Source organism: Mustela nivalis, assembly GCF_964662115.1.
Source record: "Mustela nivalis genome assembly, chromosome: 2".
Taxonomy (NCBI): domain Eukaryota; kingdom Metazoa; phylum Chordata; class Mammalia; order Carnivora; family Mustelidae; genus Mustela; species Mustela nivalis.
The window spans coordinates 21,798,220-21,870,308 of NC_139021.1; the positions used below are offsets into that span (position 1 = coordinate 21,798,220).

General features: G+C 39.4%; 1 protein-coding gene across 3 annotated transcripts; it reads right to left on the minus strand.

Moving 5' to 3' along the window:
- Window positions 1-18,853: 18,853 nt before the first annotated feature.
- Window positions 18,854-52,164, minus strand: SLC30A8 (solute carrier family 30 member 8). 3 transcript variants are annotated; one of them, XM_082718947.1, is made up of 8 exons: window positions 51,506-52,161; window positions 43,452-43,651; window positions 33,398-33,544; window positions 30,688-30,841; window positions 26,926-27,076; window positions 25,262-25,367; window positions 21,142-21,276; window positions 18,854-19,803 (listed from the first exon to the last, which is right to left on the minus strand). In XM_082718947.1, exons 1-8 carry the CDS (start codon window positions 51,574-51,576, stop codon window positions 19,658-19,660), a joined length of 1,110 nt encoding a protein of 369 aa, XP_082575073.1. In that variant the 5' UTR covers window positions 51,577-52,161; the 3' UTR covers window positions 18,854-19,657. The 3 variants fall into 3 exon arrangements, with proteins under 3 accessions (XP_082575073.1, XP_082575074.1, XP_082575075.1); XM_082718948.1 differs by lacking the exon at window positions 21,142-21,276 and having other exon boundaries at window positions 51,506-52,164; XM_082718949.1 differs by lacking the exons at window positions 21,142-21,276; window positions 25,262-25,367 and having other exon boundaries at window positions 51,506-52,164.
- Between the last annotated feature and the right edge of the window lie 19,925 nt (window positions 52,165-72,089).

Sequence of the window (72,089 nt, forward strand, 5' to 3'; positions counted from 1 at the left end):
TCACTAGTCGGCTATCTGCCTTGGGTTTGCACTGCTGGAGGAGGCCTTTTGACAAATGTGACCATCACTGGCAGAAATACTTTCTGCACCTATAAGACATTTTGCTCTTATGAGGCTCTGCAAAAATGGGAAACAGTCCATATTTCAGCAGCTTCCATTAAGCTGTCATATACCTTCCCTGCGTTTCTGGCCTTATAGCAAGGCTTGGATTAATATTTTCTTTACTTAGTGGAAGTTCCTCCCACCCTCTACCTGCGCAGGCATCCTGTAGTCTGCACCTGATGGCATGGTCTGATGACCTTAATGTGAGATGCACAAGGTCAGACCCAGATCTTGGGCTCTTGGGTGGTTATGAGTCAGTTAGCAGCTACAACCAACCTTTACTGATGGCTACAATGTATGGAAAGTTTGGACTTTCTCTTTCCACCAAATGACTTGTACAAGAGAACCATGATTACCCTCATATGGAAAGGTGTCTTTTTTGAAGAGACTATGGTGTACAATTCTGCATTAAGTATATATTAATTAAGCATTTTAATCCATTGAAGGCGATAGTTTTTCAAGGTTTATTTTATAAAATAAGTAATAGGGAGTTCCTGGGTGGCTCAGTCGGTTGAGCTCCCAACTCTTGATTTTGGCTCGGGTCATGATTTCAGTGTGGAGAGTTGGAGCCCTGCATTGGGCTCTGTGCTCGGTGGGGAGTCTGCTTGTCCCTCTCCCTCCCATTTTTCCCCTCACCCACTGCCCCTCCCCCCCATGCACCCTCAAGCTCTCTCTCTCTCTCTCTCAAATAAATAAAATCTTTAAAATAAGTAATATATTTACAACACAAAATACAATTTTCTACCCAATCTACTAAAAAACTATATACATATTTGTATACATATAAAATTCTAGTTCGCCATTCTTAAGTAGAATAAATTGAGGGCTTTTTAAGACCAACAAATGTCTTCTTTGGGGCCTGCTTAACATTCTCTCTCTCCCTTTCCCTCGGTGCCTCCCCACTGCTTGCATGTGTGCTCGCTCGCTCGCTCTCTCTCTCTCTTTCTCTCTCAGAAAAAAACAAAAAAGGAAAAAGGAATCCTTTACTTTGAGTCCTCTTCTCCAGCCCCTACCTCACCCCCTTACCTTCTGTGACTACCGAGCAGTTTTTCCCCTTTGGTGCCAAATGAGCGAATTGAAGCCAAAATTCAATTGAGCCTTGTCCCTCAAGTTACATCTTCATGTTATGCATGTAGCCACGATGAGAACTAAGGAGTGCAGCATAAAGTTCTAGAGCATGTGTTTGGGAATGACACAAGCCTGGGTTTGGGTCTATGTTCCATAGTTTACTTGCTTGGACCAGTCCCTTCACCCCCCTGAGCTGTTTCCCATCTGCAACGTGGACGACAGCATATGTACCTCATGAAGTTTGTTGAGGGTTAAATAGGAAAATGTGTTTAATTCCTCATCTTGCACCTGACACCTGGCTAGCTACTGTTACCATTATTAGTGATATTATATCAACAATATATTGCTATGATGATTATCATTTATAATGAGGAAAAGGCTAGACCCTATTCTGGTCCTCTAGCAGCCAGTTCAAGAGAGTACCTGACCCCTGTCCAAGACTTCAGAAGGGACATGCCGACCTGGAGCCACTACTGCTATTTTGATGATTTAATATTCACTGAGCACTGAGAAGGTAGTGGGGGCAGCCTCCCCGGCTCTCAGGAGAGCTGGGAGCCGAGAGCTGGCTGGGTGTGTGGCTGGGAACAGCACGGCCAAAAAAGACCATCTGGCCCAGTGCAGTCAGGGCTCCCAGGAAACCTGTGGGGCCTCTGACTAAACCAAATTATTTGGCTCCTAATCAATTTAGCATTAAAATTCTCCAAGCCCTCCTGTCTAAGATGCTAATTTCTTGTAAAGAGGCCTGTGACGTACAGGAGCCCACATCAATCAGGCCGCTGCTTTTTCTTCTGCCCCGTCGCACTCCTGTCAGCTGGATTGATCCACTGGAAAACAAAGACTTTTCCCTTATAATAAATCAAAACCCTAATTTGAATAAACAGCCCTGCCAAACCCTCACTTGAAGAGGTCTGAACACATTTGGGAGTGTATGGCTTTGCCACTCCAGTAATACTTCCCCTGGAAGAGATGCCACATTCTCTTTCTTGTCAGGAAAGAGGGGGCTGGCTTTCTCGGGCCAAGCGTGCCTTCTAGAACCACCCAGTCCTTGACCTCCAACCCTTCCAAAAATTGTCTGAAGGCCAAGGGTGTCCTGAATCCCAGCATAACATCAAAAGGTCTCCTCCAACATGTTAATTAGTAACAGGATTGTATTCTAAGTCACAAAATGTATTCTGTAATTGCTTTCCTTATTACCTGCTTCAGTCAGGTAAATGGCTTCCAAGAAGTCTGTGTCCGCATTCCCACAACAAGTTAAGCAAGACCGCCTATTAAAATCCTGTGTTATAAATTTGACTCACAGTGCCGGAGAAAACTTCTGATCAGACCCCCTGTCTCACGTCCCATTGAATTACTTTGGGTTCCTCAAATATAGTGTCAGGTGTGCAAAGCTGCTCAGTCAGTGTTTGCTCAACAGAGTGCGGTAGTTACCACCTGAGAAATTATTTCTCGGCTTAAATGGATTTGAATTTGCAACCTCATAGTCAATGGTCATACAGGAAGATCTCAATAAGCCAATTCTCCACAATTCAGAGAAGCAAATAGTCATTGTGTACACAACTGTGTGTGTTTTAGATATGTTGAAGGTTGGGGAGCAGAGAAGGGGCAGCTATATGCCTATGAAAAGAGGCAAATCTATATAATACAATTTCTACAAGAGGGTTCCATATAGTGATCACTGCAGTTAGGAGTAGCAGTAATAATAATGACTAATAATAATAGCCCCTGATTATATGATAGTTTATAGTCTGCAAAGTGCTTTGGCCTGTGATTTCCCATTTGATCTCCATAACAAGTGCAGGGGGTAAAAAAAGGTCAAGAAGATTCTTATCCCCATTTTACTTGTAGTGAGACAGCTCCACAGTTGGCTGTGAATGATTAACAATGACCGAGTTGGCTTTGTTGACACCTGTCTTGTTACACTTGCTACTCTCTATTCCCATCTGCTCCCTGCGGTCCACTTCCTTAAAGGCTCAGGCAGGGGTCTGTGAGCCACTCCTATATTGTAAAAGTTAATATACTGCAGGGTGTCTGGGTGGCTCAATCGTTTGAGCATCTGGCTCTTGGTTTTGTGTGTGTGTGTGTGTGTGTGTGTGTGTGTGTGTGGTGTGCATGTGTGTCTGTTTAATTATTTTTTTCAGTGTTCCAAAATTCGTTGTTTATGCACCACACCCAGTGCTCGATGCAATACATGCCGTCCATGATACCCATCACCAGGCGCACCCAAAATCCTACCCCCCTCCCCTCCAAAACCCTCTGTTTCAGAATTCATAGTCTCTTATGGTTTGTCTCCCCCTCTGATTTCCCCCAACTCACTTCTCTCCAACTCCTAATGTCCGTGTTATTATTCCTTATGCTCTACAAGTAAGTGAAACCATATGATAACTGACTCTTATAACATGATAATTGACTCTTTCTGCTTAATTTATTTCACTCAGCATTACCTTCACTCAACATAATCTCCTCCAGTCCCATCCATGTTGATACAAAAGTTGGGTATTTATCTTTTCTGATGGAGGCATAATACTCCATTGTATATAGGGACCACATCTTCCTTATCCATTCATCCATTAAAGGGCATCTTGGTTCTTTCCACAGTTTGGCAACCATGGCCATTGCTGCTATGAACACTGGGGTACGGATGGCCCTTCTTTTCACTACATCTGTATCTTTGGGGTAAATACCCAGTAGTGCAATTGCAGGGTCATAGGGTAGCTCTATTTTTAATTTCTTAAGGAATCTCCACACTGTTTTACAAAGTGGCTGCACCAACTTGCATTCCCACCAACACTGTAAGAGGGCTCCCCTTTCTCCATGTTGTCTCCAACATACGTTGTTTACTGTCCTGTTGATTTTGGCCATTCTAACTGGTGTAAGGTAGTATCTCAATGTGGTTTTGATTTTAATCTTCCTGATGGCCAGTGACAATGAAAATTTTTTCATATTCTGTTAGCCATTTGTATGTCTTCTTTGGAGAAGTGTCTGTTCATGTCTTCTGCTCATTTTTTGACATGATTATCTGTTTTGTGTGTGTTGAGTTTGAGCTCTTGGTTTTGGCCTAGATTGTGATCTCATGTATCAGGGGATGTAGTCAAGCCCTGAGTTGGTCTCTGAGCTCAGTGGGGAGTCTGCTTGAGGAGTTTCTCCTTCTGCTTGTTCCACCCCCACCTCTTTTTTTTTTTTTTTTTAATTTATTTGACAGACACAGTGAGAGAGGAACACAAGCAGGGAGAGTGGGAGAGGGAGAAGCAGGCTTCCTGCTGAGCAGGGAGCCCAATGCAGTGCTCCATCCCAGGACCCTGGGAACATGACTTGAGCTGAAGGAAGATGCTTAACGACTGAGGCACCCAGGTGCTCCTGAATAAATAAATATTTTTTAAAATTAATATATTCCATAACTATTTGTTCAGTAAACAATCCTGTGATTACTTAGATGCTAGGCATAAGGGTGGGTTCTAGGGGAGGATAAAAAGCTAAATGAGATAAAGATCACTGCTTTTGAGATACTCAAAACCTAATGGGGAAAGTCAAATTTGTAAATAAGGGTTGGTTGGTTTTTTTTTTTTTTTTTTTTTTGTGGAATATGATAAATGCCCACAAAATGCTGAGTAACCAAAGTAAGGTGGAGGAACTAACTCTTCAGAGGGTGGAAGTCAGAGAAGCTTTGGAGAGAGGTGATCTTCTAGTTTTGTTGAGATACAATTGACATATAATATTGTATAAGTTTAATAATATTGTATAAATTTAAGGTGTAGAACATAATGGTTGGTGTGTGTGTGTGTGTGTGTGTGTGTGTGTATAGTGAAAGGATCATCACAATAAGTTAACATCCATTACCTGACATAGACACAAATTTGTTTTCTTTTGTTGAGAACTTTTAAGATCTACTGTCTTAGCAGCTTTCAAGTATACAATACAGTATTGTTAACTGTTGTTGTCACACTATACATTATATCACTGGAATGTATTTATCTTATAACTTGAAGTTTATAGAATATGGGTTTTTAAGGAGGAGAAGAGAAGGATGGTATTTCAGATAGGGGAAATGAGCCACAGTGCAGAGCCATGAATCAGGGTGGCCACTCGTGATGAGGAGCTCAGTGTGCTGTGAGTATAGGATGTTTGGGAAGAGTGTTATAAAATATCACTGGATGAAACTGGAAAATAAAATCAAGCCAGATGACCCAACCCATACTGAGAAGTCTGGTTTTTTAATCCTGCATGTACTGTGTATTCTCAGAACTTAATTTTTGAAAAGGCACAAGGTTTATAGAGAAGCATCATGCCTGTGTACTTGCTTAATAAACTTTAAAATTCCTCTTCTGGATGGAGGCTAAGATTGTCCCAGATCAGGTCTGGATAGGAAATGGGCCTTGAAGTTCATGGTGGGGATGGTCTGGGTACCATGGCTTTTCCCATTTGGCTGCATGAAGGAAAGGGACTGCTTCTGCAGACCCATTGGAGGAAACCATACCATCATAGCCAAAAAGGAAAGATAGCCAAGTATGGCTCTGTTTATTATTATCTTGTTTAAATAGTGATGGTAGCAGATAGGAGAAGGGCTCCAAAGAAGAGATGCATCCCAGGAGCATGGAGATGAGACTAACTAGTTATATCCTCTCCCACATCCACCTAGTGATTCTCCTGACCTGGAACATGGGCTGTATTTCTCTGAGAGTTCCCTGTGTGTGTGTTAAAACCAAAGAATTTTTTTACAAGGGGTTTTGGGGTGCTTGGTGCTTGGATGCTCTTTGATCAATTTGTTTGAAAATGTGCTGTGCCAAAACATACAAACCTGCCAAAGAACAGCTTGCCAAACTTCTGCTGCAGTTCCCCCTTCCACCCCAGGGAGAGCTTTGCATTTACTAACATTCTAGCTCCTTACCACAGCCTACAAGGCTTTCACCCATTCCAGCCCAGCTCATTCCTCTTCCTTCAGGCTTGCTCACAATGCTCAGGCACAGCAACTTCCTTTTTCTTCCTCAAGCATGTTAGTTTCTTCATACCTTGGGCCTTTGCTCATGCCAGCCTCCCTTTACCTCTGCCCCTTCATGCTGGTTCCTTCTTGACCTTCAGGCTCAGCCCGTAAGTCATCTACACTTAAAGGATCTAGGGGACCATGCTGTATGCCATACTGTGACCTCCTTCTAATGCATCCCCACTCATTACCATATCCTCTGGTTTGATTTTCTTCTTACCACTGCTAACTTTAAACAAAATGAAGAGTAATCTTATTTTAGTTAAAAAATGGGTTTGGGGAGATATAACAGAGGAATTACAATTCAGGAAATGCAATCTATGGAGAATCATAAAAAAGTCCAAAGAGACAATGGAAAAGTCAGCTTTTACTAGGTTTTAGTAGAAAATTGGAGAGGATTATTCTGAACAAAAGTTTTTTGGAGAACAGGAGTTTGAGGTTGTGTGACTTCTGGTTGGCTGTGGTGGCAGATCCTGTGTTGTTGCTGGTACAGGGAGGGATGGCAGTAGAAGAACTCCTATGTGAAAAGAGCCCTCCCTTGGAATATCTATTTTCCTCCAGCCTGTTGGCTTTGAGGAAGGTGAGGTCTCCCACTTAGGGCTTTCTGACTCTATTTTAAATTAAGTTTTCTTAATTTATTTTCATACCATTTATCAATATCTGAGAATTTCTCATTTAAGTCTTTATTTATTGGTCTGTTGCCTATATTCCCCATTAAAGAGTGAGTGTCATCATCTTGGATGTCTGTCTTGGATGTCTGTGCCTACCACAGAGCCTAGCACATACCAGGCAGCCACTAATCACTCATTAAATAAACAAGTGGATGAAAAGCTAAGACAGTTTTAGGGTGACTTAAATTCTGCCCTACATTATCATTAGTATTTCTGCCCATTTCTATTTGATATCATGAAACATGGAAGGAAATGCCATCTCTTCTTATGCTTGCATCATGTTATTTCAGTGTCCACCACCCAGGGTGTGTGTAATTTGTGAGTCAGTTTTTCTTTATTATCTCCATCCTCTTTAGCTTCCAAGTGTTTGAATTCCTATCAAACTTTTTCTTGTGGTTGAGTTCCAATTTCAAAGCATTGTGGTCTGAGAATAAGCCGGGAATAATCTCAATCTTTTGGTATCGGTTGTAATCCAGTATGTGGTCTATTCTGGAGAAAGAAAGTTCCATGTGTGTTCAAGAAGAATGAGTGTTCTGTTGTTTCAAGGTGGAATGTTCTGTATATATCTATGAGGTCAATCTGGTCCAAAGTGTCATTCAATGCTCTTGTTTCTTTATTGATTTTCTGCTTGGATGATCTGTCTATTACTGAGAGTGGCATGTTAAGATCCCCTACTATTAATGTATTCATATCAACTTGACTCTTTATCTTGATTAACAGTTGTCTTATATAGCTGGCTGCTCCTATATTTTGGGCATAAATATTTACAATTTTTAGATCTTCTTGCTGGATAGACCCTTTAAGAATGATGTAGTGTCCTTCTTTATCTCTGACTACAGTCTTTAGTTTAAAATCTACTTCAGCTTATCTGAGAATCACTACCCCAGCTTTCTTTTGAAACCCATTGGCATGAAAGATGGTTCCCCATCCCTTCACTTTCAGTCTGGATGTATCCTTAGGTTCCAAATAGGTCTCTTGTAGACAACAAATGGATGGGTCCTGTCGTTTTATCCAGTCTGCAACATTTTGCCATTTTATGGGAGCGTTTAGGCCATTTATGTTGAGAGTGATTATTGAAAGATACATTTTTATTGACATTATATTGCCTGTGAAGTCCTTGTTTCTATAGATTATCTCTGTAAATTTCTGTTTTATGACATTCTTGGGTTCTTTCTTCTTACCCTTCTTTCTTATCCCATACTTCATCCTCCTCCCCATTATCTCTTCAGTATCTGAGTCTATTTTGGTACATGAAAGGAGAGGAATTTGTACTTATCTTGGATACACTTATTTATGTTGGGCATTTTATATGCATTATCTCAATGCAAATTGCTGTAAATACCTTCCAAATATTTTCAGGTCCTACAAATTTGCATTATAACCTCCTCTTTTTTGGAAACTCTTTTCCCTTCTACTTTTTCCATTTCCTATTTATTTCCATCAACTCCTTAGAAAACTTGTATACTCAACAGAATGAATCTAGTTTTTAAAGGTCCCCTGATATGAACCGAAGGTCTTTTCTTGGCATATTTTGATCATTGAATACTTCAAGTAAGTCCATTAATCTTTCATTTAAAATAAAGAACCCACACCTTCTATGATACTGCATCAGTGTGGTTACTAACAAGTTCCTTGTTTTAAAAGAAGAGATCTAGTTCCCAGAAAGAGGAAACTTTTTATGTTCTCAGTCCATGCTATGTGCAGGCCACAGTGAGGATGTCACATTAGTTACCTAACAATCACAACAACCTTGTGATCTAAGTGGCTGTATTCAGAATTATGAGAAACTTAGCTATTTAATGATGTAGCCAAAACCATGCAGCTAGAAAAAATGTACTGGACTAGAACCAGGGGTGAATGAATCCAAGGCTAGAATATAAATATACATGCATATCTAGTGTTTACAACAAAACATACGAAAGAATTAAATGCTTCATCATCTGTAATGATGATTCATGTCTGCTGGACAAGAATATGTTACTCTGAATAAGGAAATTCACTGAATACTACTCTGTGCTAGGCCATGTGCTAGGTGTTATTATTCATCATGAATATGATAAATAGAAAGAGTTTCATATAAACATAATAGACATAATACAAAGAGACAAAAGCACAAGCACAAGCAGATATCTAGTTGTAAGGGTAGCACTAAAGATGGAATAATTAGCATTGGGTGGAATGTCAGGGAAAGCTTTCCAGATGAGGACCATCTAAGCAGCTTCCCCCCTGAGAAAAACAACAACTAAAATTTACTGAGAACTCACTTTGTGTAGCACATTTTGCTAAGTGCTTTAATCCTCATGAGTCATTTAATGCTTAGGACTACCAGAATATGGTAGGTGTTCTTAATCCATTTATCAGTGATGGAACAAAGGCTTACATAGGTTGAATAGCCTTCCCATAGTCAGACAACCACTGCGTCAGTCAGAGTTCAATGAGACCATGTTCGTTATTCTCTATTATTTTATATTTCACATAAATATTTCAACTAGGTATTGAAGAACTGGAGGGCAGAAAGAGAACACTAAAATATAAAATACAGAACTGCAGAAAGCAGCTGACTCTCCTAGGACTTGGGAAAGTAATAGAAATCAGAAGCTTGGAGAAGTAAACCCCCATGGAAGTAAAACTCTGTCCCATGAGAAGGAGGCACCAAGCAGTTGATGTTGGCTTCTTAGCCTGGGGTGGCCACCATGGAGCTGGGATCTAGACCTCTGAGGAAGGAATATAGCTGATGCTGTGCTCTGAGTTTTGTGATGACACTGGTTCTATGAGTACGAGATAAATGGCAAACTGGAAATACTACTGAAACTGGAACGAGCTCCCAATGGCAGGCTGAAGAAACATTGCTGGTTGACACAGATCAGGAGAAAGTCAAGCAGGACACTGACAAGAAGAAAGTCTTTTTTTCCTCCCTGTGGCCTTCTGGTTTCCCTCCAGGGCTCTGACCAGGGAGCAGCCAGCAAAGGAGAATTGCAATGAACACTGTCCCTACCCCCTACCCCAGCATCATGAAGCCAAGTGCAGAGAGCTGGGAGCTGAGAGGCAAGCGCTTAGCACAGCCACCTGGTCACGCTCTCATCATTGCCCTTCCACTATCCCCTCTACTGGGTGACTCTTTCACTCTTTTTCCTCTTGCTTTAAATCCCCAATACCTCTTCCTCCATTGTCACACTCTGCTGATAACCTTGCTTCCTCCTTCACTTAGAAAAATGAAGCAAGCAGAAGAGCATGTCAGGCTGCCTCCACTGAACCCGCCCACCAACCCACAGGGTTCTGTTCTTGTAGAATCTCAGGTTTATAGATAAATTACCCAGTCCCAACACTTGCACAATAGAATCCTTCCCCTCCTGCTTATCCATGCATACCATTCTAGCAATCCTGTCCTCTCTCTGATTTAGTGACTCTTAGTACCAATAATCCATGTGCTTACCTCTATTTTCCAGCTTCCTTTCAGTTAGGCTGGACTTAATTCTGGCCAGTGGACTCTGAGAAGAAGTGAGTGTGTGCGTTTAAAGGTGTTGCAAGTGACAAGTTTAAGAAGTGGTTAAAAGCCAGCATGTCTCTCCCCTCTCTCTCCTCCTTTACAGCAGAAGCTAAATGTTCCAAGTGCCATAATACGGCCTTCATTACCATAGACACCTGTATAACCGTGCGGAGCCTACCAAACCACTACTTTTGCAACCACAGCCCAGATTTCTCTCCTGAACTGTAGACTCATAAACACTGCCTGTTTGACATCTTCACTTTTTTTTTGTTGGATAATTGATAAATAATAATTGTCTATAAGATGTACAACTTGACTTTTTGACTATGTGAAATGATAATGACGATCAAGCTAATTAACATCTCCATCGCTTCAGTAGTTACCATGTATTTATGTGTATGTGTGATGAGAACACTTCAGGCCCACTCTCTTAGCAAATTTAAAGTATATAAGACAGTATTCTTTTTAAGACTTATTTACTTATTTATTGACACAGAGAGAGAGAACCAGCAAGAGAGGGAACCCAAGTAGGCTCCCTGCTAGGGAGCCCGGGGCTCAATGCAGAGCTCAATCCTAGGGCCCCGGGATCATGACCTGAGCAGAAGGCAAAGGCTTAACGCCTAAGCTACCCAGGGACCCCATATAATACAGTATTTTTAACCATAGTTACGTTGTAAGTTAGATCTCTAGAACTTATTTATCCTGCAGAAACAGAGACTTTGTACCCTCTAACATCTCCCCATTAACCTACTCCTCAGCCCCTGGCAATCATCATGCCACTCTCTGCTTTTATGAGTTCAGCTTTTTTAGATCCCACATGTAAGTGGCATCATGTGGTAGTTGTCCTTCTGTGTCTGGCGTATTTCACTCAGCATAATGCTCTCAAGGTTCATCCCTGTTGTTGCAAAGGGCAAGGTTTCCTTTTGTTAAGGTTGAATGATATTCTCGGGTCTGTTTGTACGTGTGCATGCAGCATATTTTATATAACCATTTATCTATGAACAGGCAACTCAGGTTGTTTCCATATCTTAGCTTTTGATCATGCTATAGTAAACACAGGAGTGCAGATGTCCCTTCAAGATACGGATTTCATTTCCTTTGGTTATATATCCAGAAGTGGGATTGGGATTCCTGGATCATATACACTTATTCTATTTTTAACTTTCTGAGGCTCTTCCATACTGCTTTCCACAATGGCCGCAGCTGTTTGCATTCCTACCAACAGTGTGCAAGGGCTGCCTTTCCCCCATGTCCTCACCAACACTTGTTCTCTCTTGTCTTTTTAATAATAGTCATCAAACAGGTGTGAGGTGATACCTCATTGTGGTTTTGATTTCATTTCCCTGATGACTAGTGGAGCGAAACACCTTCTTGAACACCTGTTGGCTATTTGTGTGTTTTATTTTATTTTATTTTATTTTATTTTATTTTATTTTATTTAAACTCAGTTAATTAATATATAGTGTATGTTATGTCATTACATCATGGACCCTCCTTAATCCCCATCACTTAGTTCCCCCATTCCCAACCTCCCCTCCAGCAACCCTCAGTTTTGTTTTGTTTTTTCCTATAGTTACATGTCTTCTTTTAAGGACTGCCTATTCAGACCCTTTGTCATTTTTAAATAATGTTATTTGATTTTTGCTATTGAGCTATTTTAGTACCTTATATATTTTAGATATATATTTTAGATATTATATATTTAGATATTAACCCTTTATCAGATGTATGATTCGCATATGTTTTCTTTTATTCCACGGGTTGTCTCTTCGTTCTACTGATTGTTTCCTTTGCTGCACAGGAGTTTTTAATTTGATGTAATCCACTTGTCTATTTTGCTATTACTGCCTGTGCTTTGGTGGGAATATCTAAAAAATATCTCCCAGGCCAATGTCAAGAAGCTCTTTCCCTATCTTTTCATTGAGTAGTTTTGGTGTTTCAGGTCTTACCTTTATGTCTTTAATCCATTCTGAGTTGATTTTTATACATAGTGTGAGATAGGGGTCCAGTTTCATTCTTCGGCATGTAGATCTCCAGTTTTCCTAACACTGCTCACTGAAGAGACTGTTCTTTTCCAATTGTGTGTTCTTGGCACCCTTGTCAAAGATCAGTTCCTTATAAATGCACGGATTTATTTTTGAGATCTCCATTGGTCTGCACAACTGTTCTTATACCAAGTACCATACAGTTTCAATTACTGTAGCTTTGTGATATGTATTTGAAGTCAGGGAGTGTGAAGCCTGTGTTCTTGCTGTTCTTGCTCAAGAGTGCTTTGGCTTTTTGGTTCTTTTGTGGTTCGGACCTTTGAGGATTGTTTTTCTATTTCTGTGAAAAATGCCATTGGAAATCTGGTAGGTATTTCATTGAATCTGTAGATAACATGAGGTAGTATAACCATTTTAACAATATTAATGTTTGCAATCTCTGAACAGATGGTGTCTTTCTATTTATGTGTGTGTACTTCAGATTCTTTCATCAGTGTCATATCACTTTCAGTGTGCAAATGTTTCCCCCTTCTTGGTTAGTTTTTTTTCCTAAGTATTTAATCGTACCTGTTCCAGGACTAACATTCCAAGCTCATCTAATCCTCAAGTCACTGCCCAATATTTTCTATTGTATTAGAGACACTGATAGTTCAGTAACTAGAGAAAGAAGGGAAGTGAAATACTTCAAGTTCTGGAACAATCAGTAAGATTGCATCAGGAAATGTGACTAATTTCATGATTGGACTGCACCTGAGCAATACCTTTATGAAATGTATTTTTCAAGGGAGAAGCAATGCAGGTGTGTTTATACTTCTCAGAGTTGATGCCTAGCATTTGAGTATTAATTTTTTTTCAGGACCTCCAGGGTTTAGTTATGCAGCCATTTCTTAATCCATGATAGAAGTAGAAGTCTTCTAGACTAATATAAACATACAAAAGCAATATTGTACTTCCTGACCTTGTGTCTGACATGTAGTTGATCAATAAATATTAGTAAAATGATTTGAAAAATGAATTACGTGAGTTAACAAATTAATGAGAAGTCTCAGGGTAGGGGATTAGTGGTATTCTTCAAAATCTGTATGTTGAAGGGTCTCTACTATTGTGCAAATGTTTATATCCAGGTAAAAGATTCTCCATCACTGTAGTATAAGGGGTAAATTCCAGAGTATTTAAAAGCTATCAAAATAATAATTATGATAAGAGGAAGGAGGAGGAAAGGAGGAAGAGAGGAGAGGGTAAGGGTAGAAAGGAGGGAGAATGGTAGAGGAGATGGAGGAAAAGTTGTGGATCCTCATCAACTGTATTTGATCATAGTGCCTCTCTCAGAATTTTCTCTTTAGTCAACATTAAAAGTGATCTAATCTAAGACCCTGAAGAATCTTCTTTATGGCTTTGTGTTTGTAGGAGATTGAATGGAAAGAGAATCTGCTTCTGTTTATGAATTCAGAACTTACTGAGCCAAGGAAATCTGAAGTGTCCTTTCCCGTTCCAAATTCACACAAGGTGCTGAACTCTGTAGGAAAGTGGAAACTAGAAAAGGACACTTCATCTTTCTAGGCCATTAATTATTCATAGGAAATATTGCTCTAAAGAAATGTCAACACAGGGTACTCCTATTTTTTTGACTGTAAGCTTCTGCCACGTCAAAGACAAATGTGGAGTGGAGAATGGGGCAGCAACAGAAATTCTTGTTCATCATTTGCATGTATATGCCAGATAAAACCCATTCTTCATCTCTGAAAAAAATAAAAGACGGGATGGAAAAGAAACAGGGTATTAGCTTAGTAAGTGTCTACAGATTGCCATGTGAAGAATGCAGTTCAACTTCAAACAAGACCCCAGAGTCACATCTGATTCTGATTCTTTTGTACAGGTTAACTCACCATGGTTTATAATATCTTCAGTACAACTGGTGCCCTTTCTTCTTCCGTAATACCCCCAAACCTCCTAAATTCTACAATCTAGGGAAATAACACTTGAAGGGCCCATTGGACTGTGTACAACAACCACATGGCTTCAATGACTTCAAATAGGATAATTATGTTTTTAGCAAATGGGTATCCCTTTGAAGGAAGGTAATACAGGGCAATTATGCTGCAACATTGTCTCCTAGGGCTTGATTGACACACCTGAAAAGGGTGCAATTCAGCGTGACATCTCTCTTCACTTCCTGATCTTTATGGGTGACGAAGCACAAGTGTGTTTGTTTTTTACAACTGTCAAGGGGTATGACTGCCTCTGACCCCCATCCTTTCCTCACTGGGGTTTCATAGCAATGACCCAGATGATTTGAGAAGTGCCCCTGATTCTTAAATTATCTTCCATCTCCTTTAGCCCACTCTGCTCCCTCAGGCTCTTTCCTTCAATAAAAGATTGAGAATGGAGGAGGATATTCTCATTAGAGTCCTGATTGGTGTTATGAGAAATATTTTCTGCCATGATTTTAGTGATAAAAGATGATGACTTAACCCAAACTCTCTCTTTTTCCTGGTTTCATTCTAAACAAAATACATTAACATTTTAAAATAGAATTTAAACAGGTGTCCAGTAACAGAATGACAAACGTTAAGTGTGAAATCTGAAAGTTAGGAAACTGAGCCACATATGGTCACCTTTTTTTTTTTTTTTTTTTAAATATCCGCCTGCGCTGGACTATTAAATGGTTTCATCACTGTCACATCAAGCAGGACTTGTAAAACTTGGGAGGTGGGTATTCAAAGACATTTGCTTAGTGCCTTTAATGATTTCTGTAATTAGTCATTTAAACAGATTGCCCTGTGATCCAAAACAGGGAATACAGGGAGATGAGCTCAGAAAATCATTTCCTGAAGGTACTTCAAAGCTAAATGCAGAAAATGAGTCTTTGTGCAGGCTTCTCTGGCCCATAGTTCAGCGGGTGGGGCCGGAGCTGAAGAGCCACCTTCTCCAAGAATCTATCAGATGTATATGCCAGGTGGTGGGGTTTTTGTTTTGTTTTGTTTTGTTTTTGTTTTTGTTTTTGTTTTTGTTTTTGATGGACATCTGAGTGCTAAAGGTCTTTGTTGGCCCTGCAAAATTTAACAGATAAGAAAATGGTGCCTCCATGCCAATGACAATCTAGAAGCCAGAAGAAGGAATCACATCTGGTCAGGACAAACTGTGGCTAGGAGAAAGAAACCAAGGAAGAGACCCTCGCAGGAGCAGGGGAAAGGGTCCGGGAGATCCGTGACTCTCTCTTCTTGAACTGAACAGCTGTACTTTGTTAATAAATGTTCTTGAAGTGACTAACTCAGCATTTGCTTTAAAAAGTGGAAGTGTTCAGAGTGCGTCAGAATGGGACTTCACTGTTTTAATGAATCCATGCCTCGCCCACTAGGCGATGCCCTCAGTAGACGTCTTTATCTCAGCCAGCCTCAATTGCTCCCTGAGAAAAAGAGCTGTTCGCTTCTCACCAGTAATTCTGCCACTCTGCTGTGGGAGTTGTGCTGAAGACTCAAAACCCTTTTAAAAGTGGGGATGAAATAAATGTCTGTGCCCACATAAATACGCACTCACTTCGTATATAATAATCAATAAAAGTGAAGATTTACTGAGTGCCAACCACATGCTATGTACAAGCCTGACATCTTTAAATGTCCTAATGTATTAAATTCTCACACATCTGAATAGGGAGCTTTTACTGATCAGGAAACAGAGGGACAGGGCATTAAGTAACTCGCTCGAGGTCACAGAGCTAATAAAGGCAAGAGCTAAGATTCAAACTCGGGCAATCCAACTACAAACGCGATGTTCAAAGTCCATACGTTCTCTCCTTCAAGTCCTTCAACATTCCCATTTCCCATCTGTCACCGAACATATGGAACGCATCAATTTCTTTTATGGGCCCTAACATCACCATAGAGTCCTAAATAAATCTTGACTGGGTGCTGGATGACAGAGAAGCATATTAAGGATGGAGGGTGACAATGAAGTTGGCCTGATTTCCATGCTGTGAAGAATAAACTGTGTTTCTTTGAATGATGTGAAAGATGTTTTGATAGCCAGAGAGAAGGCAAAGCCATAAAGTAAAGAACTCGACTACACTACTCCAGGAATGTCAATGGCCCGGCGTTCACGTTCCTGGACTCCAGGGAAGAGGCAAAGGGAGAAGCTGACTTTCAAACTTGATGCATGGTGCCTAAAGTCTCTTGGTGTCATCTGCTCTTTCATCTTCAAATATTTAAAGTTCCCATGGCAGATTGCCTTACACATTACCCCCCAGACATCTACCATCTAGAGTTTTCAATCTAGCTGACGAAAGAGGCCGAATTTCAGGGAAATAGCAGGAGTTGTTAGGGGCCATGGGGCAATTCCTTTGGGGCAATCCCTCTACTTTATGATTCCTTGGCATTCGGTGTGTTTGGTGTATTTCTGACATAAAAGATAAATGTGATCTCAAAAAGAAAGAAGAGCAAACAATTACACGAGAACTTGTGTGTTTGCCAGGTCTTCGGGGCTCTGGCCTACGCAGAACATTGAAAAGCAAAACCATTCAATGGCCTTTGAGACAGGAGAGATGATTGGGCATGAACTATCCCTTCCATTTTGAGATCCAGCTGAGGCAAGACCCATTAGAAATCTGAGTGGCTCTAATTCTGGTTGCCTAAACGTGCTTACTGAGGTGGGGGACAAGTCTATTTGTCTCCACCGAGCAGGGTGGATTGTCAGCAGAATGCTAAGTAGCTACTTCAGCAGAGCTGATTGATTTGCAGAGATGGCACAGATGTGACCTGCTCTGTCAAAGTCAACGTTTTTTTGGCCCTCAAAATTTCAGAAAAATACAGATGTAAATGAAAAATAACGACAAGTCTCACGCAAAGCCCCACAGTCATTGCCTCGATAATTATTTAATGCCTGCTAGGTCTCCAGTGCCCTGCTAGATGCTGACGATGACATAAAAATCATCAAAGGCATAACTTTTGTTCTCTATAATATTAATAATGGTAATGTAAAAATTATATAGGTTTAAAAATCAGAGCTAAAAGTTTCCTTTGCCGCATAGAAATAAAAATAAACAGGCAGGGGCACGTGCATGGTGCAGTTGGTTAAGCGTCCAACTCTTGGTTTCTCCTCAGGTCGTAATCTCAGGGCCCTGAGATTGAGCCCTGCATCAGGCTCCACGCTCAATGTAGAGTGCTTGAGTTTCTCTCTCCCTCTCCCTCTGCCCCTCCCACTTGTGTGCGTGTGCGCGCTCTCTCTCTAATAAATAAGTAAATCTTTTAAAAAAATTAACAGGTAAGGGTACCTGGGTGGCTCAGTCATTAAGTGTCTACCTTTGGCTCATGTCATGATCCCAGGGTCCTGGGATCGAGCCTTGCCATCGGGCTCCCTGTTCAGTGAGAAGCCTGCTTCTCCCTCTCCCACTCCCCCTGCTTGTGTTCCCTTTCTCACTATCTCTCTCTCTGTCAATTAAATAAATAAAATGTAAAGAAATTAATAGGTAACATGAGTATAACTTCCATATACCAGGATGCTAGGATCATGACCCAAGCTGAAGGCAGATGCTTAACAACTGAGCCACCCAGGCATCCCTGTTAAAGTTCTTTTAGACTCCAGATAATCTTTAGACTATCTCTGGGTTTGTTAAAAAAAAAAAAAGTTTAGGTTCCAAAGCAGACCCACTGACTCAGGATTTCCAAGACGTAGGCCTGCACATCTTTTATTTTACCTTACTGTGTCCAGGTGGTGAGTTACAGTCAGTGCTGGAAGCATGGAATGATACAATCAATGACTCCGAATGAGAGGATCTTGCCTCGCCAACCGCAAGAGGATCTTGCTCCTCTCTTTTCCTTCGTGTCCTCCATGTTTTTTTTTAATGCATCCCTTACCCTTACGCACCCTCTAGCCACAAGGGCCTTCTCATTTCCCCCTGTGCACCAAGTTCTTTCTCCTTGGTGTTCACTCATGCTCCTGCTTCTTCCAGAATGTACTTCCTCCTATAATTCACTTGGCTATCACCTACTTGCCTATTGAAGTCTCAACTTGGATGCTGTTTCTTCAGACAGGCTCTCCACTGACTTGCCCCATTCTAAACCAGGCTCTCTTCTCTCATGACTTGCCACTATTCGTAGGACGTTCCTGGTGGTTACTGGTGGAATGCCTGTCTCCCCTACAAAAGGGAAGGAACTCCATGAACACAAAGGCCATATTGACATAATTCACCAAGTCCATAGCCCACATTGAATGAATGAGCAAATCAATGACATTGGTTGAGGTACTTAACCTCTGTAAGCCTATGTCCTTAGCTATACAGTGATGGTATTAATTCTAACTTTCCAATGTTGGCATTCAAATAAAATGAGGTGACACATCTAAATAGCCTAGTATAATATCTGGGCAGTAGCTGGGACTCCAACAATATTATTGAAGACCTGAGAGTTCTTAATTATTTGACTAAATTATTTTCCAGGTGACCTGGGATAAGAACCCTGATGTTCTGTGCCTCCTTGTTTTCTTATTAGGTCACACTACAGGAAGACACTCAAAAAGCAACAATTTCATAATTTTTCATCTGTCCGGAGCTTTTATACAGACAAGTAAAATGTCATTCAATAGTTTCAGACATTTTTTAAAATATTTTATTTATTTATTTGACAGAGATCACAAGTAGGCAGAGAGGCAGGCAGAGAGAGTGGAGAAAGCAGGCTCCCCGCGGAGCAAAGAGCCCGATATGCGGCTCGATCCTGGGACCCTGAGATCATGACCTGAGCTGAAGGCAGAGGCTTTAACCCACTGAGCCACCCCGGTGCCCTTAGTTTCAGACATATTAAAACATAATTTAGAAGCAAAAGGGAAAGAGGACCTTTCTAACCCCATGTAGGGAATAGTGATGTGAGTAGGAAGCACAAAGGTACTGCTCCCAATCATATTACACTGCGTGAGAGAGTCAATTTATAGTGTGGTCTGAGACCTCCAGAGTCCCCCTGAACTTGACTCTTCTTTTGCTTCGCACATTTTGGGAGAATTCCCAGGGGCCAACTCCTAGTAAGACTTTCCCGACTTCAGTTTTACCCACTCATCCTCAGGATGCATTATTGAAGGGAGGCAAACTTTTTACTGCCTCCAGTTACAAACAGCCGTTATTTCAGCCCCAGTCAGGGACAGGCTATACACACATTCCTGTAACTGAACACAGCCACCCATGAGTTGATGATCCAATTGGTTGATGAATCTCACTGGAGTTTCATTTATGGTGGGAGGAGCTCAATGAAGAAGGATGAAATGTGCACTGGACTGTATCATGAATTTCTCAAACCTCTTCCTTTGGTTCTTTCTTTCTTCTGTGTTGGAAACTGCAGAGCAGCATATAGGGGCCCGTCAAAACCGAACGGTTGACGCTGTGACTGAGCTAGTCCCGGGGGTCTTCACAGAAAAAGCAGTCGGGGTCCTGGTCGGCTGGAGATTCCATCTGAATGGTGAGTGAGTGCACCATAAAGCTGTTGCTGAGGACTTGAACAATCTCTCTCCGAACGGCCTGGCTGTCACGGCTGGCTGCTGTTGAGAAAGAACCACGGGGAGATGGGCACTGATTGCACACACCTGGGTGACTGCTCCATTTCCCCCCCTTCAAGTACTTTGTCTTGGACGCGATGGGGAGGGACATAAGCAGAGCACTCAGAAGAAGCCATATTGGCTTTGACAATCAGCACCATTCGCACAGACAAGATGTTGAAGTTCAAGTGCAGCAAAGTACCCATCACTATGGGAACTCTCCCACAGTTCTCTCTGGGGTCTGGCACACTTAGCAGCTGAGCATAGAAGGGAAGATAAGGCCTGAAGAAAGGTAACACAAACCTGTTTATTTCTCATACATCCCTTTCCACCAGTTCCCAGAGATCTCTGGGGTTGTAGCCCTTGTATCTCATCAACATTATATTATGGGAACATTTAGAGCTCCCCCCAGATTCTTCTTAGAGCAGCAACCTCACTGTCATCTTTCCTCTTGTCCCAAAATGTATCAAGAAGCTGTCAGGTTCCCTCCATAGTAACCTGATTGTTTACTAGACTCTTCCATCTGCAGTGAAATATTGGTGTCGCGGATGCTATAAATTACCGGTAGCCAGATCTGAGCCTCTCAGCAGAGATGAGGTTGTCTAAGAAAGCAGAGTCCTCAAATGCCTGTTGCTGTCATTGCCGGGGCCTGCCTCTGACTTCTTGAGTTATGTGTTAGCTGCCTGACATACCATTTCGCCTGAGCTGTCTCCTGAGGCAGGGAGGGAGGCCCTCGCCACCTCTCCCGCACTGCCTATGTCCCCAGCCCAAGGACACAGAACGAACAAATCACCTTCTACCTGAGAAAATGGTTTTTAAAATAAACCCAACATCTTAAGAATTATCTCCCATGATCACAGAATGTCTAACCATCCAGTGAGAGGAACCGCCATTAAACTCTGCTAGCATGTCTCTTAGCTTGTTAGAACCTTAAGGAGGGGACCCATGGCTCCAGCCCCTTTTTATCTTCTGTGATAGGCAGAGCATCTTAGAACAGGAGATATTCAATGAAGATTTATTGTTGAATTCAGCCGTGATTTAACTGATTGGACACCAAGTCAAACAGGTGAGGTCTAATTTTCAGAGTCTAACTAAGACCTTGAAGTCTGGGAGGCATTTAAACCATTTATTCTACCGGCTACTCTCAGGGGTTGCCTTCAGTATTGTTGCTACAGTAACATTGACAAGGAATGTTTTCAAAGGCCTTTGGTAAAAGGAAACACTCTACTGTTGTTCTGGTAGGCAGGGGACACTAAGGGCAGCTCTACAAAAAGGAGGGGAACATTTGAGCTTACGGGACGAGGACTGAACTCGGGCGGGGTGTTTAAGGAATGCACTGACCTGCAACAACATGAGCCGAGAGGATCACTTGGTTCATGGCTAGAGACCAGATGTGCAAGCCGTGCACTGACTCCACTCCGTCCACCGCCCAGATGAGCTCCTTCACCCCATCGTAAGTCAGGTTCTTGGGCACCCCTGACAGGAGGAAAGGGAGGGGGGCTGCTCCTTATTTAATGAAGTACAGCTCATTTACATGGCTAGATAGGGCCTCAAAATCTGCTCCAGAATATCAATGTGCCCCCCTTTCTCTGGTTTTTGACTTCAGATGCTTACGATTCAGATTCATGTGACTCAAAGAGTTTGACATCAAAGAACGTTTGCAGACTTTACTATGCAATACCCAACCATAGTAATCATTCTCTGTTTTCAGGGTGTGTTATTAAACTAACTGAGCTTTTTCTAATGATCTTTGCATACACTCTAGAAAGCAAAATGAAGAAACGTGGGACTTGGTATCAAAGAATTTCAGGTTAGCATTCATGACTACAATGAATTTACTGAAATCTTGGAACTTCTCTGATCCTCAGCACATCTGTGATTAAAATAGGGCTGGTAAGAGCAGTAGGTACACTTGAGTTCTTTGAGGAGCAAATGGGAAAATGTTGGTTCTTTGTACACTTGGAATGCTGTGTAAATAGTGGTTATCCAATGGATCACTTACTGAATTGTGTTAATAGTTGATACTAACATTATAATGCCACCTTATTATTCAGTTTATAGAATTATTATTGATTTAGGTGCATTAGTCAGGGTTTAATGTCCGGATCTTATAATAGAAGAATTTGACATCATCCTTGCTTCAAAAGGAATGGGGTGGAGGCAGAGAGGAAGGTAGGGACCCTGTCAGCCAATCAGCTATTGTTTCAGGCTGCAGGAACTGGCAATCCTCCGGCCTTAGTGAAATCTCAAGGCAGAAAGATCACTTTTTTTCAGACATTGCAAGGACTGTCATTTGGAAGATGAGAGGATATGAAAGTGTAAGTGTCCTTGCTTTGGATAGAGAGAAGCCGGGCCAATGGTGAGTTAGAATTATAGAACACAGCAGTGTAATGTAAGTTTTTTGGGGGTGGCGGGGAGAGATCAGCTCAACCAGCATAATACCAATAAAGCCAGTTGATGCAATAAATAAATCCCTGCCAACTAACAATGACCCAAAGAGGATGCTGTAGAAGAGATTTCTAAGGAGGACTACCTTTTAGCTTCCACTTCAATCATATATACACAACACAAACACCTGCTATGTTTCTTAAAAATAAATATGCCTTAGCTCCATTCCAGTCATCCCGAAGAAAATGTCTATGGGTGAGGGTCTGAAATCGACACACTTTCAAAGTGGCTCTCCACCTTGAAGGCACATTAGTATCATCAGAGGAGATTTTAGGAATCCTGATTACCAGGGTACACCCAAGACCGATTAAGTCAGATCCTCTGGGGATAAGATGAAGCATCACTGTTGTTACAGCCCATCTGGTACCTAACACACAGCCAAATCTGAAAACCATTGCATTAACATTTATGAACCACTGGGCAGCTCTACCTTGCAGTAGTTCTCAAGCTTGGCTGCGTGTTAAAAAAACATCAAAGCCAGCCCCCACCTGAGTCCGTTAAATCAGAGTCTCTGTGTATGGGGCCTGGGCATAAGTATTTTAAAAAGCTTCCCAAAGGATTGAAATAAACAGATACTCAAGAACAGCTCACTTAAAGGAATAGGGAATCCTTAACTCTCCTTTTCCAGTATTTAAAAACCTTGCTCATGGGGATTTCGTTCTCAGGGCTAATACAGTTTGAGTTTAGTTTAATCCCACTTCATATTATTTAATGGAGGTAGCAAAGAGCATGTTCTGTTACTCTGTGAGCTGCACAAAGCCCAGGGCACTAGAAACAAATTAAAAGATTTCTTAGATTAGCCATAGAATGTGTATGGAGTCATGGTTGACATTGTTGTAGTGCAATGATAATAACGTACCTTTATTGAGAAACTACCTTATGTCAAGGTTTCGGCTAAGTACTGTATTCATAATGATTAGCTTACTTAATAGCTACAAGGACTTTAATAGCTAATTATCAGTGTCACAATTCCTATTTAATTGGAAGAGAGGGAACTGGGAGTCAGAGAGGTTAAGAACCATTGCTAAGGCCAGATAGAGAAGGGGAACATCCGATTCTCATGTTCATGCTCTGAGTATGAAATGTTACACAAATGTCAGAGACTAAGTCTTACAACCCAGAGCTGACTATTAAGCCTAATGTGTCACCTCTGAGGAGTGTCATGTGACCCCCTGAAGGCCTGTTGTCATTGTCTCGGACCCTTGAGATGGAATCACAATCCCATTACCCCCTTCCCTCTTGCCTTGATTGTCTCTTTACTTTTATGGAGAACACAGATCTACGGTTAATGATTTTATTCTATAAAATAATGTTGACAAGCAAAAGGGTATGTTCCCACTGGCTTCAGTGCTCCATCATATACTAGAATTTTTTTTTTTTTCCTGAGGGAGAATCTGCAGACATATCAATGCACCCAGGAAAATACCCAAATTAGTGTTTAAAAAATAATTACCCAGACTAATAAATATATGAAACATCACTCAATATCTCTTGTAATGAAGGAATGCATATGGAATCAATAACCTATAATATTCCACCTATCAGATTAAACAAGAATCAACATTTTGGTAATACTCAGTGGTGAGGATGTGAGGCATTCTCAAATGCTGTTGGTGGGAGAGAAATTGATATGGTATCTTTGGCAGAAACGGCAATATCTATCAAAATTGTAAAATGCAAATAACTTTTGAAATAGTAATACCATTTCTAGGAGTTATGCTGCAGATATACAAGCACTAAAATATATATATATATAGAATTATGATTACACTGATATTTCTAATACCCAGCAATAAGCAGGTACATGCAGACAGTGGAATATTTGTACCATGGAAAGGAATAGGGTGTATTTCTGTATGTGCTAATGCGGAAAGACCTCCAATCAAAGAAAGCAAGATGCAGAACAAAATATTGTATCAATGCATAATTCTGTTTGTATTAAAAAAGACACACAGTATATAAGTACATATATATTTCAGGTACATATATATGTAAATGCAAAATATTTCTGGACAGGTACATACCAACTTACTAGTAGGTGTTACCTTTGAAGAATGGGGTTGAGATTTCAAAGGTGGAGAAGTGGGGAAGCTTCTTGTAATTTTGTACCTTTCTTTATTTTTAGAAAACTTCACTAAGTACAAGTACTCTAACAGTTATGGGGCCAACAGGACAAAACCCTTAAATGTGTACTTGGTGGTGAATGTTAAGAAAGTGTGGGCTTTGGTCAAGGCACCTGTGCTCTGAGACTGTGTTGGCCTTATATCAAAATGTGCTGGACAAAAAAGAAAAGTTCAAGCCAAGGTCTTGATATAACAAATATGTTATATCTGTTATATCATCCAAATGCTTGATGTGATGCAAACCTCTAATTCTGATTAAATTTTCTAGTGCCCTTTAAGTAGTAACGTAGTAGTACTCATGTAGTAACCCTTTAAGTGCCATGAAAAGATCATTCCATTGGTTCTCAAGGTGTGGTCGCTGGACCAGCAGCATCAGCACCTTGTTAGAAATTCAAATTCTTGGGCCCGTCTCCAGACCTACTGGTTAGGAATATGGAGGTGGACCCAGCAGACCCCAAGTGATTCTGATGCACTAAAATGGGAACATTGCTGACCTGGTCTAACCAGGGTTTGAGGCAAGCCCTTTATAGTAGTTATAATGCTGTATGTGAGAGAAATCATTCCACTTTTCTTAGGTATTTTCCATATATTTAGTGAGGACCTTATATTTTTGCAATATCCCCCTCAATATCTGTCCTAAGCATTTGTACAAATTGTTTTTATACTGTGCCATATCATTTAATAGTTGCTGGAGGAAAGAGAAACCAGTTCTTTTTACTTGTTCCCATATGAATAAAAATCATAATATTTGCTTTCATAAAAATTCCTTATAAATGTATATCTTCCTTAGAACATGAATTAATGGTGGACATGTCTCGATGCCATTCCCTTCTGTGATTATAAGGAAGAGAAAACCTTGACCCTGGACATAATAATAAAATCACTCCTACCTTCCATGAGTAAGATGGAAAAGTCCTTTAACACAGTGACGGTGCTGGCCAGAACTAGGATGGAAAAGACGAATGTGCAGATTGGGTCAGCCATCTTATAGTCTGGCTAGAAAATAAAAGGACTTCAGTTAACTGAATTCGGGCCTTCCGTGCAAAAAGTCTAATGAATAGAATAAGTAAACGTCCCTGCTGCTTTTTCACACTAGTATCCTTTCACCTTCCTGACACTTGACCTTCAACTCAGAGCCAAGACGTCCTGGAGACTCAATCCTTCTTTATGCTTCAAACTATCCATGACTGAAGAAATGTCAAAAGTAAATTTAAGATGTACAGGGAAAGTATCCTTGAGTGTTCTCTTTGAAGGCCTGATTGGACTTTTCTCAAATTAATAGAAGCCCAGAGTATGGGATGAAAATATGCACAAGTTTATACAATATTCAATGGTTTTCCAGTTTTCCTCATGATGAGAAAAAAGAGTATGTCCTGCCCAGAGGTTGCATAGGACCGAGGTTCAGCTGGAGCTTGGTCTTGGCAGTCTGGGGTTCGTTCCTTTCTTTCCCTCTTCAGGATGACATGTATTTGCAGCATGCATCTTTGATTAAGTCCTAAGAGTATGAGCTGAGGCCTCATTCTTGCCCTGTCTCACCACTGGCACCCTTAGCTCCAGGCTGACTGACTTGCTCTTGATGAAGTTCTGTTCCATAGAAAAGTCCATGCCTCAGTACCTCTGGGAAACTCTCAACTCCACTAACCCATACAAGTTTGATCACTTTTGCCTTAAATGTAAAGCTTCCAATGATAACGTCTTTGTAATGTTTATTTATGTGTTTCCATATTTTAGTAAAAATGATTGGTCCCTGCTAACTGGATGATCAAGATACAGATGACAGAGCTAAATGCCCTTCTCCATTCCCCCCTACCTACACCCCAACCCACTTCTATTAGTTCTTGATATATCTGTAGCAAATGTTTGTTTAGGGTCAGAGGCTCATCAGGATCCATCCAACTTCTTATTAATACCCTCCTTTGGGGAGGAGAATTATCTTTCCCATTGTGGGTGATATTGGTGGGGCAGTCGCTCGGTCGGATGCTCTCCCTCCCCAGCCAAGCAGCAGTTAGAAGACCCAACCTTAGTCTGTGACTCTTTCCCCCAGAATCTCCAGCATAATATGGAGGAAAAAAATTGGTTGAATCACATTCATGTCTGCATTGGTGCCTGGGCCAGAATGTGGATAAGTTTCTAAAATCTAAAATACCCAATGTTGCCCTTATTTCTACCTTGATTTCTGTCAAGAGTACATCTAGTAAATTTCATCCAATAAATATATCTTTGCTTAAGTAAGCTAGACATCTTTTCTGCTGCATACAACCCAAGAATCCTAAGGTATCCATGGTCCCATTGCTGTTCACCTTAACTCCATGACAGAAGGAACTACTTTCTGGAAATACTGTAGCCCTACAGTTGAAGGCACAGCACTTAGGAATTTGGAAAGGCTAAGTTTTCAGGCTTCAAATATTTGTTTGCTTGTGTAAACCCTGCAGAGCAGTTAGTATAGGCAAATATAAGCTGTCCACCCTCATTTAAGTTAATTTTGACAAGTCAGCTTCTCTACTACCTAATCTATAAACTTAGGATGACAGTGAGTAAATGCAAACATTCTCACCTTAAAGTAGATAATAAGTGCACTGGTTAATACACTGATGCTCTGAAAGAGATCTCCAAGGGCATGCACAAAAGCTGCCCGGACACTGGCATTAGGTTGCACGTCCTTGTGATTGTCACTGGGATGTCGTTGGTGCAGAATCACGCTTAGCCTGAAAGAGAGAAGGGTGTTCTTGGCACACATGAGGTTAGCCCTTGAAAACCTATGCAGCATAATGGAGAGTTGGCAAGAGCATGTATTATGCTGGGTCTCAGAGAGTTGAAATATTAATGCTGTAAAATGTACTATTTTGGACTAATTTGGAAAATACACGCATCATAGAATTTTACATTTTTATATGAGGACAGACAACAAAATTCACCTCTGCTTTCTCTACATCTACCCAATGCTACTCTTGTTCACATGAAAACTGGAAAGCATCACTTCCTAGATGACACTATTTGGCAATGAGGAGAGGAAGTATTTATTGAGGGTCTACTGAGTGTCAGGCACTAAGCTAGGCTTAAAGCTGAGCTTTGGTGGGAGCTAAATAAATGTACTGTTTTCAAATGCAAAAAGCTGCAGAAAGGGGTAGGAAAAAAAAATAAAATCTCATCAAGGTCAGATTTTTAAAAATATTTTACTTAATTTTGTGCATTTAAAAAATAATTTAAAAAGTGTTTATAATTATTTTTAGCAACATATAATGTATTATTTGCCCCAGGGGTACACGTCTGTGAATCATCAGGCTTATACACTTCACAGCACTCACCATATCACATACCCTCCCCAATGTCCATAACCCAGACACCCAATTTTGTGCATTCCTATGAGAACTTAAAATCTGAATAATTTTTTAATGGCCAGTGATGATAGTCATGTGTTTATATATATATATAGCTATTAGCAAGAAACTAAAATATAGTAATGTATTTTAAATATATATGTAAATATGTATGTAATTTAACATGCAAATATATACATATAAACATATGTATATTTTATATGGTCCTAAGAGTATGAGCTGCAGACTCGTTCTCTTCCTATATAGAACATATTGTAAAATTTAATATTTCCTATCCAAGTCAAGGAGATAAGTATTAGGCACTATAAATTATGTACCTGATTTTATTTTGGAGCAAAGTTTTAAAAAATTATTGTTTAGTACCAGGTATCCCAGTCTATTCACCAGTAAAGTGTCTTGTAAAATGTAAAGTCATCACCATAAGGTAGAATGACTGCTATTTGATCATTACATAATGCACAGTTTTTAGATAGTTGCTGCTAAGGCAGAAATTCACCCTTAATTAATAGTTTCCACTTAAGAATCTTCAGACAGCCTGATTCGGCTGACAGTTAAACATACCCTTTTTCTAAGTCTATTCATGTGTGCTTATCATATTGTCATTCATTCTTTTACTCATTTTATTAAAAAAAAAAAAAACCAACTTCCTTTGGGGCTCTTGTGTGCAGGCACTGTTAAATGCTTGAGGTATAAAGGTGAGTAAAATAGACATGGTCCCTCCCCCAAGTAGCTTTAAGTATGATGGAGATGGCAGAGATTTTTAAAAAGACCCAAATAAATTTTTAAAAATTATAATTTTAGCAAGTCTACCAAGAAGTGGTGCTATAGCTAACACAACAGTCAGACAAAGCACTCGAGTTGGATTGAAATTCTGGTTCTGATATTTCTGTATTCAGACAACGCAGCATCTAGCATCACTTGAAACCTGTAATCCCAGCTCTGGGAGAAAACATTATAGTCACTCAGTATCTTTATCCATAAATAACTACTTACTTGAACAGGGAAGTTACCACTTTCCATTCCCTTGTCTTCCCAAGTATGAGAAGCACCTGCAGCATTAAGGTCAAAGTTCAAAAGCAATTGCAGTAAGAAGAAAATTTGGATGGTATCTATTTAGAAACTCAAACTTGATCATCAGGGTTCTCGATTTATGGGGTAGTTAGCTAGGTGTGTCCTTCATATTCATGTAGCATCAACACAACCTATATGACATAGAACTCTCGTGAAATTATTAATATTTTCGTTTTCCCTGCTGTCTTGTGGACGTACTGTTCTCCTTATACAAAGACAATGTTATTGACCTCCAGTCAGCAGCACATGTGCTCTGCCTTATCTGTCTCCTTGTGGAGATAGATTTGCATTAGTCTCCACACACTTTTTCTCCTGGTGCCAATACGAAACACATTTTCAAGTTAGCAGGATGGAAATAGGGATCTACTCACTAATAGCAGTCAATACCCCTCTCAGAGTGGTCGAGCAAATCTCAGAGATTTTGAGCAATGATTTGCACACCCAGAAGAAAGGAACTGAGGCAGGCACAAGGTAAGGGATTAGAGTGAACTGAGGAGCTTTTCCAAAATGTACACATTTAGATTTTCCCCTAATACCAGGGATTCCATTGTGCCCTCCCTTAAAAGACACTCTTTAAAATGCAATTCTTCTTCTGTCACTGTCTTCTTCACTTTCATGTATGAGCCTATCTGATTGCATGTGTCATGTTGCATTGAAAGACAGATGATACATAGTGTATGAGTCTCTTTTTTGGTGCTATAACAAGTTATCTTAAGACTTTGGGGCTTAGAACAACGTACATGTATTATTTTATAGTTCTGGAGATCAGTGGTATGCAGGACTGCATTCCTTATAGAGACTCTAGGAGAGAATTTGCTGTCTTACCTTTTCCAGCTTCGGGAGGTAACATATTTGTTGGCTCCAGGATCCTTTATCTTCAAAGCCAACAATGCAGCATCTTCCCTTCCCTCTGACCTCAAATGTCCCTCTTAACAAGGATCTTTCTGGTTACACTGGGCCTGTCTGGATAACCCAGACAGATGGGAGATTTCCCCATCTCAAAGTCCATCCTTAACTTAATCACATTTGCAACGTTCTTTTTGCCATGTAAGTTAACATACTCAGAAGTTCCAAGGATTAGAATGTGGAAATCTTTGAAGGGGCATTATTCTGTCTACCACAGATGATTCATAAGTAGATGGATAGATAGATAGATAATACAGTTTTAAGTAGCATTGCCCAGAATCAAGCTATCAAATGGGAAGGAACAAATCAACCAAAAAAGATCAAAGGCCTGGCCTCAAAACCCCCTTATCATGAACAATCAGATAGTTCATCTGGGTAAGAGAACAGCAATATGGCAATGATCACATGTCCAGTAAGACATCGCATGTCTCATGAGAACGAATTAAGACTACTTGGATAAGGGAATGGACCAACAGGTAGAAACTAAAGAGAGAGTTTAGCTAATACAGCTTAAGAAGGAATTTTCATGCAGTCACAATGATGTAAAGATAAAATAAATTGCTTTGGAGAAAAATGAACTCCCTATTATTAGTTTCTTTAAAATATAGGACACTGATGACTGTTTTATAGGGATGTTGCAAAAGAGAATTCAAAAGTAGAAAAGGAACTGAAGTAAATAAAAATTTAAGAGACCTTCCAACCCAGCCCTCTGGGAACCCATAATGTGTTTGTGTAACAAAAAGCTAGATAGGAATAAGTCCTATGTCGCATGGAACCATCAGCTGCAGGAGAGAGCAGACTGTTTAGGAGCTCGATTCCGGACCTGGTGGATCTAGACTCAGATCATGCCTCCGCCCTACCCCGTTGGCAATTTATTCAATTTACCATCTTCTTAAGTAGGAGGAATTAAGCAAAAATAAACAACATCAACCCAAACCATACCATCTGCATCCACACAGGGTTGAAGACAATGTCGATGGACAGTGGGTGGGGAGACTTACATAATGTTGGCTGCCACAGCACAGCCAGAAACTAAGATCATCACAGTCGCCTGGATCTGGTAATCGGGGTGGAGCAGCCGTTCGAATGCCAGGTACACCAAGACCCCAGTCACCACCCAGATGCACAGGATGGACAGCAGGGCACCAAGGATCTCTAGGGATTCAAGCACACAGACACCCATACACAAAGAATTTGTGAATCACCTTAACCTCCCAAGAGTCCGAAGGCATTAAAGTTCCTTGATGCACCCTGCCCCCCACCCCAAAGAGGCTTTAAACTAGTTCACTCAATGATTCACAAAGCGAAAGTGTGGATGGGTTTTGGCACTAAGATGAGGCACTTGAATGTTGCATTCACAAAGCACCAGTGTCTGAGTTCAGTATGCTCCGTATTACTAGGTAATTTCTAGCAAATATTTAGAGCATTTAATTGCTATCTGCCATTGCTCTTTTCCTTGGGGATTTTAATTTAAACAGGTGCTAAAATGATTGAAACTTATTAGGGGATGAAATAATGAGACACAAAAAGAGTACAATGTGTTTAGAAATTCTTAATTTCGCCATAAAACATTTACAATTTGCCAGTACTGGTACTTGTGTGGAATAAAATAGTAACAAGGGAAGGCTTCAGAGGGCACTTGATGAAAATGAGTTTCATTTGCCAACCCAATGTATTATACGCACAGAGGCAAGCTCAGAGGTACATCAACACTCTGACTGCATTTTAAGAACAACATATGGAAAAGAAGTATGTATGGAGACATTTACATGAATATTTAAAGATAAGATAGTGTTTAGTCTGCAGGCTGAATAAAGCACCTTTGCTCACCTAGGAGTTCTTAACACCTCACCCTGATCTTTAACTTAACCTTGTAAGTAGGTACTAAAAGCCTAGGAGGGTCTAGAAATCTCTGGCAGTCAGTGGCCAGGCACGTATCACTTCCTAGTGTGGGGTTATTTCCCAGACTTGAGTCATTTACAAAACACAACCTTCATGATTGTTACCATGGTGCCTGTCTTAATAGACACTAAATTTTTTTAAATAAATTCGATTTTTGTAGTTAGCTTCTTCCTAAACGAAGCCATCCATGAAATTACATGTGGACAAGCTAGTTCACTTTCACCTTTATGTCTAAAGCAGTGCTGCCTCGCGTGGGGACCATCATCCCATGTGGCTGTTTCCACTTAAATTAAGTAAAATTAAAAATCCGGTTCTTCAGTAGCAGTAGCCACGTTGAAAGTGCTCGATTAGGGCACCTGGGTCATTCAGTTGGTTGAGCATCTGCCTCTCGATCCCAGCTCAGGTCCTGATCTCGGGGTCATGAGTTCAAGCCCCATGGTGGGCTCCATGCTGGGTGTGAAGCCTACTTTAAAAAAATTTTAAATTAAAAAGAAAAGAAAGTGCTCTATGGTCACATTATACTCTATATGATAGAACATTTCTTCTGAAGCAGAATTCTAGTGGACAGCGTTTGTCTTCCAGGCTCATGGGCTTCCATTCCCAGGAGAAAATATTTGAGAAAATACAAGCAGGATTCTAAATTCTAAGTTCTGTCCATGTTTACAAAACATCCTATGTTTGCAAAACAACTTTGACGAGATTATTATGCTGAGTGAAATAAGTCAAGCAGAGAGAGTCAATTATCATATGGTTTCACTTATTTGTGGAGCATAACAAATAGCATGGAGGACATGGGAAGTTAGAGAGGAGAAGGGAGTTGGGGGAAATTGGAAGGGGAGGTGAACCATGAGAGACTATGGACTCTGAAAAACAATCTGAGGGTTTTGAAGGGGTGGGGGGTGGGAGGTTGGGGTACTAGGTGGTGGGTATTATAAAGGGCACGAATTGCATGGAGCACTGGGTGTGGTGAAAAATAATGAATACTGTTATGCTGAAAATAAAAAATAAATTAAAAAAAAAAAAAAAAAGAAAGTACATGTGAAAATGTATACAGAAAAATGGCAGGTGCTCAGCCAAAGATACACGTTTTCCAAACGTAGCACTGTTCAGGGACTGGAAAGCATCTTCAGATCACATTGTCACAAATTCTTTTTATTGATGTTTATTGCCTCCTCTCTCGCTCTCCTTCTCCTACTCTCTCTGAATGGTAAAGGAAAGGTAATTCAAAACACTTGTGATGATAAATTATTTGGTGTGAAATTAGAACTTCCTACCAGCCCAAGCTTGAAAAACCACAGCCCACACTGTCAGTATATATGTTGTGGTCTGTATCTAACAGTAGCTTTCAAGGAAGGCAGGCTCTGTCAGCCTCGCTCTGCCCTAAATTCCCCTTCACATTCTATTCTCAACTTACCTGTGGGAACTTCTTTAATTTCTCCAGCTGTCTTGGGCTCTCTGTCCCTTAGTTGGCAGAATGGTGGAAGCTTTATGTCATCCTCCCCCCCAGATGCAGAGTAGCCTAAATGAATGGTATGGTGGCTGTTACCATATACTGAGACCTTGGACTGGGGTGTTTGTTAAAGCCATACAGATGTTCTTATTGTCCCATTGGAGTAGAGGGAGCACAATTTATCTTTTCGCCAAATCAACATCGAGAACACATGTTCCCACACTCACATCCTTTACATTGTGTACACCAACATGCCTCTAAGGGATTTTTGAACGAGGCTTTCCTTTGCCTCTTCTGTTTTTATCCTTGGTCTGACTGCCCAGCTCCTTGGCCATGAATGCTCAGTGGGTGAGCTGTACCTGCCCGGTGCCATCCAAATGTCAGCTGCTTCGAAGGGGGCTTTGATGACAACCACAAGGAGAAGAGACTGAGCAGGAAACTGGTCAGGTCAATTAAGAGATGGGCAGCGTCTGTGAGGACAGCAAGACTCCCGGCAATGTGCCCACCTAGGGGAGGCAGAACATTCCATGGGATTAGGGACCCAGAATGCAACTAGTGTCACATACATACTAACCATAGCTGGTGAATGATGCCACAGACTCACAAAACTTTATGAGAAAAAGTCTTAACATGGATTCCATCTACCTCTTCTTCCCATTTGATAAGAAACTGATACCCAGAGAGTACGTAGGATGTGAACACGTAGAAATGAATTTCAAGGGAGTGACCATTCCTGGAAGAGCAAAGGTACAGAGATTGGAAAGTGTGGGGCACGTTTAGAGAACATCATAGTAAGATGGAGACATAAGACTTCAAAAAGAATATGAAAAGATGAGGCTGGGGAGGTGTGGGCTAGATTTGAAGAGTCTTGCATTTAAGCCTGAGGACCTCGACGTCTGTGTGTAACCCAGGGGCTGTGGTCTGGCACCCAGCTGTGTTTGTATTTGATTGGGGAGTTTAGCATTGTTTTTACCACTTCCTTCTGCTCTACTAATGTGTATATCCGTCTGAGTTCATGATCCCTATTGTGAATAGTGGGGAGCAGTAAAGGAAAGGGCAGGCACCTTCTGCAGGGTCCTTGAGTGTAATGGCAACCTATTAAAGTATATGAAGAGAACCCAAGCAGTGCAATTCTGCCTTGTCTTTCTTTGTCTTTGGTTTGCCTTCTCTACCTCCTCCTAGTTTTCCTTCGGGAAAAGACCTCCAGCCTTTCGAGTAGAAGTCAGAAGAAATTTTTGTCTCTTCCTTCCCAAACAGGCCTCATTGTCGGAGCTCAATCTTTGTTGCTCTTACTACTTCTCCCCCAAAAAGAGCTATTGCTGACCCACTGTCCTTCCAGCAGCTGTTTATTGCCTGTGTATGACGAGGCAACAGGGACTATCAGTCACCAGCCCCTCTATCATCAGACTCACCTTGTCTCAACTAATGATTTTTAAAAATTACATGTATGGCTCATAATTGCAATAATCCCCACAGACCACTGGCTCTAGCGGTAGTTAATAACTGGTTTGTCAAAGTTTAATGGTCTGAAGCAAAGTAGTGTTCAAGCTTGTTACTGAGCTGTCAGTGCAAAAAATCAGCATGATTCATTAGCCAAAAAAGCAACATTTTGCTAACAAATCAGCTTTTCTTCCAATTATCCTCTAACGTTGTTCTGTCTGCCAAACTCAGGTCTGATAATAAAGCTGTGTTAATAATGCATTATTTCTTCCATGAAGAATGGCTACATGCCGATGAGCAGCCGTCCACCATCTCAGCAAAGAACCATGGTGACCACCCCATGCTCTGGGCTCCAGTTGTAGCTTAAGGCAAGAAAATGGAGTCCTATAAGGGCTCTTCAACAGGCTCAGCTGAATCATGAGGCCACTGAGTGAGAAAAAGAACTTGCTTTGGAAGAAGCCTATTTATATGGAGGCGGGGGAAGTGAGAATCATTTTGCAACCATCATTGCTACTTATAAGAACAGTCCAGAAAACCATGAGCAATCATGCTGAGTCCTATGGAGAAAACTGGGTCCAAGAGATAGTTTCTGACTGAACTCGCATTTGCTTCTGAAAAGCGTGGGGTATTACTGACAATGAACACAGCCACCCAGCTGGTGTTTATTGAGCCCTTGCTGTGTGCAGTACAGGGATGGGGTATACAAAGATTACGTTAAACACGTTGCAGTCCCCGTCTTCAGTGCCCTCATCGTCCAACATTCGCTGTGCTGAAGACATCGGTGGTGGGCTGGAGGGTCAGACAACTGCTCTCCTCAGGAGCACTGAGGAACTTTTCACAAGAAGGAGGGGTAAGACTGAGCTAGAGGGGAAGAGTTTTTCAGGAAAGGGTAAGAGCAGAAAGAGCAAACAGAAATGAAAGAAGATGGCGCCATTGTGGAAAAACGAGAGGTGTGGCGTATCGGAGGAATAACCAGAAATAGGAGTGGAAACATGGGTGGGGGACCCACTTGTGGGAAGCTAGATCAGGCTAACGAATTTGAATGTTAAAAAAAAAAAAAGAATCTGAATGTTATCCTATGGGATGGGGTATCTACTTTGATTTTGAGGCGAGGTTGTGACATACTCAGATCTGTGTTGAAGAGAGAGATCTTGGCCGACAGTGTGGAGGCAGACCTGAAGGGAGGAGAAGCTGGAGGTTAAGGCACAACAGTAAGAGTCAAGGAAATACAAGGAGGCCATGAGGAAGGCAGGAGCTCTCATGTATGGATTATTGACAAGATAGAGAAAACAGTGTACTGATAACAAGACAGGAGAGGCACTAAGGACTAAGTTCTGGAGATGCACTCTTCTTAGGGCCTGTGGGGTGAGAGGCCATTGGGGGAGCCATTGGGCCAGCATCTCATACTCACCTCAGGCTTAGAGAGCGGGAGTTAAGTACACAAGGCAAGCTCTGTGGAGAACAGAGACATTCCGACCAGAATGAAAGAAGCAAAACTGACAACATTAGCCTGTGTCCCGTTATTAGACGACACTGCTGTCTGCTATAAATTCATATTTTTAAAATCCTTTAACTGTCTTATGAATAGCATTATTATACTATATAATAGCATATTAATAATATATATGACAATAGCATTATTATACTATAAGAACAAAATTATACTATCAAAAGCTCAATGCAGAGAGTTATTACTTAACAAGTGTTTAAAACACACCGCATTTTGTATAGATGTGTTTGGACACTTTAAAAAATTTTTAATACCAGGAACCTCAAAAAATATAATGAGCCTAAGCCTCTGAGATACTCTGATGGTAGTACAAAGTAAGCCTCCTTATCAGTAAAGCTTGTGGTTATCAAACCACCCAGCCATAGCTTTCTCTGGGAGAAATCTTGGACTCTGAGATACTTAACTATCTTTCCCAGGCCACTCCCAGCTCTGCTTTCCTGTCTAGCAATCCCCTGGGTCCCCCAACTCTGCTTCACATCCTAAAAATCCTCCTTCAGCACATCTCTCTCCGACCATTCTCAGTTGCTTCCAGTGCTGGCCATCCTTGAGCTGATTCTTGTGAATTCCAGGTGTCCATATGTCTGTCTTTTTAAATAGGGATACACATTTATATATGCATGTTAAGGCCTTCCCATAATTAGGAGTTTTCACAAGTCATCAGAAAGATTCCCAGTTCAACAGCTCCAAAGGCCCCTTGACAGCAGACACACTAATGTTCATTGCCTTCTTTAATTGCTTCCACCAATCTGCTCTGTGGCCAATTCTCTCTCGAAACACAGCCCCATGACCTGGTTCTCCCCTGTTCTAAATGTCAGTTATTTGGCAAGGCCTGCAGAATTAATCAGATTCTCCAGCCAGACCTCATGGTCTTTCTTGAACCCAACTACCATTCTAGTTCTGCTCTTCACTCGCCATCTTTTATCTTACATCACTGACTTAGATAAGACCTTAGAGAGGTCCAGTTGTAAGTCATAAATGCCTGACTCAAACCACCTTCAGCAACAACAACACAATGATGATTTACTGGCACACAACAAAAACTGAGAACAAATCTGGGCAGGATTGGATCACGTGCAGCCTAATCCTAAGGTTCAAAATACATTTGGGGGCTCTGCTCTGTCTCTATGATATTTATTGTCTTACTGGAGATAGACTACTTTGCCCTTAGCAAGGAAGGTTGGACTTGGGAAGCTCCAGGTTTATATATAACAAAAAAAAAAGCTCTAGGTTTTTTTTGTTACAAGACAAAAATTTAATAAAAATTGGTAGATAATCCACAGGGCTCAAGAGTTATTACATGGGACTGTATTAGAAATTTAAAATAGGTGCTGAAATGTTACATAATATCATCATCTGATTCATCTTATTCCTTCAATGGTTCCTTAGCATATTTCTCTGCCTCTTCCTTTATATCTTTTGGAACAATTTCATGTCTTCTTTTAGTTATTTCACCAACCCAGCTGAGATCTAGTTCAAAAGCTTTATCCTTAACTTCATCATGTACTATGTAAATTATTTTTGCAACTTCTTTAACAGCATCACTGCAGGTCATTTCTTTCATCTGAAGTTTTTCTATTTCTGTCTTTGCAGCTTGCCTGGCTTTGCCAATGGCACAACCCCAATAACCATGTGAAACTCCTGATGGGCCAATCATGTAGAGCTGTGCACCATCATTCACACTGTAAGATCCTAACATGAAACTGCAGCCAAAAGGTCAAACAGCACTGTAGAGTGTATACGCAGCAGAATATTTGTAGAGGATAGAGAGCTTTCCCCCTCTCTAGTCTCCCTATAAGAAAGACCCAGAGTCTCTGAATAGTCTCACTTGGCATGTCATACCCAGCCTTGCCTCTGAGCATGAGTTTCTTGGTCTAAGAGGACCAGAACTGCAGTCAGCACAGTGAGTACGAGGAAGCTTCTGCAACAAGCAATCTTTGACCACTGCAAACAGTGGCCCCCAGATGAAGCTACACATCAAGAATCACTTGAATTCTTTCCAGCGGTATAGATTTCCTGTCCTATTGCTAACCTACCCACTTAAAATCTAATATCTACTGCCTCCTGGCCCACGGCAGTGATCAGGTACTGCTCATGAGGCCTCCCTCTGCAAGGACTTTTCATCTCCCTCTTAGCCCACTTTTCAATTCCTACTCAAACTTTGAGGCCTGTCTCAAATCCCACACCCTGTAGGAGGACCCTCCCAGATTCCCAAAAGTGACCAGGGAATAACAGTTTCTTTCTCTGACCTGGTCAAGAATGGCTTCAGGTGAGGTCTGGTTGGGGTCTTGAATGAGGAGTAGGGTTTTGATGAGTGTGGGGAATGAGGAGAGGCCTTTTCCATCCAAATAAAAAGACATAAGCAAAAGCTACAGAGACTTTAAGATACAATGGTTATTTTGCACAGGATAGGTAAACAGGTGAAACAGAAGAGTCATTAGTGACGTCATAAAAGAAAGAGATTAATGGTCACTTCGGCAGCCAGATGGTGGGATGACTTGAAAGTCAAAGTAAGAATTTTTCATTTTTTTCCGGAATGCCAGCGCATTTGAATATGTTGCTCTCTTTTCACTTGGGGTCGCCAAGTGCCCCTAGCACAGAGAGAGCCCCTGAACCAGCCTCTCCCGGCTACAACACGCCTGGGGGTCTACCCCAGTACAGTAATGTTTCCTGTGCTTGCCGTGTTGGGGGAAACATGGTGCAACACTGAACTAGGCAAAGTGGAACCGTTGAAATTCTGAAGACAGATTTAACATGACGAGAGCAATGTTTGAGAGAGATCATTTCAAAATGAGTGCAGCTCGAATTCTAAATGAGTCTGTCAGTTTCCGCTTCATTCCTTTACTGACGACATCACTTTCTTCTGGCTCCAAACTGAAGCCAGAATAGAACTTACGGACTAATTAACGATTAAGAATGAGAGAGAAGAGGAAGATTGATTTGTTCACTCCAAGTGAATAGTTTTTCATCCCTCTCCCCTAAAAGTATAAGTCATTTTAAAGCAACATGACAGGGCAAAGGAAAAGCACAAGGAGAAAAGTGAGTTTTATGAATGGAAGACCATCCCATTTCAGACTGTTGAAGAGACATCACCTGGAGAGAAGATGCCATCTGTTCTCAGCATCTACATGGATTCTGGGGACAGCAGAGAAGGAAGGTGCTGGAGAGAAAAAGCGAGTGTCTACAGCTTGCGGACCTGTGTTTGCATGCAGTGATGCCAGTATTTTATCTGGAAAGCTATGAATTTCAAGAATACCACCTTTTTAAAGCCACATTCTGAATAGGTTCTGTTTTTTAAATTTTCCGTTTTATCTATCTCCTACATGAACAATAGAATGCTGTCTGCGATCTTATGAATTTAACTAATAATATATATATATATATATATATATACCCCTGGCATAAATGTCAGTGGATTTTCCAAGTGAATTTTTAGATTGGAACTAGTCGAAGTAAATTCTTTGCAACTTCATCAAGCTATTACATTGGTTCCTTCAAAAGACTTAGCCTGGCTCTAGAAAGTATGTGGTATCAATTACTTTTATCATCTTTGACTGGAAAATTATGTGTCAACCCTGGGTTTTTCTTGGACTGCATGAGTCTAAGTTCTTTTCCAGTTTTCAGAAAGTATTAAAGTCTGAGTATGAATATATAGGTCATAAGACTCAAGAGGTTTAAGAAACCAATTAATTCTGATTGTTAGCTGTGATAGTACAAAACCAAACCAAACAAAAACAAAGCAAAAACAAAAACTATAACAGGTTCTGTTTTCCTCCAGTCTTAGATTATCATTAATTTAGCCCACCTTTTGGGTAAAGGAAAATTAATCAAAAATATTGGGAAGAGTGTAACAGGTAATTCTGGTAATGGAGTAAGAATATCTTATGGTACCACGTGCCAGGGTGTTCCTAGTGTTCTTTTTTTTATTTGGGGAGGGGGAATAATAGATGAGCTACATTGCATATAAAAATGTTCAGACTAAGTTCATAACTAAACATAATTTTATTATTAATAAAAAGAAAGGATAAAAAGAATTAGAGAAATATACAACTCAAGATACTAAAACACAATAAGACTACGACCTTGAAGAAAGAGGAACCAACAAATATTTTTAAAGCCAGAATTGTGAATTATTTGTGGAGCATAACAAATAGCATGGAGGACGTGGGGAGTTCGAGAGGAGAAGGGAGTTGGGGTAAATTGGAAGGGAAGGTGAATCATGAGAGACTATGGACTCTGAAAAACAATCTGAGGGGTTTGAAGAGGCGAGGGGGTGGGAGGTTGGGGTCAAGTGGTGGGTATTATAGAGGGCACGGATTGCATGGAGCACTGGGTGTGGTGAAAAAATAATGAATACTGTTATGCTGAAAATAAATTAATTTTTAAAAATAGAAGAAAAATTTAGATAATTTTTAGACATACACATATAAATAACGTAAAGAAACTAGACATCTATCAAGTTAAATCAAGGAAAAGAAAATATATAAACAATATTAAAATGAGAAAGTAGCTAGAATAAACAAGAGAATGTTAATGTGAAACTGTCATGTTCCAATGTATGGTAATAGATTGGAAAATTTCTATTAGATGGCTGACTTCGGAAAAACATAAAAGACCAAAATTTGCTGGAGCAGTAGAAATTTTGAGTACCTCAAAAACTGAGGAGGAAGCTAATAAATATATTTTTTAAATTATTTCCAAGAATGTCTCCAAACCTAGATAGTTTGCCAGGGACTTCTTTTAAAAAAGGAAGAGATAATTACAGTGTTATATAAATTATTTCTATTTTTTTATTAAAATAAGGTACCATTAAAACTAAAGTTTTCATTTTAATATGCATAACTCTAATTCAAAAACTTAGAAAAGTAGCTCCAAACAAAACTATCAATTTCAATCATCAATAAAGATAAAAAATCCTAATGGATGTACAAGTGACCCAGATTGAGCAAGGCATTGAAAGAATGGTCCACCACAGGCTAGGCTATTTGAGGGGCACAGTAATGACAGTTCAGGAATTTGAGCCCCTGAATTAGAATGCCTGCCCACTTACAAGGTGTGTTACTCAAGTAGAGTACTTGACTCTGCATTTCAGATTCCTCATCTCTATAGTGCAATTAATAAGAGGAAGACCTACCTCTCAGGGATTTTGACAGGATTAAGGAAGGTAACACAACGGCAACCACTCATCACAGCTTCTGGCGCATAATAAGCATTAAGGAGATGATGCCAGGTGATTTCTAGCACCATAATGATGGCATTACGATGGCAGAAATGCAAAGACCATATCATATTAGGAAATCTCTGAATATGAAACACATCAACAATGAGTCAAAAAATTTTAAGAGTGTGTTTAAAAGAAAAAATACTTGATAAAAATCAGTAAGTATCCTTGGTTATTTGTTAATCATTTAAAAACCTCATTCACATAATGAAAATACTTACCCTCTCAGGAAACATTTCATTTAACAGCTAGAGAGTTGGACAGAAGATTTGATTTAGCATAAGATATTATGTAGTATCTTATAAATTATGAAACATATAGAAGAAGAGATATAATTATTGAAAAAGAAGAGAAATATGTTTTTTTTTTGCACAAGTGCGTGTTATCTCCTAGGAGATGGGAGGATGGTTGAGAGAGGAACAAAGGAAGTGGGTTGAGATACATTTAGAAGGAAAATGATGAGAATAAAATGAACCTGCAAAATGGAAAACTTTCCAGAATGCACAAAGTAACGACCTAGAAAAGAGGACATGCAAAAAAGGAAGACACCGCTCACCTCTGGAAAGAGTAAATCGAACACATCCTAATAACCCTGGCAAGAAATAGGCTGCCCCTTTATTAAAACATACAAATATGCCAACTAATTAAAATCACAAAACAAATTAGAGATAAATGGATAAATTGGGATAAATGGAGAAACATACCATTTTCCTAGAGGAGAAAACTGAGTATTTTAAAAAGATTTGTGTTTCCAAATTAACTTACATTCCAGTAAAATCATAATCCAATTTTGGAGAGAACTGAACACAATGATTTTCATGTTTAATTAGAATAATGAACAGAAATAAATGGGCTTTTCCTTTTTTCTGTTAAACAAGGAATAGTGAAGAAAGAACAACAGATATTGTGACACGTAGATCTACGTTAATTAAATGTGTTACTAATAACAGAGAAGAACAATACAGATCAATGAAATACCTTAGAACCAAACCCTTATTCTTTCAGAAATATTGATAATTGATTAAAGAAACATCAAAAATCAATGGAAGGAGTAATTAATTATTCCAGAAATAATGCTGAAAACTTTGTTAGCCATTTAGAAAAAGAATTTTTAGTCCTTAGAGCAAATCTAATCCCACACTGATTTAAAATTAAAGGCAAAATATTGAACAACAAAATGGTATTTATCTTCTCAGTAGACGGGGACCAAAGCACTAACATAATGAAAAAGCAATAAAAGAAGTCAGCTCAAATTGGAATGTTTGGTACAATTACATACATAAAATTTAAAACTTATCTACATCAAACTAAAAATTTAAAAGTAAACAATAAACTGAAAAAGTACTTAAAACAAATATAAGATGTTCAATATCCTAACTATATAAAGAGCTCCCAGAAATCAATATATAGCACTATAAACTTATCTAAAAGGAAGTGAATGGGAAACATTAACAGGCAAGCAGGAAATGCATCAACATAGGGAAATCTAGATTACTAATAAGCATGCAAAAAATATTTTAACGGTAACCAAAAAAATGAATAAAATAAAGCATATTCACCTATACATTAACAAAGATTTTTAAAAGATTAAAATAAGTTCTGGTAAAGATTTGGAGAATCATTCTTACACACAGTAGGCAGACATATGAATTGCTATCCAGCTTTCTGGATAGCAGTTTGGCAATATGCATCGAGAAGTAATAAAAATATTTATATCCTTCAATCAATTTTCCACTGTTGGGAATCTCTTTCAAGGGATTAACCAGAGAGGCAGGCCGACTTTTATTCATGAGTTTTCACTGCAGCATTGTCCATAGCAGGGAAAAAAAACTCCCTGAATTTCTAATAGAGAGATGGTTATGTAAATCACAGTGGAGCATATTATAGAATATTATTCAGGCATAAAAATGTTTTTGAAGAGTATTTGATGGCATAGTCAAAAGCATTCAGCATGCTCTCAGTTATGCTAAGGAAACGGAGTTATGAATAGAAAAATATATTGTACAAAAATACTGCACAATGTTATTAGAGGTTATTACTCGAATGTGGGATGGTGATCAATTTTATTTTGTTTCCTAATATTTTCCACTATATCTACAATGAGCTTACTCTGCACTTACTCAGTGCTTACAAAAAATAGGAAATCTTCCTTTAAAGGGGGAACTTGTATAACCCTCCTGCAGTGATATGAGATTTTTGCTTGTTTGCTTGTTTAATCAGAAAAGTCCTTTTAAGTAATACTCACCCACGACCTCGGCAATCATGAAAACAAAGCATATTCCTGAAGCAGCACAGAGTTTCCACTTGGCATAGACTTGCTTGTTTGCTCTGTTCTCTGTGGCCTTGGAGTTGTTGTGGCAGTGATAGATGGTTCCTGACTCCAGCTCCTCTGGCTTCTCTCCAGGACATTGATCTTTATTCAAGGCTTTCTGCTGGAGTTCCACACTGTGGATGAGTTTGACCAAAGCAAGAAGTGAGCATGGTTGCAAACAAATACGTCACTGTCAGCCCTGCCCATTCTCAGAACTGAGATTGGGACATCTGCTAACTAGCTGGAAAGTTGCTGTTCACAGCTCCTTCCACAAGAAATATCCAGTGTAAGGAACAAGTAAGAAATTTCCTTCAAATTCTCAACTACTAAAGGTTTTGCTTTTATTCACCCAAGGTCTTATTCAGTCTATACCAGCAATGACTAAGAAATGTCAGAGGAACAGGTGAAGGGAAGCAGATACACTTTGATGCATTTCCTTCCAAATTACTGGGCTTTGAAAAGATTTTGGATCCTGTGTTACAAATTAAAAAGGGGGGAGTGGGCAGGGCAATATTGGCTATGTGCATGGAAGCCAGGTTGATGATTCAAATACTCACTATTAAATGCCAAAATTCTCCCATTCTCCACAACAGTAGTGTTAATAGATCATTTTCTCCTTCTGCTGAATCCATGTGGACTCTCAGAAACCATCTTAACACAGCTTTGCAGACGATCTCTCTCAATCTATCAAATCTGTATTGGGAGTTGAACTTACTTATACTTCCTAAAGCAGGCAGCACCTGTCAGTTCTTCTCAAATATAAAGCATTATTTGGAACCATGTATAGAACTCTAGAATTTCGTAGATGGAAAGATTACACAGATAACATTAAGTCCAAATCACAGTGGAGCATATTATAGAATATTATATAGTTTTTTACCTGAAGTGATCAAAGTTCAGAGAGGTTAAGTAATTGCCTGAGGCCAAATAATCAAGAAACAGTAGAACTGGGATTCTAAGTCTAGTGTTTTTTCCACTGGGTTCCACCCTGCCTCCCTACCTGAATTTCAGGACACCTGAAACCAAACTTTACTGATGCCAGTATCAATGTCCATGGATCTTGAGCTGATCAGACTTTCATTTCCTTAATAAACTTATTAGAAGAGATTAATAGGATTCTTAGAATTAAGAAATTAGATTTTATGACTTTGAAAGGTATAAAAAGAAAAATAAATTCACCTCCACTTGGAGAGCTCATTTGTCTTATCACCATCTGGAATTAAAGCTCTGAAGGTTTTGGCTTAGATTATGATAATTATTATGACTCTAATTATCATTATATTTGGGTTTTTCCTGAATAAACTAACGTATACATTCATTACAGAAAATCTAGAATTACAGAAAAGCAACAAAGCAAGGGGAAAATCACTGGTAACCTTACTTCCAAAAGATAATTTTTACTGATATTTTTGTGCTTAGCTTTGTAATATATAAACACGCTTTTTAAAAACATAATCAGAATGTGTAATTAGCATGTTTTTGGTTAAAAGTACTGAAAACAAAGCTCATGCTATTCAATGGGAATTATTGGTTCTGCAACTGAAAACATTGATATGTATCAGTCTTTAGCCTGATTTAGGAATCCACATGCATCCTTCTGCATTCTCAAGTATACTTTAACCGCAGGCTGGTTTTCCCCATGGTAGTGAAATGGCTGCCCCGGGTAATCAGAATTGTGCACCTGCCTTGTCTTATACAAGCAGAGAGAGTGTCCATTCTCAATACCTAAGCAAGAGTCCTGGGTTGCATGCTGATTTGGCCAAATGAGAACCAACCTTTATAGCCAGAGGAATGTGGATGGGCTCATTGGCTTAGACCTTGTTATAATCAGATTGGCTAATCCCTACCATGCTGACTCCTGGAGCTGAGATTGGGGTAGATCCTACCCAAATCATACGACTGCAACTCAGTGGGGACAGGCTGAAATGGGTTATGGATGAAATGACAGTGTCACCCTAGGATCCTACTGAAGATACAGCTTTGGAACATGATTCTTAGCTAAATGTGTTGTTGCCATTTTCTCAATTTATTAAATACTCTACACTATTATTTCTAACATATAGAGAGCACTGTATCTAATAGAAATATGTCATACATAATGAACTGATTTCCTCTTATTAAACACTTCATTCTTTCCCAGTTGTTTGCTCATATAGGTGGGGCTGTTGATCTTTATGGTTAATCTTTACTCAGTATATTATTATCTTCTCAAAATGTAACTGTAAAAGGGGAATTATTTGGTCAACAGGTATCTCTATTTTTAAGGATTTTTGTATATATCACCAAATTGACTTTGGAATGTTTGTACTGATAATGTTAATAGCACTAAGGATTTTGAACATTCTAACAGTTGCAAATAATCTCCTTTGCTGGAATAGGAACCATTTGGCAAAAAGCACCTAGACTATTTGTATCTAAACATTCTTGCCTTTGCAATGTGATACATACCCTGATAATAACAAATATATCATGTAGTAGTGTGGGTCACGAATGACCATCAACTCAGAGGAGCCTGAGAACCAAAAAGAAAGCATGATAGAGGTTTCCTCTTCCTTCATGCTGAGAAGGCAACATGAGCAAGTCAGGGTCACTGATTGTTCCAACAGTATTCATATGACCACTGATTTGCTGATGTCATGTGAAGCTTTGCTTTATTTATATTTTTCATGAATCTTGTGGCCAGAGAAAACCAGGTGGTAAGTAAGGAGGAGAAAGAACTTATTCTGGAGCAGTGCAGAAGTCAGACCAAGGCAGGAATCCTACTAAGGGTACAGCCTCAGGGCAATGCCACAGGAAGAAAAGGCAAGAAACCTGGCCAATTTTTTACCTTTAAATACTGTTTTGTTGTCCTAGACTCTAATATTAACTTACTTTGAGCTGAGATTGCTCCTTGAAATACTAAGCAAGAGATCCACAAGTGGGCTTCAGAGGCTCCATAAAAATTGGATCCTGTAGGATTTTTTTATACCAGTTGGTGTCATCTGCAAATAGTATTAAATTTTATTTCTTCCTTTCCAATCTGGATGCTTTTTATTTTTATTTTTATTTTTATTTTTATTTTTATCTTACCTGTTTTCCCTGGCTAGAACACACAGTAAAATCGGCATCCTTGTCTTGTTCCTGATGTTAAGGGAAAGCTTTCAGATCTTTACTACTAAGTTTAATGTTAGCTTCATGGATGCTTTTTATCAGGTTGAAGAAGTTCCCTTCTATTCTTTGTTTGGTGAATGTCACCATAATGAAATGCTGTTGAGTCTTATCGAATGCTTTTTCTGCATCTAGTGAGATAATCATATGGTGGGTTTTGTCTTTTATTCTATTAATGTGGTATATTACTTTCATTGTATTTCAAATGTTAAATCAAATATGCATTACTGGGATAAATCTGACTTCACCATAGTTCATAATTTTTTTATATCTTGTGTTCAGTTTGTTAGTGTTGGGTAGAGGGATTTTTGAATTTATGTTTATTTATAAGGTGTATTGATGTATAGTTTTATTTTCTTGTGGTATCTTTTTATTTTGCTATAAATGAAATATTGAAATATAGAATAAGTTGGAAAATGTTCATTCCGTTTTCTTTTTTGGAAGAATTTGTGAAGAATTGGTATTAATTCTACTTTATGTATTTGGTAAAGACCACCAGTGAAGACATCTGGGTTTAGAATTTTCTTTGCATGGAGTTTCCTTATTACTAAGTTTTGGTTTAGTTATTTATTTGTTATAGATCTTGGATTGTCTCTTTTCTCTTGAGTTAGTTTGGTAGTTTGTATCTTTCTCTATCTTCAACATTTCATCTAATATTATATATATGCTATGTATGCAACTTACCTTTAAATCAGTTAAGAGAAGAAAGAGTAAATATGCTGTCTTTCATAATTACCTTTACTGATGCTATTTGGCCTTTGTGTGTTGATTCAAGTTAATGCCTGTTGTCATTTATTTTCAGTCTGAAATTTTTCCCTAGTGAGTATGCTAGCAAAAATTTTCTCAGTTTTTGCTCATCTGGGAAATGTCTTCATTTTACCTTTGTTTTAGAAGATAGATTTGCTGGATATAAACTGATTGGTTGGCAGTTCTTTTTTTCTTTTAGCCCTTTGAATATGTCATTCCCCTGCCTTCCAGGTACTTTGTTTCTGCTAGAAGTCAGACGTTGATCTTACGGAGGTGCTTTTGAATATGATGAATCTTTTTTTCTCTTTAGATGCTTTCAAGAATTTTTCTGTGTGTTTTGCTTTCAGTATTTTCACTATAATATGTCAGAGTGTAGATCTGTTTTCTTTTATTCTTCTTAGAGCCTGTTAACCATTGTGGATGTGTAAATTAATACTGTCACCAAATTTTGGAAAATTCTAACCATTATTTCTTCGAATATTTTGAATATTCTCAAAATGTATTGCATATTTCTCTCCTCCTTTTTCTCCTCTCCTTCTGGTCTTCCCATTACATGTGTGTTAGGGCATTTGATGATGTGCCACATTTCCTTGAGGTTTTGTTACTTTTTCCTCCTTGTTTTCTTCTCTGTGTTCTTATGTTGCATATCTGTTGATCTATCTTCAAGTTCACTGATTATTCTGTCAGTTCATATCTACTGGTGAGCCCCTTTAGCAAATTTTTTATTCCACTTAATGTACTTTGAACCTCAGAATTTCCATTTGGCTCTTTTTTTATATAATTTCTTTCTCTTTATTGACATTTTTTGATGAGACACTGCCATCAAATCTCTCTTTAATTTTTTAAACATGATTTCATTTAATTCTTCAATCATATTTATAATGACTACTCTGAAGTCTCTGAATGCTAAGTCCAACATCTGGGCTCTTTTAAAGGTAGTTTCTATTACCTGCTCTTTTTACTGTGTTTGGGTTATTTTTTGCTGTTTCTTTCCAGGTCTTATAATATTTAACCTGAAATTGGATGTTTTAGATAATACACAGTAACAATTCTGTATTCTGATTCCTAAAGATCCATTGCTGCTGATGTTTACTTGTTTGCTCTATTATTTGCTTAATATTGCTTATTTGTCTAATTAAGTGGACTCTCTTTCCTCTGATGTCCCCTACATGAGGAATGTCTGTTATTCTTCCCAAGAGGGTGCAGCCTTGGCATACACAGAGTCATCTTTATCTCCTCCACCCAGCCCAAGGATGCTGATCATTTTAATTATGTTTGCTTTGACTGTCTCTTCCCGTGGTCTCACTGTTAAGCTTCTGGCTGCTCTGCCTAAATAGGTATCACATCCAACTGTTGACCTACTTAATCAGTTATTGATGACTGTCTTCAACAATGCCGTAAGGCATAAATTACTCCACAATCTGATCCAGTGAAAGCTGGTCAAGTTGCTATAACAAAATATCACAGACCTGATAGCTTAAACAACAGAAAGTTATTTTCTCATGGTTTTGGAGACTCAAACTCCATGATTAAGATACTGGAAAATTCAGTTTCTGGCAAAAGCTCTCTTCCTGGTATGTAAATGGCTACTTTGCTATATCCTCACCTGATGGAGAGAGATCTCTGGTATCTTTTCCTCTTATGAAGACACCAGTTCTACCATATCAGGGCTCCATTCAAATGACTTCATTTAACCTTAACCAGGCTTTTAAAGGTCCTGTCTCCAGCATAGTCACATGGAGTTCAGGCTTCAAAATTTGAATTTGGGAGGGAGGGATGTAGCAGGTTCCTTTAAGGGGGAAAAGTTTGAGGTCATGGGAAGGAGAATGAAGACTAACCAAAAGCCATTATAAAGCTCCTACACATGTGAGTAAAGCCATCTTGGAACTTTTTCCACATCCCAGACACCAGCAGAATACAGCCCCGTGAACAAACCTCACTGACCCAAGAATTATAAATAATAAAATGATTGCTGTTGAAGCTATTACATTCTGAGACTAGTTGGTAGCCCAGCAGTAGATAAATGAAACACTTCTTTTGTAGAATTAGAGAATAAAAATTCCTTCAGGTTAAGTTTCTCAATAGCTGTTGACAATTTAAATTGAAACCTGATTATAAGTAGAAAAGAGAAGGAAGGAGAAAAGAGGAGTATCAGAGGACAAAGTTGTCTGGGAAATAGAGATAGAATAAAATATATGAGAAAGGTGGTTGGGGAAGATGGTAAAAGGAAGCAAATAAGAAATCAAGGTCCATGTGTCCTCAGAAATAGATTAGGGATTCAGGAGACCACAAGGTGAAAATGTGTGGGAAGGAGAGGTGGAAGAGGAATAAGCTGACACTAAATTCACAAACAGAAGGCATGGGTTCAGATCCCAGCTCTGTCATAATTAGACATCTGACCTTAAGAAAGACAATTCTTCTCTTTGGCATTCAGGTTCCTAACTGGTAAAATAAGGGAGGGATTGGCATAAATCATCTCTCCCAGGTATAACTCTTTCTATATGAAAAGAAAATAAAGATGTGTTTGATAGTTTCTCTCATCAACATATCCTGAAAATCATACCCATTTAGGAAGGGAAAGAGACCCTGTAACTATAAATGGTTGGCCTTATTTGTGTAACAGAGCATTAATGGTCTATTTTAATGAGAAGGGAAATAGTGTTATTTTGATAATGTAGAGATGCTCTATTAACAGTGCCTATAGTAAAAACAATTTGTTGTCTAAAATTTGTGCCTCACCTAACATGAGATTTTGTTATTTGTGGTCTTAATAAATCACATCTAATAGAAAATAGTTCTTAAAATGTGAGATAATAGATATGCTAGATTCTATCATGTATTTTTTATTAATTATTTTTATTAACATATAATGTATTATTTGCCCCAGGGATACAGGTCTGTGTATCATATATTTTTAAAACAAAATTATAAAGATCCTATAAAAAAAAGTCCCTTTGCAGTTGTTCAAACATTTGATGCTATCAAACACAATGTTGCTACTCTTCAGAATATGAATTTAGTTCCACGAAACAAACACAAACATTACACATACTACTAATGGGTATGTATTCTCCTAAGCTCTGCTCCTAACCATGAAATCATTTTAGATTTCCGTTCATTCATCTGTACTAAGCATGTCTCTCTTTGCTCCTCATTCAGATTGAATTCCCCAAACACACAAAACTCTTATTCTTAAATGTGTCTGTTTTTACCAGGCAAATTATCTCAGACTGGAAAATGTCCCCTAACTGTATTTTCTATGAGGAGTTTTCCTAACTTTCCTCTAACTCACTTTCATTTTTCAGTTCTTACTCTATCACTTCTGAAATGCTTTCTCTGACCCCTCAAGTCTAGCTAACGCCTAAGTTCCTTTGAGATCTTCTCATTACACACCTCCAGAATGACACTTCTATGGTATTTTGCAATTGCCTCTTTTCTATGTGCATTCCATGTTAGGCTCAAAGTTTCAAGAGGACAAAGATCTGAGAGTAGACGTGTTTTCCTCCTGTTACGTATTGGGTGTGTTTAATTAATAGTAGTTCATTAAGAGGAAGATGAATGAATGTGGTACTGTGCATGTTGTACTGTGGAGCTAGTAGATGGAACCAGAACTACGTAGGACATTAAACCCAGCTATATTCATTATGGTTGTGTACATCTGATTATGGCATTTCATGATTAAGAAGACAGCAATTGGTTTAAAAATCAACGCAACCCCAATTCTGTCACATAGTTGAAAAGCCTTACTTTTTTTCTAAATATAATTTAGTAAAATTTACTTAGAACTTTAAAAATGGGAAGAATTGAGGAAAAGAAAGGCAAGCAGATTAGATCATGCATGCCTGCTTTCTGAAAGATAAACTACAGATGAAAAATATATTAATAAAATGTATCCTTTGTGTACTTAATAATATTTAAGGAATCAAATCCTACATTTTTCAGGATATGGATCATACAGGTCAGTGCTTATCCGATATTGCAAAATGCTCCTGAGTTGCATAGCAAAAGTTTCTGATTTTGAAGCAATAGGATCTAAGGATTGATTGAATACTCAAGACACAGAAAGTCATGAAGCAGAAACAGATATCAGTTACCTGTCTAGGGTGAAGGCATACATCTTAGTGGCTCTGTCATTCACAAGGTAAGTTCTTTCCAGAAACTCCATGGTGGTCAGAAGGAGAGCTTCTGCTGTTGTTTGTGGTGGTTGTGGCTTCTGCTGTTTTTACCTCACTGCCCAGTTTGGGAAGCAAAGCAGCCTTACAATCATTCACATACTTTCTAAAGAAAACAATAAAAAGGCTTCTGGGCTTTAGAGTAACGAGCCTTCTACATCAATGTTCTTGGTAGGTGTGCCAAAATTACAGCCTTCTTGGACCATCATTGGGTCCCGTTCTCTCACCCACAGAAACTCCTTTCCTACAGAGACCTGCAGGAAGGATCAGGTGAAGCCTGTGCGTGTGTGTGTGTGTTTCTGTGTGTGTGTGTCTGTGTGTCTCCGTGTCTGTCTGTGTGTCTGTGTGTATATGCGCGCAAGTGTGCTTCTGATGCAATCTGATTCCACTGTTTGCTGAGAGGTAGAGGAGCTCCGCGGCTTCCTGCTAATTGCTGAGGTAGAGATTTGGTCTTCAAAACACACCTGGGTGAGCTGTAGACACCCTTCTGGGCGCTAGTCTCATGTTTTTCCCTTTCTTTTCCTTTCCGTGTTTTGGGGGGAACCTTTCTCTCAACCTAAAGACATTTCTCCTGAGATTTAGTTCTAAGATGACCTCTAAGCAGCTGTCAGGATTTACTTCTCCTCTCCTAGGACCATTTTCGGTTTTCACTACTGAAGGGAGGACATGGGTCATTAGTTGCTATGGTCTGTAATCTGAAACAGTTCCTGGTGTGGCAGCTTTGAAGCCCTTCTGACAGGCAGAAAAAGGGCAGACTCAGCTTCTAAATAAATTACAGCCCTCAGTCATACCTACAAGAACTGGAATGATCTGTCTTCTCCCTGGCTAGGGTATCCTTTGTTGAGGATAAAAGACTCACCCAAGGAAACCCTATCAGGCAAACAAATCACAACTCAGAAACAGCATCTTCTGATTTAATCCCGAAGGACCTTCAACCCGCAAACTTGTAGGAATTCACATTATATTTCATTATTAAGCATTTTCCTTTCCAAATAAGATAAGGGACTCTAACCTCACGGTAGCAGCCCTTTGTGGTAGGCATTTGTGAGGAGGCCAAAGAGCATCCAGGACCTGTACAGATGCACAAGGGCAGACTGGAGAGAAGGCCATAAATCCCTGACTGCTGAGTCCTCTTTCTTCTCCTTCTGTCAACACTCACTTCCTAGTGGGAAACTCAGACAGAGTAGTGGAGTCCAGGAATAGCCCACGTGCCCAGCATCTTGGGAATCTGCGCATCGTTCTGAGCAAGAGTCTGCCACGATGGCTTAGTGGGATAAATACTGTCTCTGAAAAAGAAAATGGGATTCGATGGCAATTCCAGCAGCAGTGAGAGGAGAGGTCACCTCTGCCCAATGGTGAGAGCCTCAGGTGTCCTATCACATCTGCAGTGAAGTTGTACCTCGTGTTTAAGGTTTCGAATAGTCTCAGCCATAAGATAAATTCTAAGGTCTTTCTGTATGACCCCATTGTCTAACCAATCATTAGCTTGGTTGGGACAGATGGAAACCAGAGAAATGGCTCTGGGAGGCCATTTTTTTCTTGCAGGAGAAATTCTGGGTCTGGCATTTCTAGAATAATCCAAAGCATTTCCTTCTCATATATCCTTACTCTTAACTTTACAAAATAATAGGTTATTCTGTGGGTACAAAGTAGGAAACCAGAAAAGAATTACGAACCCATCTGTGCAACACGCTGCAATGCTTTGCAGCTTGAATCATTTGTGAGTTGTTTCTAGAACATAGGAGAGAAATGGAATTCAAGTGAGTGAATGCCAGAAAGTGAACTGGGCTGAACTCCATTAGATGGAAGTGCAGAGGAAAGAAGATAAGCGATATTCAAATGCAGGAAAGAGAATGTATAGCGATAGCTATCAACAGGAAAAGAAAGAATCTGTAAGTTTGAGATTCTGCATCATAAGTTTTGGCACTAACACATATATAGATGCACAGACATATTCAGGTCTGTTCACGATTCTGTGAGCACAGAGATACATACTAGGTTGTTAATGTGAATTTCCTACGGGGCAAGAAGGGAGTGAGGATATACGGGAAGTGTAGGGGAGGACTGATACAGAAAAGGGTAAGGTGAAGAAGAGAGGGGAGGGGATGGGGACCCCAACAAAGGAGGAAAAAAACATATGTTCTGTGATCTCTGCTCTTTATTTATAAATTGAAATATATAAAATTGCCATTTGGTAGACCTAATGCAGTCTAAAATCAGCCATTTCCTATGATTTACTTAAATATATATTCACACACATACACAAACCTATAAAATGTGTATGTGTGCATGTGTGAGCCATTTAAAAATAAAAAATTTAATAGGCATATTTTTAAAGTATTAAGAAATTACTTTCACCAAATTTGTGGGAATTTCCAAGTGCCGCCCTTGAAAATAACTGCTCTAGTATAAACCAAAACTTCTGGTGTAAGTGGCATAAGAGTAGCAAACATTACAGCAAATAAAACTTTTGTGTTTAAAAAAAGTAAGTTTTCCTGCTACAAATTTAAATGTAGATAAATTATGATTAAGAATTGCCTGCATGTCACATTGTGTGAAAGGTTCACCTGTTGGTAAATTTGTCATCTTACAAACTCATTCTAACTACACCATCAGCCCCTTCCCTTCAGTATTCTGTCGGGACAATGTTTATGAAGAATTTCCCATCCTCTCTGACTAACCGTTGCCCTGCTCTGGCACGTGCCACCCACTAAGGACCAATGGCCCTAATCAGACTGGCAAAATTCATCAGAAAGGATGAATACCCAACTTTTGCAGCAACATGGATGGGACTGGAAGAGATTATGCTGAGTGAAATAAGTCAAGCAGAGAGAGTCAATTATCATACGGTTTCACTTATTTGTGGAGCATAACAAATATCATGGAGGACAAGGGGTGTTAGAGAGGAGAAGGGAGTTGGGGTAAATTGGAAGGGGAGGTGAACCATGAGAGACTATGGACTCTGAAAAACAATCTGAGGGGTTTGAAGGGGAGGTGGGAGGTTGGGGTACCAGGTGGTGGGTATTATAGAGGGCACGGATTGCATGGAGCACTGGGTGTGGTGCAAAAATAATGAATACTGTTTTTCTGAAAATAAATAAATTGGAAAAATTTTTTTTAAAATTCACAAAATATGTACACAGAAAGCAACATGGATCAAAGAAAAGAAAATCCTTTCTCTTTTTGACAGTCAGCTTTGGTGGGCATTATGCTGTTTTTTTTTTTTTCCAGTTTCCAAGGCAACCAGCTTCTAAACCATCCTGAATTACAGGTTGTCCTCTCCGCCCACTCACCATCACAAGCTTGTAGCAACTGAAGGGGCAAAATGCAATTTATAACAGTTACTTCTGGGAATAAATATCCTGTCAGCCACCAGAACATCCCTGACATGACCAAAAAACTGGTTCAGCTCCCCAGCCCTAGCTGTTGTTGGCAACAATTTCTTTATAGGATTTTACAAACAGTAACTAATACTTGTGCAAAAATAATTTACACAGGTGTCTCACACATCATTTTGATATTTCACTCGCAGAAAGGGTGTGTTTACGGAAAACCACCGTGATCCTCCCTAGACACTCAAGTACTGAATTCTCAAGATTTGCATTCCCAAAATTTAAACTCATACTTCAGAAGCACTTCATATTGCTGTTGTTTGCATGTAGCTATCTTTTAAAAAGAGACAGGAAAGTGAGCTTGTTTTAAAATCATCATGTGGGTTTTCATTCTGTTTCGCTTTTTCTTATTTGTGTGGAGAGGCAGTATAGTAAAGTGACTTAGTGCATGGGCTTTCAAATCAGATACACTTAATATCAGTTTCCAGGTTGACCATTTCCTTACATGTGTGACCTTGAACAAATCGCCTGGCTTCTGTGGTTTTCAGTTTCTCATCTGTAAAATGGTAGATTAATGGAGTCCCTGTCTACAGAGTGCTTGTGAAGAGTAAAAGAGATAATGTGTATAAAAGCTCTTAGCCTAGCATCTGGCATATATTCAGTGTTGTGTAGAAGTAAGTTGCTATGGATTCAGCCATGTCTAAGTAAAATGTCCTGACTGTCTCAGAGAAATTGACCCCAGTCTTAGCATGAGGCTAAGAATTACCCATGAATGGAAGAATCCACCAAGGAAGTAGAAGTTATTATAAAGAAGACTGGGGGACTTGAACGTACCAGCCGTTATGACTTCAAGTCAATCCCTCAAGCTCTCTTGGCCCAATGTGTTCAAATAATGTGTGATTTGTGATTTCTGAAATGAATGTGTGCCTGCCTCGTTCTACCTGCTTAACAGTCAAGTGCAATTCAGAATGTGTCCTACATAAGGAGGACAAAACAAGGAAGGAAATAAGAACTCAATCAGTGTAATCACCTGCTTAAGATTCTGGACTTCTGTATTCCCACACAGACTATACAGGTATTATTTCTAAGCTCAGTGGCATTTCCTTAGCAAGGTGATGTTATGGTTATTACTACAGTGTGAGTTTTTCACAAGTTGCATCCAGGAATGTGAAAATAAAGACACTGAAAATTTAATTGGATTGTATTTTAAAGAACGTTGTGGAAATTTCATTTTAATCTAATGTAAACATGTATAGAACACAAACCATTTCCTGATATTTCATACTTTATGTGAGAATGGACTGAGCCATCTGAGTTTTATTTTCTCCTTGATAAATTGGACTATATAACTCTTTCTTTTGCCACTTTTATTTTTTAAAAGATTGAGCTATAGAAATGTTTCAGTGCAAATGTAATTTGTATTTTTTGAAAAAAACTTGATAAAATATTGATGCTAAAACAAAGGAAATATTTTTATCAAGCTTGATTGATGCAAATAAATAATACAAAAACAAACTAGCAGTTTTTGGTAGGGGAGAATATTGGGACTAGGTGGTTAAGATGTTTATGAAGTGTATGTCTTATTGATGAGCCTCCTTGTCCCACAATTCCTTTTACAAGCACTCTGCAAACTTAATTAACCCCTAAATGCACTCTCCAGGGTAGATTTGGTTGACTTCATCTTGCAAATTCTGAAGTAGTTATCTGCTGGCTTCACATTCTCACAACTATTTATGTTTCTCTCTCTCTCTCTTTCTTTTTAAGATTTGATTTATTCATGTGACAGAGAGAGCGAGAGATAGATCACAAGTAGGCAGAGAGGCAGGCAGAGAGAGGGGGGAAGTAGGCTCCCCGTTGAGCAGAGAGCCTGATGTGGGGCTCAATCGCAGGACCCTAAGATCATGACCTGAGCTGAAGGAAGAGGCTTAACGCACTGAGTCATCCAGCGCCCCTGTGTTTCTCTTTTTTATTTCGTTTACTTTAACAAGCAAGAGAGGATTCTAAGGACCTAAGCCATGACTTATGGCATTAGAATAAGAAAGATATAAGAAAGAATAAGAAAAGAAAAATCGTGATTATTTCAACAGATTCAGAAAAAGCATTTGACAGAATACAACATCTGTTTATGATTAAAATCTCTCAAACACATGGACATAAAGAGACTGTATCTCAACATAATAAAGACCATATATATTAACCCCATTAGTGGTGAAAAGCTGAAAGCAATTCCTCTAAGATTAGCAAGACAAGAATGCTCACATTGCCACTTTATTTTTTTTTTAAGATTTTATTTATTTATTTGACAGACAGAGATCACAAGTAGGTAGAGAAGAGGCAGGCAGAGAGAGAGGAGGAAGCAGGCTCCCGTTAAGCAGAGAGCCCGATGTGGGGCTCGATCCCAGGACTCTGGGATCATGACCCGAGCCGAAGGCAGAGGCTTTAACCCACTGAGCCACCCAGGCACCCCCACATTGCCACTTTAATTCAGCATATAGTATTGGAAGTCCTCCCCAAAGCAATCAGGCAAGGAAACAAACAAAAGGCATTTAAATTGTAAAAGAAGTAAAACTTTCACTATTTACAGAGGATATTATATTATATACAGAAAATCCTCAAGACTCCATCAAAAAACTATTAAAACTGGTACGTCTGGGTGGCTCAGTCAGTTGAGCATCTGCCTTCAGCTCAGGTCATGATCTTAGGGTCCTGAGATCAAGCCCTGCCTTGGGCTCCCTGCTCAGTGAGGAGTCTGCTTCTCCCTCTCACTCTCCTTCTGTCCACTCTCTCTCAAATAAATAAGTAATCTTAAAAAAAAAAAATCCTCTTGGAACCAATAAACAAATCCAGTAAAGTTGTAGAATACAGAATCACTACACAAAAATCTCCTATATTCCTATATATCAAAAATGAACTATCAGAAAAATAAACTTTTTAAATACCCCATTTACAATCACATCAACAAGAACAAAATACCTAGAGGTAAATTTAACCAAGGAGGTGGAAGACCAGTATATTGAAAACTATAGAACATTAATCAAAGAAATTGAAGAAGAAACAAATGAAAAAATATTCGGGGCTTATGGATTGCAAGAATATTGCTGTAATGTCCATACTACTCACTGCGATTTATTCAACACAATCCCTCTCAAAATTCCAATGGCATTTTTCACAGAAATGGGAAAAAAATCCTAAAATTTGTATGGAACCACAAAAGAGCCCAGGTAGCCAAAGCGATCTTAAGAAAGAAGAACAAAGGGGCGCCTGGGTGTCTCAGTGGGTTAAGCTTTTGCCTTCGGCTCAGGCCATGATCTCAGGGTCCTAGGATTGAGTCCCACATCGAACTCTGCTTGGCGGGAAGCCTCCTTCCCCCTCTCTCTCTGCCTGCTGCTCTGCCTACTTGTGATCTCTCTGTCAAATAAATAAATAAAATCTTAAAAAAAAGAAGAAAAACAAAGCTGGAGGCATCACATTTATCTAATAGAGATTAGATTCTATCTAATACAGATTTCAAGCTGCATTATAAATCTGTAGTAATTAAAACGGTGGTATTGGTGTAAAAACAGACATATAGATGAATAGAACAGAATAGAGAGTCCAGAATTAAACCCACACATACATGGTCAATTAATTTACAACAAAGGACCCAAGAATATACAGTGGAGAAGGACAGTGTCTTCAATAAATGGTGCCAAGAAAAAGACAGCCACGTGCAAAAGAATGAAACTGGACCACTATCTGACACAATATACAAAATTAACTCAAAATAGATTACAAACTTGCACAAAAGAACTCCTAGAAAAACACAGAGCCAGTAAGCTCCTTGACATAGTACTTGGAGGCAATTTTTTGAATCTGACACCAAAAACCAAAAAGTAACAAAAGAAAAAATAAACAAGTGAGACTACAACAAACTTGAAACCTACTGCACAGCAAAAGAAACCATCAACAAAATGATACAGCAACCTACTGAATGGGAGAAGATATTTGCAAATCATGTACCTGATTAGGGAATAAAGAAATCATGCAACTCAATAGCAAAAAAAAAAAAAAAAAAAAAAAAAACCACAGTAAATAATCATTAAAAAATGGGCAGAAGATCTGAATGGCATTTTTCCATAGAAGACATAGAGATGGCCAACAGGAATGTGAAAAGATGTTCTACATCATTAATCATAAGGAAAATGCAAATCAAAGGCACAGTGAAGTATCACCTCACACCTATTAAGATGGCTATTATCAAAAAGATTAAAAATACCAAATGTTGGCAAGAACGTAGAGTAAAGGGGACGCTTGTGTACTATGGGTGGGGCGCAAACTGGTGCAGCCACCATGAGAAAAAGTATGGAGGTTCCTCAAGAAATTTAAAATAGAACTACGATAAGATCCAGCAATTCCGCTTTTGGATATTTATGCAAAGAAAACAGGAATATTAATTCAAAAAGATATATGCACCTCCATATTCTATGTAGCATTGCTTACACTAGCCAAGATATGAAAACAACACAAGTGTCCATCAATGAGTGAATGGATAAAGAAATTGTGGTATGTGTATACAATGAAATATTATTTAGCCATAAGAAAGAAGGGAATCTTGCCATTTGTAACAACATTATGCTGAGTGAAATAAGTCAAACAGAGAAAGACAAATACAATATGTTCATCTCATGTGGAATATAAAATATCAACTCTATCAACTTAGATTTTTGTATATATATAAATTTATAAATATACAAAAATCTAAGTTGATAGAGGACAAATAGGGGGTAACCAAAGGTGATAAAATGGATAAATTATGTTTATTTTTTAGTTTAAATGAATTTTTAAACTTTTTAAAAAGAAAGGACCCTTAAATATTCCTTCAAATTGTTATCACCTGGTTTCTTGGAAACTACCAAAAAATGTAATTTCTTTTGAAAAATGGCAATGAAAAAACAATGACTTTAGCAATCATTTTGGCCTACATGTACCATCTAGAGATACCATTTAAGGTGGTAAAGGAATTAGCTGTGTAGTTAGATTGCAGATGAATTAAAGATAATTTGGCATGTTAATGGCAAAAAAGGTAAATATCCTTATTCAGTCACCTTGAAGTTATCATCATTGGATGACAGAAAGTTAACCAAAAAAAAAAAAAAAAAAAATACCCAGAAAGAAAAAAAAATGTAATTGAAATACTGAGCAAAAACATTATAATTTCAAACTTCTGTGAGGCAGAAGATTATTACATTCTTTTGGGGCTAGCAGAGGGAAAAAACACATCATTTGCCTTTTGCAGGAGATAAAAATAAATTTTAAATAAACAAATAAATCAAATTAGAGCTTTAGCACGATTCATAGTTTGATTCTATTTAGAAGGTATCAAGTGACTACTATGTGCCAGGCATCTCGCTAAGCCCGAGGGAACAGAAGATAAAAGGCACAGTCTCCGGGAAGTGTGTGTGTGGGTGTATGGGTGTGTGGGTGTGTGGGTGTGAATTCATTTAGATAGGCTCTGTGCCAACCCCTGATGGAATTAATGATCCCCAACAGTCTCTTCCCTAAAATGATTACGGATCAGCAATTCACTATAACAAACTGTTCTGCCGGTAGGAAGACTGAGACTAACAGCTCTAATCCCAGTGGAAGGGACACGAAGGACAGTACTCAAGGCTACCAGGGGAGGCTGCCCCAAGGTGGGGAGCTTGCAGGATCTTGAGGATGCGGGTCCTTAAGAGCTCTGCGTTGAGAGGAGGATCCTGGAGCATGGCTGGCTATGACCTTCGTTTCCAGAAGGGTCACTTTCTGTCTTTTCAGCTGGTCCATTTCACCCAATTACTTTTTCTTTCCCTTGCTGATTGCTTCTGGCACTTAGTGGAGACACAAACTGTCCCCTAGAGGGTGTGTCTGCCCATCCAGCCCGCTGCTCTCATGTCTAGGAGGTTAAATTTTGCTGAAGGATTTTAGGAGACTTCATGATTACCTCTTACCCATCTGCGTTTTGTTCTCCCTGCTCCTGTCTCTACTCTGTTAGAAGGGAAGGCACAGAGCTTGGAACTAAACTTCGAATTGTCAAGGAAGGAGCCTACGGAGAACGGCTCCTCAGGGTGGCTAATGAGTATTTGTCTCTGACACTCCACTTTAGAACGTCAGTCTGTCTCTCAGTTCACACAGAAAACTTCAATCAAACTGGGTTTTATTCTGGTTTTGGCTTTAAGACAACAATCCCATTGGTTTGCTTTGTCGAATCACCAGAACTTTATTTCTGTTGTTACTGTTTTGGACATTTGTTGGATGCTTGATATTATTATCTGAGCATTTTTGTTGTGGCTGACAAACACTCGTATTGGTCTATCTGGAAAATTACTTCCCTATTTGAGCCTTTTGAAGGAAAAAAAAAAAAGGTAGACAAAAACATAATTTCTAGTGTTCCAGCTCCTTGATCTAAAAATGCAAAAAGCATCACTGGAAACTAAAACATTGAATTCCTGAATTAGAGAGAGCCCCTTGTCATTATCTGGAATGCTACCATTTAATTTTTATGAGTACAGTTTACTTTAGTGAAGGCCTTGCGGGGCCTTTCGTCTTCAGAGAACGATTTTCACAGCAAGTCCCCAGATGAATGCCAAGAGAGCAAAGACATAGCTCATCTTCTCCTCTGAGTCTCCGAGTCTGGATTTATTTGACTCGAGGCTGACAAGACTGCCTCTCAGGAGAGCATCCAGAAGACAAGACAAAAGCCTCCTGGAAGCTTTTCCCTGAAAGACGGAGCCATTGCTTTCACATCAAACCCAAAATGCATCACGGGACGTCAGGTGGGTTTTCTGCTTGGAAGCACAACCACAAGGCACTGCTAGCTAATTCATCTGTTCTTTGGGTATTAACAGATTTCCATCTGGTGAGCCTGGGTGACTCAGTGGGTTAAGCTGCTGCCTTCGGCTCAGGTCATGATTTCAGGGTCCGAAGGATGGAGTCCCCCGTCGGACTCTCTGCTCAGCAGGGAGTCTGCTTCCTGTTCTCTCTTTGCCTGCCTCTCTGCCTGCTTGTGATCTCTGTCTCTGTCAAATAAGTAAATAAAATCTTTAAAATAAAAATAAAATGTCGCCAATCCAACTGTCTGAGTCTCTCTGCCACCATCAGGGAATGTGTTCTTGTAATTTGCATCCAGCACCCATGAGTGAGGTATCATGTTACCTGTTGCAATCCTAAATTCCCTACTCAGTCACTCAGGCATTGGTCAGGGGCAGAGCATGGGAGCTTGCATTTCCTTCAGAGGCAGTTAACTCCAAAAGAGAACAAAAATACGTATTTAGTTGTCATGGACAAATATGTAATGTATTACTGAGAGTATTACATTTCGTAAGAGATTACTTAAAGCTTTAAATACCTAGGGTAACATTCCCCCTTACCCTTCAGAATTTAAAACTAAGATTTTTCTCTCAGTCTTCCACAATTAATTGTGATAATTCATCATTCACAGATAAAAATTTCATTTTAAACATTATAAATGCCCAGATTAAACTGCCACAAAAATAATATCCAAGGCACAGTGACAGTGTCCTCATATTTTAAATATTATTTATGCCACAAAAATCAATATGACAAAGCAGTATGAACAGTGTTTGATAGAAGTTGGTTAGAGTGGGATTTGGCATAACTTGCATTTCCTAGTCACAAGTTAGTTTCCAAGAAAGCTGGTGAATAAGTAATGTCAGATGCCCCTTGGCCATTTTCTCCTGAAGGAAACAGAAGGAGAAATCGATTCTATGATTAATGTAATGTCCCAATGAATACTAATTCTTCATTACTTCTTAGAATCATCATTATTATGGATGTTGCTGTCAGCAAATGAAGAATTGTTCTTTTTAATCTGCTGTATACAACACAGCCATTTCTACCTTAACTTATTAATAAAGACCAACCCCCTAACTGAAGAGAAGTATGCTGATTAATCCTAAGAGGAACACATTGGATTCATTGTCTGTTTGTATACATCCTTTCCACTGTTGACTGACCAGATTATAGGCCTTTGAACATTCCACTCTACCCTCTGTGATCATCAGCTACTAATTCGAAGTCTTTATCGGGTAGATGTGATTATTTAATTTCTACCCAATAGCTTATTAGACAATATGGTATACTTCCACATATTAAATTCTTTTCTGAGGATATTTCTCCTCAGAACTATCATATTGGACACCTGAATCCAGCCCAACCACCCATTTTAACTGAAACTACTGCCAAATTGACTATGCTATCGTGCTGAAAGCACCCAGTTAGTAAATTTAGGGGCTATAAGGTCTAAGTCTGTTCCTTTTGCTGATTTTCAGCATGTCAATCAGTAGATAAGTTTGCATCTTTCTGCCCCAATTTCCTAACCAGAAAATTTTGAATGACAGTACTGAGCCACCTCAGAAGACTTGTGAGTAAAAATAATCCCCGTCATCCTTCAAAAGTAACAAAACTATTTCCAAGTATTTAATATTGTTAAATGCTTTAAAATTTGAGAAGGCATTTGTAGATAAAAGAGATAAAATGTAGCATGAGATAAATACCACATAAATAAAATTGCAAATGTATTTTTAGTTTAAAAAGCAAGATATATACACAAACATGTTGAAAATTCAAAAAGATAGACAATAGGCGATGTGTCTTCCACCAAAGATCCTAGGCTAAGATCCAGGAAATAAATCAGTTTTCAGAATATCCTGAATATCTTCATGGACTTCTTTGTGTGTTAATGGATACACACACACACACACACACACACACACACACACACACTTTTTTTTCTTGTACAGTTCAATTCAATGCATATTTTAGGACTATCTTATGGGCCTGTCAACAGTTAATTACTTCCATGTTATTTTTAACTATTAATAAACTGTGTTTTCTACAGTAGTTTAGGTTTACAGAAAAATTAAGTGGAAGGTACAGAGATTTCTCACATCCCCCATGTCCCCTCCCATGCACAACCTCCTCGGTCACTAACATCCTGCACCGGACGGTATATGTTACAACTGGCCCACCTACATGGATCCATCATGATCATCGTCGTCATCCAGAGTGCATGGTTGACGTTAGGCTTCCCTCTTGGCTCTGTACAGTCCATGGTTTGGATAAGTGTATAATGATATGCATCTACCATTACAACGTCCTGCCCTAAAATTTACACACACACACTTTCTTAAGCCAAGTTTGTCCAGTTTTTATGAGGCTGCTGTTGAGTGAATGTTAAAGTAAGCATCAATAATGAAGCTATTTCCTTTCCTTTTGCCTTTGCTGGGAGACTCCCAGGCCTGTCCTCTACCTACTGGAGCAAGAAGATCTGATAGTTGTGGCGGCTGGTCCATAACTCCCCCATGACTCTGTAGCACTACACTTCCACACCCTCCTTCTGACTTGTTTACTAGAAAATTGAACAGGCTAAAATTCACAGAAGTTGCTTTCACTGGGAAAGAAGAGAAGAAGAAAGCAAGAAGCCGTAAGAGAGAACTCAGTTCCATTGTCCAACCCAACAATTGGTGCATCAACCCATCCTCCTCTTCCTCCCAAGCCTTGATAAAATTCCCACTTCTGATAGCTAAGCTATAAGTTTATGCTAAGCTCCAGTGATTTAAACAGACATAATTCCTGCTGTCTGGGAATTTATAATCTAAAGGAGAACTGCCTTTGAAAAAGCAATCCATTTGGCACTGGGTGACATATCATAGTAATCACAAGCTAGCAAACATGTCACAGTACTGCCAACATATTTATACTTAAAGAACATAACATTCATTCACAAAACCTGAGCAAAGAGCGAGGATAAAAGTGACTATCACCAGCCCAGTTACCTTCAAATGCCAACACTAGAAATTAGAAACTCCTGCCTTAGACCCTTGGGTTCCTAGATCTGGCTCCGTCAATCAAAAACAACATTACACATTATATATTATCTTACAGTTTCTCGCGGCCTTAAAAGAGAAAATCTCACTCTCCAGGGCCTGAAATTACAGACACTGAAGCTTTTTAACATTGTTCTGAACAGTTAGACAACTTAAAATGAAACATTCACTTTGTCACATGAATCCAAATATTTTCCCGTCTTTCAGGGAAATGTCACAGGAAGGTGAATCTTTTCTGGCTTCGTCTAATTGTGAAAGTAATGACAGTGCCCGAGAAATAATATCTCTTCCAACACCCTAAGGGCAAAATTATCCTCCTCGCTCTACACTGCACATCTCTTTTACAGAGAATTTCAGTTCCTCGTCTTCAGCATAATGTTTACAAACACTCAGCAACTTATTATTCAGTAGATGAGAGGAAATGGGAAGGCTCCCCCAAAAAAGTGATTTAACTAAGACATTAAGTAATGTGAAAAGACTACTTAGAAGTGTGACTTGCCCATCCTTGTCCCTCAGAACCTCCACAAGAGACTTTCTCCTAAGTTTCAAAAATACATGTGGTACAGATGATAAACAGATTTTAGAGTTGTTTATCTAAACTGAACACCTGAGCATGTCATAGTGGCCTTAATGTAATCAACAAAAATCCAGAGGGCAGGTCCGGCAGCCTCTCTTCTAGAGATCAGCATGTGTATAATCAATGGTAGACAGTTTCCACTGAACCAGTTATTTTTTTTATTTTTTTGTTAACCAAGGGTTTCCTTTTTTTTCTTTTTTTTTATTAAATTGATTTATTTTCAGAAAAACAGTATTCATTATTTTTGCACCACACCCAGTGCTCCATGCAACCCGTGCCCTCTATAATACCCACCACCTGGTACCCCGACCTCCCACCCCACCCCCCCGCCACTTCAAACCCCTCAGATTGTTTTTCAGAGTCCATAGTCTCTCATGATTCACCTCCCCTTCCAATTTACCCCAACTCCCTTCTCCTCTCTAACTCCCCATGTCCTCCATGCTATTTGTTATGCTCCACAAATAAGTGAAACCATATGATAATTGACTCTCTCTGCTTGACTTATTTCACTCAGCATAATCTCTTCCAGTCCTGTCCATGTTGCTACAAAAGTTGGGTATTCATCCTTTCTGGTGGAGGCATAATACTCCATAGTGTATGTGGACCACATCTTCCTTATCCATTCGTCCGTTGAAGGGCATCTTGGTTCTTTCCACAGTTTGGCTTTGTTTCTGGTCTCATCCACTCCTATGAGATGTAAGTTCTTGGTGGGAATGAGTTTTGCTGTTTCACACTGTTCTGTCCTCAGTTCTGGGTAGAGAGTGTGTGGTATGTCATGGGTTAAAAATATACATTTTTTAAATCAATGAATGAAGGAATGAATGGATGGATGGACAGATGGAAAATACTGGTGAGAAATATTTCATAGTGATTTAGGGTAAACCATGAAGTCATGGAGAATTGGGTACCACTCTACTTGCTAGTGGGGAGCCTTTCTGAACCTTTTGCTTTCTTTCCTATAAAATAAGAATAATTAGATTTTTCTTGTAGTTGTGAAGATTAACTGCAGTAATTTATGTAAGATTCATTTTATATATAAAGTTTTTTATTAAATAATGTATTATTTGTTTCAGGGGTACAGGTCTGTGAATCATCAGTCTTACACAATTCACAGCACCATTTCACATATAAACTTAGTAGTAACTGTTTAATAAGTAAAGGATCTTCATGTTAATACTTCATAGGTAAAGCCAGCCTGTAATCAGATAGGCAATTCTGCCTGATCAAATATAAAAACAAAAATCAGAAAGTAATTTTAGATCTAGCTGTCAAGTCAACTTATAAGAAGAAAAACTATAAGAGACAGGACTTTTTGTCCTTTAAAAAAACTTGGAGTTGGCAGGGGTATTAAGCTTGAAATTGTATTGCTAACTGGCATGTCCTAGCTTTATCTATGCTTCCTTGAAGGGGAAAGAAAGACAGCAAGAGAGAAGATCATGCAAACTGACACATGGAAGCAAAAGAGACAACCATGACATTGACTAGCTAAAATGTCACACAACTAGATGCTATTTTAATTATTTTACCTTCTTAAAATATAGAAACTTTATTGTTTATTTCTCCTACTAAACTTTCAGAATATACTTTATTCTAGTGCTATGTAAGCTTCTAAGTACATTTGAACAGTATACATTTAAAAATATATGCAGAGAAAGCCAATTTATTATAGGACACGAGGAGCTCTGCATTATTTCTCATTGGTGCAAAACTAATTGGCTTTTCCCAGTCATTGCACAAATATTTATTTTTCCATTTTATCAGCCTTATAATTGCAGCTGAGATGAGAAGAGGGCACAACCACCTGGCAAGTTTTTTGCATTTCTGCGCATCCCACCCATGTTGGTTTCCTAAGCCTTAAGAGCCACACTGAGAGAGGTCCCCCCCCACTCTCCACAATGCCCCCCAGTAATGTGACCAGTTTCTCATGTATATCTCCATCCATAACAACATTTGGTGAATTTTTTCCTTGAGTCGAAAAGAAATTCCTAAAGAGTCCTAAGACTCTAGGAATAGGAATGAAAATTGGTGGCATAAACTCCTGCTTCCTCCACGAACCACACTGGACACACGCAAATCTGAGCTGGTGTCCCTTCATGTGAAATGAGGAAGGAACAATGCAGAAAGTATAAGAGAATGGAAAAATAAAGAAATAAAAAAAAAAAAACCTAAAGCCCATAAGACAAAGTTACATTTCCAATTTTGAGGACTAGATTTAAATAAGCTCAATAAATGCAACAAAGAACTTTCTTAAAACACCCAGATTTCTGATCTGCTAAAAATCCTGGATATATGCTGATATAACCAACGGGCAGATCTTCTGGCCTCTGAGATGTTTGCCTTGAACCCTACAGTCCAGGGCCTATGGAAATCCAAGTACTTCCCTTTATTTTGGCAGTTTTCTTGAGGAATAGCAAGGAATGGAAGGAGTAGGAAGGCGTCTGATTCCAGGTTCTCCTTCCATGTAAACTATCTTCTCTTAGCAACATATTAAACCAAAAAAGACTCTCCTCCATTTTTTCACAGAAAAGAATCTATGCACCCAGCACACTAAGGAACATAGAGGATTTAGTGAAAATGGAGGCCAGAGGAGAAGGAGGAAGTTCAACTGCAGCCATGTGAAATCATGTAATGGGACCGTAAGCATCAGTATTCCAAAAAGATGCTTCCGTCCCTGTACTAATGGGTTTAAAGATTTTTCACCTTTCACTCACTTTGCCTCAGTCTGTCCATCTTGCTGAGTTCTGGTACTTCATTCTTTTTCTGTTCTTTTCTCTTCTTCCTCTTAGAATCAGAGCAAATACTTAAACCTATCACCTTCAGAGTAACCCAAGGATAATCTTCTGTTGCCATTAGGCAGCCCTCTCTCCTTACATTAAAACATTTATCAAGATATTTTCCCAAATGAGAAGCGTTCTCTCACCAAAAGGAATTCTGATGCTACAGCTTTGGTCTCTTGACCTTCTTCCCCTCATTTCATGAACTAGTACTATGTACGTGACAATCTTTCCTGCCATCCATTGATTTTCAATTGTCCTCTCTTTCTGGACATGGAGGAAGACTTCTCTGCCCTCTTGAAATGGCATGTGGTCATATTGCTAATTACCAGTGGGTTAAGGGGGAAAGTCATATAAATTGCTTTCTGGTAATTAGATTTGTAATCTGAGGAGAAATGTGCTGCTTTGTTGTTGTAAACTGTGGAGACCTATGGCTTGTTTGTTTCTGTAGCATAATCTAACTTCTTCTGTCCAACACAGTAATCTTATCACAAAGGTCTGGCATAACCCTTTGCTCCCTATGGTAAAAGATTACATTCCCTTAGATAGGTTTTACTGTCAGGGTATGACCACATAAAACAGGTTCTACCCTTTGCCAAGACGCCAAACCTGAAAAGGGATCATTTTTGAAGAATTTTCCCACCCATTCCCCTCCCCAGCTTTGCCTCTGCTTGGACATTGTCAATCAAGGTCCTAATAAATGAAACTAACCAAGCACTTGCTTCCCAATTGCAAACAAAAAGATGACAGAAGGAAGGTTTCCCTACAGCAAGTCAGTATATTGGTTAGACTAGCTAATACATTGTGCTGTTTCTTTGTTCAGCTTCATCAATAGTTTACACTATCTTCAGTGTCTTTTTGTGGTTCGTACCACCACATCTGAAAATGAATTGAGAAACCAAAATAAGCAACTACTGTGTGTGAAGTACACTAAGAATGACATGTGTTCTGCATTTAGCACGTGATGAAATTTCGCAACTGTAAATGTACTAAAACTCCTTGAGGTGCACACATAAAACAAGTGAATTTTATGTTAGGTAAATAATACCTTAAAATGCCATTCAAAATGAATCCAGTGAAAAAGGTGATTGCTTTAAGTAAAGCATAAATTCAAAAGTCAACTACTGACTTACGTTGCAAGATTTTCATATTACTCTGCACATGAAAAAAGTACCACAAACTTCCATTTCAGCATTTCAGGAAGTATGTTGATGTCCTCGGGGTATTAATGGCTAATAACAGAATTAGTTCAGGTTTCCAATTAATGTTACATTTAAAGGTTCCATTGTGTTAGTTTAATATGGATAGCCTGTTTATGTAAATGCCATCGTTAGTGTCATTCTGATGTCTGTTAATGCATTGCATAAAATCAGGTAGATCACATATTTAAAACATGAAGGCATCTGGTCAGGGGAGTAGACCTTTAGTCTGTGTCATCTGAGTAAAGGGGAAGGTTCAAATGCCGGCACATTCTATCAATTGTCATGTATTAAAACTTAGGTCCAAGAGAGGAAGTTTCATTTCCAGTGCTAAGAAGCAAAGAGTGAAGGTGGAGGAGATGGAAACTGGCCTGAGGTACACACCTTAAGGTGAGACAGAAAATGGGGAAACTTCATATTAATTCATTCAGCAAATAAGTGTGTGGTGTGCGCCTACTCCATGCCAAGAAGTGTGCCCTGCACTGATGCTGCAGTGGTCGCTGAGTCTAACAGGTCACTCTCCAAAGGAGTGTACATCCTAATGGTCGAGAGGGATGCCCAATTCAATGTCAGAGCCCCTGAAGGCGAATGGGGACTGGGGTCCTCTGTGGAACAAAGGCAGAGTATTGTCATCAACAGGGCTGCCGAGGACACTGCAAGGCTCTGTGGTCCTCCACTTGTAGGAAAGGCGACTCGAGCTTCAGTGAGGGGTCAGGCATCTCAGGAGTTTGCAGTGGACACCCAGAGCTAGAATATGGTGTGGAAGATAATACTGAGTCTTATTAAATGAGAATATGAGAGTGTTTAAAATTGCCCGCCTCCACTATGGGTTCATCCGAGGCCAACCGTGAACATCTGTCCTCAATGAAGAGTTCTTATAGACAGTGAGCCCAGCTGTTAGAAACTATAAGGAGTACATTGAGAAGAGGCTGTAGGGCAGTGGTTGAGAGGACCCTGGGAGCAAGAAACCTGGGTTTGAATCTCAGTTCTGCCACTTAGGAGCTGGGCAACTGGGCCTGTAGTTTAATTAGTTTTCTTATCTGTAAAAGGTCAATGATCAAAATGGTATCTAAATTACCAGATCGCTGTGATGATTAAAAGAGATGAAGTATGAACAGCACTTGGAAGACCACCTACCTTTCCTCAAACTCAAGACATGTTACCTGTTATTAAAGGATGCAAGGGCCTAAACTCCACAGCTGTAAATGTGTCTTTTAATCTCACTTTCCCATGGAGGATCCAACCATAAACCAAGGAGAATGAGTCTACAGGCCATGCAAAAGCCAGCCTTACTACTGCTTCTAAAACTTAGTTACTGGGAAGTAATTAGCTGGAGTATAAACACCCACTAATGCAGTGTTAGATGTAATTGAGCCCTCTAATACCCTGGTTTCTATTTCTGTAGAAGTCCACATACCAGAGACAACACTGTAGGAGCACTTCATATTCGATACTAATATAATATCGCACCTGCCCAGCACCACAGCTTGCATCACCTCTCAAGATGCTAGGCTTCACGAGAACATTCTAGACAGGGACTGTACATGGTATTAACCATGCAGAATGGAACTTGGGCTTAGTGAGCACATTTGTGACCCAAGGAGGTGATGCAAAAATGGGGAGCAGAGAGGGTTGCTGTACAGAGGAAGGAAGGATGGCTGAATGCATGGTCAGAGAGTAGGGTCCCTCTAAAGAGAATGTGTTCTTCTCACACTCCCCTTAGCTTCCTCTTTGACTGAAGTGGGCGTGGCAAATGGATTGGGAGACTTTAGCAAGCAGAACCCTGGCATTGGCCAGGCACCATCTTTTCTTTCTCCTTTACAAACTCCGTCTGAGCTACAAAGACAGAAAGAGGCAATGCTTCCAAAGCACTCTCGCCCAGCGTCGCTCTCAGATGTCTCCCAAACACTAAGCGGATGAACTACAGGTGGTAGAGACAACAGCAAAAGCTGTGAATTGCTTCGTGAGCAGAACACAACTCTGTGATGGTTAATTAGACCTCAACCCGCCAGTGCTGGTCCCCCGTTTACCAGCTCCACGTCCAGGTTTCTCTTAACCTGTCAGCAGAGCCTGCCTCGAACCCATTCCAGAGCCCTCTTACTGATAGAGGTAATGAAAACTTGGATCTGTCCATTCCAAATCAGGGCTTCTTTGTTCCGTGGCATGGAAGCTGCACAAAAGGGGACGCCATATTTGATTTTTATCAATTCCGACTCCCCAAGGACATTAGGCCTCTCTCAGAGGCTCAGAGCCCTTTGCATTTTCCCAATACCACATCTCTGAGTGAGTGTCAACGTTTAGTGAATTGTTTGCATGATTTTCTTTCTGTATGTTCACCAAAGTTTTACTATCACCTGACAGTAATGCAAAGGTGAATGTCTTCAAATTGTTGTTCAGGTGATAAAAGACCAGACTGATGAGTGGTTTCACACATTAAAAAAATAAATAAATAAATAAGAAACTCTATCTTTCAAGTGAGGAGGTAGAGGGAGAGAAGAAACTAGATATGTTTAGAGAAATTTTACACTTTGGATGGCTGGTCTTTTTTAATATATTTGTACAAAAAAATAAATAAATAAAAGAGGCCCACTGTAAAATATTTCTCTACATCTACATTCGTTTTGAGCTGCTATAGACTTCAGGTTCTGAAAATATGACTTATCCAGTCTGGTAATGCATTAAGAATGTGCTGTGGCTTAAAAAAAAAAAAAAAAAAAAAAAAAAAAAAAATGAGCTATTGATCTTAGAAGATTTTAATTTA

What these genes read in the sequence shown, in the direction of transcription:
- SLC30A8 (XM_082718947.1), bottom strand. Translation starts at nt 51,576, where the DNA reads ATGGAGTTTCTGGAAAGAACTTACCTTGTGAATGACAGAGCCACTAAG. An exon ending in GCTGTGGCAGCCAACATTAT is followed by an intron (nt 27,077 to 30,687) that starts GTAAGTCTCCCC and finishes TCTCTCTTTCAG; the next exon opens with GCTAAGCGTGATTCTGCACC. An exon ending in CACTTATTATCTACTTTAAG is followed by an intron (nt 25,368 to 26,925) that starts GTGAGAATGTTT and finishes TTTATTTTCTAG; the next exon opens with CCAGACTATAAGATGGCTGA.